Source organism: Saimiri boliviensis, chromosome 13 (assembly GCF_048565385.1).
Source record: "Saimiri boliviensis isolate mSaiBol1 chromosome 13, mSaiBol1.pri, whole genome shotgun sequence".
NCBI lineage: Eukaryota > Metazoa > Chordata > Mammalia > Primates > Cebidae > Saimiri > Saimiri boliviensis.
Genome location: NC_133461.1, coordinates 114,281,188 through 114,353,276, shown reverse-complemented (window position 1 = coordinate 114,353,276; position 72,089 = coordinate 114,281,188). Strand labels below are relative to the sequence as shown.

General features: G+C 39.9%; 1 long non-coding RNA gene across 1 annotated transcript; it reads right to left on the bottom strand.

Moving 5' to 3' along the window:
* Window positions 1-36,919: 36,919 nt before the first annotated feature.
* Window positions 36,920-39,496, bottom strand: LOC141580982 (uncharacterized). Its single transcript, XR_012513393.1, has 3 exons — window positions 39,349-39,496; window positions 38,071-38,216; window positions 36,920-36,948 (listed from the first exon to the last, which is right to left on the bottom strand). It is a non-coding gene; the product is annotated as an uncharacterized LOC141580982 (long non-coding RNA).
* Window positions 39,497-72,089: the final 32,593 nt, after the last annotated feature.

The following is a 72,089-nucleotide window of genomic DNA, read 5'->3' as shown; positions in this document are numbered from 1 at the left end:
CTCCAAAGGAAGACACACCTTTTGCTATTTTACCCGTCTATTCTCGTAGGGAATGTGAATAATTCTTTCAGACATGGCTCATGATGACAGGGACCACTCTCATTTCACCCTCAGAGGCAGACAGGAGGACTGCAAAGGACTCAGGTGTCGTCCCTGCTGACTGAAGAGGACTCCCATTTCCCCTCGAACCCAAAGACACAGCAAAAGTAGCTTTCTCTTTGAAGAGCACACAACTTTTTCAAAATACACAGCTAAAACGGTCCCCGCTTTAAGTGGTTTAGCACTTAAAATGGGGACTGTTTTAGCTGTGTATTCTGAAAAACATGTCTAGCATTCAAAGCACGGACAGTTTTAGCTGTGTATTTTGAAAAAGTTGTCTCTACCTGCCATAGCTCATGAAGTCAAAACGAGTGAGCTGTGTCCCCTTGATTTGAGCATTCTTTTAGTAAGAAAGGATTAAGTTCAATTTGAATTTTGGAAAACTGCTTCTCATCTTGTCAATCAGCTGTCAGTTTTGTGTGTTAATTTCTAGGAGAGGTAATAGAGTCAATCCAAAACCAAAGGTGTATTCAAGTCCAGATTGACAAATCAAACCAAGAAAGCAGGCACTGAGCTGGCAGAGGGATCTTTTCCCAGTGGGTGTTAAGGCCCACATAAATCCCTGTGAAGGAATCGGGAATCAGAGACAGAAAGGGACTCGCCTAAGGCTTGTCACATGAAAGTGCCTGGCAGACTGACTGGCAGAGGGCTGGAAATCAAATCCAAATCTTCGGACGTGTAATTTCACAGGGGGCACCGCCTTCCCCATGCCCAATGTGACACTTCAATTTCTTAACGAGGGCTTGACGGGATGGATGTCAACATGAAAAGACATTCGATTCCATCGGACCTGTCTTTGGCCCTTTGTCTCTAAGGAGAATGTACCTGGTTCAAATTCTCACTTTGCTTCTCACCTGAGAGATGTGACCTCAGTGGTCAATGGGAAATGAGCTGGTTTCAGTCACCAACCTCTCACTCATCACCAAGAAAATTTCCTTCAACCATACATGGATTGTGTTTTCAGGAGTGCTGGGCTTCATCCACAGTCGTGAGTAACATGCTAAAAGAGGAAATAAGATTTGCTGCTCAGGAATGGAGACAGAAATACAGACACACACACACAGACGCACACACACACACACACAAACACATACACACACACACAAACATCACACAAAAATCACCCAAACTCAGGCCGCACACACAACTGCTCGTGTTCAGCAAAATACTTAGTGGTATGAGGTCGGCTTTGAACCCGTCCATGCTCCAAAGGAAGACACACCTTTTGCTATTTTACCCGTCTATTCTCGTAGGGAATGAGAATAATTCTTTCAGACATGGCTCATGATGACAGGGACCACTCTCATTTCACCCTCAGAGGCAGACAGGAGGACTGCAAAGGACTCAGGTGTCGTCCCTGCTGACTGAAGAGGACTCCCATTTCCCCTCGAACCCAAAGACACAGCAAAAGTAGCTTTCTCTTTGAAGAGCACACAACTTTTTCAAAATACACAGCTAAAACGGTCCCCGCTTTAACTGCTTTAGCACTTAAAATGGGGACTGTTTTAGCTGTGTATTCTGAAAAACATGTCTAGCATTCAAAGCACGGACAGTTTTAGCTGTGTATTTTCAAAAAGTTGTCTCTACCTGCCATAGCTCATGAAGTCAAAACGAGTGAGCTGTGTCCCCTTGATTTGAGCATTCTTTTAGTAAGAAAGGATTAAGTTCAAATTGAATTTTGGAAAACTGCTTCTCATCTTGTCAATCAGCTGTCAGTTTTGTGTGTTAATTTCTAGGAGAGGTAATAGAGTCAATCCAAAACCAAAGGTGTATTCAAGTCCAGATTGACAAGTCAAAGCAAGAAAGCAGGCACTGAGCTGGCAGAGGGATCTTTTCCCAGTGGGCGTTAAGGCCCACATAAATCCCTGTGAAGGAATCGGGAATCAGAGACAGAAAGGGACTCGCCTAAGGCTTGTCACATGAAAGTGCCTGGCAGACTGACTGGCAGAGGGCTGGAAATCAAATCCAAATCTTCGGACGTGTAATTTCACAGGGTGCACCGCCTCCCCCAGGCCCAATGTGACACTTCAATGGCTTAACGAGGGCTTGACGGGATGGATGTCAACATGAAAAGACATTCGATTCCATCGGACCTGTCTTTGGCCCATTGTCTCTAAGGAGAATGTGCCTGGTTCAAATTCTCACTTTGCTTCTCACCTGAGAGATGTGACCTCAGGGGTCAATGGGAAATGAGCTGGTTTCAGTCACCAACCTCTCACTCATCACCAAGAAAATTTCCTTCAACCATACATGGATTGTGTTTTCAGGAGTGCTGGGCTTCATCCACAGTTGTGAGTAACATGCTAAAAGAGGAAAAAAGATTTGCTGCTCAGGAATGGAGACAGAAATACAGACACACACACACAGACACACACACACACACACACTCACACATACACACATGACACAAAAATCACCCAAACACAGGCCGCACACACAACTTCTCGTGTTCAGCAAAATACTTAGTGGTATGAGGTGGGCTTTGAACCCTTCCATGCTCCAAAGGAAGACACACCTTTTGCTATTTCACCCGTCTATTCTCGTAGGAATGTGAATAATTCTTTCAGACATGGCTTATGATGGCAGGGACCACTCTCATTTCACCCTCAGAGGCAGACAGGAGGACTGCAAAGGACTCAGGTGTCGTCCCTGCTGACTGAAGAGGACTCCCATTTCCCCTCGAACCCAAAGACACAGCAAAAGTAGCTTTCTTTTTGAAGAGCACACAACTTTTTCAAAATACACAGCTAAAACGGTCCCCGCTTTAAGTGCTTTAACACTTAAAGCGGGGACTGTTTTAGCTGTGTATTCTGAAAAACATGTCTAGCATTCAAAGCACGGACAGTTTTGGCTGTGTATTTTCAAAAAGTTGTCTCTACCTGCCATAGCTCATGAAGTCAAAACGAGTGAGCTGTGTCCCTTTGATTTGAGCATTCTTTTAGTAAGAAAGGATTAAGTTCTATTTGAATTTTGGAAAACTGCTTCTCATCTTGTCAATCAGCTGTCAGTTTTGTGTGTTAATTTCTAGGAGAGGTTATAGAGTCAATCCAAAACCAAAGGTGTATTCAAGTCCAGATTGACAAGTCAAACCAAGAAAGCAGGCACGGAGCTGGCAGAGGGATCTTTTCCCAGTGGGCGTAAAGGCCCACATAAATCCCTGTGAAGGAATCGGGAATCAGAGACAGAAATGGACTCGCCTAAGGCTTGTCACATGAAAGTGCCTGGCAGACTGACTGGCAGAGGGCTGGAAATCAAATCCAAATCTTCGGACGTGTAATTTCACAGGGTGCACCGCCTCCCCCAGGCCCAATGTGACACTTCAATGGCTTAACGAGGGCTTGACGGGATGGATGTCAACATGAAAAGACATTCGATTCCATCGGACCTGTCTTTGGCCCATTGTCTCTAAGGAGAATGTGCCTGGTTCAAATTCTCACTTTGCTTCTCACCTGAGAGATGTGACCTCAGTGGTCAATGGGAAATGAGCTGGTTTCAGTCACCAACCTCTCACTCATCACCAAGAAAATTTCCTTCAACCATACATGGATTGTGTTTTCAGGAGTGCTGGGCTTCATCCACAGTTGTGAGTAACATGCTAAAAGAGGAAAAAAGATTTGCTGCTCAGGAATGGAGACAGAAATACAGACACACACACACAGACACACAGACACACACACACAGACACACACACACATGACACAAAAATCACCCAAACACAGGCCGCACACACAACTGCTCGTGTTCAGCAAAATACTTAGTGGTATGAGGTGGGCTTTGAACCCGTCCATGCTCCAAAGGAAGACACACCTTTTGCTATTTCACCCGTCTATTCTCGTAGGGAATGTGCATAATTCTTTCAGACATGGCTCATGATGACAGGGACCACTCTCATTTCACCCTCAGAGGCAGACAAGAGGACTGCAAAGGACTCAGGTGTCGTCCCTGCTGACTGAAGAGGACTCCCATTTCCCCTCGAACCCAAAGACACAGCAAAAGTAGCTTTCTCTTTGAAGAGCACACAACTTTTTCAAAATACACAGCTAAAACGGTCCCGCTTTAAGTGCTAAAGCACTTAAAACTGAAAAGCATGTCTAGCATTCAAAGCACGGACAGTTTTAGCTGTGTATTTTCAAAAAGTTGTCTCTACCTGCCATGGCTCATGAAGTCAAAACGAGTGAGCTGTGTCCCCTTGATTTGAGCATTCTTTTAGTAAGAAAGGATTAAGTTCAATTTGAATTTTGGAAAACTGCTTCTCATCTTGTCAATCAGCTGTCAGTTTTGTGTGTTAATTTCTAGGAGAGGTAATAGAGTCAATCCAAAACCAAAGGTGTATTCAAGTCCAGGTTGACAAGTCAAAGCAAGAAAGCAGGCACTGAGCTGGCAGAGGGATCTTTTCCCAGTGGGCGTTAAGGCCCACATAAATCCCTGTGAAGGAATCGGGAATCAGAGACAGAAAGGGACTCGCCTAAGGCTTGTCACATGAAAGTGCCTGGCAGACTGACTGGCAGAGGGCTGGAAATCAAATCCAAATCTTCGGACGTGTAATTTCACAGGGTGCACCGCCTCCCCCAGGCCCAATGTGACACTTCAATGGCTTAACGAGGGCTTGACGGGATGGATGTCAACATGAAAAGACATTCCATTCCATCGGACCTGTCTTTGGCCCATTGTCTCTAAGGAGAATGTGCCTGGTTCAAATTCTCACTTTGCTTCTCACCTGAGAGATGTGACCTCAGTGGTCAATGGGAAATGAGCTGGTTTCAGTCACCAACCTCTCACTCATCACCAAGAAAATTTCCTTCAACCATACAAGGATTGTTTTTTCAGGATTGCTGGGCTTCATCCACAGTTGTGAGTAACATGCTAAAAGAGGAAAAAAGATTTGCTGCTCAGGAATGGAGACAGAAATACAGACACACACACACAGACACACACACACACACACACACACACACACACACACACACAATGTCACAAAAATCACCCAAACACAGGCCGCACACACAACTGCTCGTGTTCAGCAAAATACTTAGTGGTATGAGGTGGGCTTTGAACCCGTCCATGCTCCAAAGGAAGACACACCTTTTGCTATTTCACCCGTCTATTCTAATAGGGAATGTGTATAATTCTTTCAGACATGGCTCATGATGACAGGGACCACTCTCATTTCACCCTCAGAGGCAGACAAGAGGACTGCAAAGGACTCAGGTGTCGTCCCTGCTGACTGAAGAGAACTCCCATTTCCCCTCGAACCCAAAGACACAGCAAAAGTAGCTTTCTCTTTGAATAGCACAAAACTTTTTCAAAATACACAGCTAAACCGGTCCACACTTTAAGTGCTAAGCACTTAAAGCGGGGACCGTTTTAGCTGTGTATTCTGAAAAACATGTCTAGCATTCAAAGCACGGACAGTTTTAGCTGTGTATTTTCAAAAAGTTGTCTCTACCTGCCATAGCTCATGAAGTCAAAACGAGTGAGCTGTGTCCACTTGATTTGAGCATTCTTTTAGTAAGAAAGGATTAAGTTCAATTTGAATTTTGGAAAACTGCTTCTCATCTTGTCAATCAGCTGTCAGTTTTGTGTGTTAATTTCTAGGAGAGGTAATAGAGTCAATCCAAAACCAAAGGTGTATTCAAGTCCAGATTGACAAGTCAAACCAAGAAAGCAGACACTGAGCTGGCAGAGGGATCTTTTCCCAGTGAGCGTTAAGGCCCACATAAATCCCTGTGACGGAATCGGGAATCAGAGACAGAAAGGGACTCGCCTAAGGCTTGTCACATGAATGTGCCTGGCAGACTGACTGGCAGAGGGCTGGAAATCAAATCGAAATCTTCGGACGTGTAATTTCACAGGGTGCACCGCCTCCCCCAGGCCCAATGTGACACTTCAATGGCTTAACGATGGCATGACGGGATGGATGTCAACCTGAAAACACATTCGATTCCATCGTACCTGTCTTTGGCCCATTGTCTCTAAGGAGAATGTGCCTGGTTCAAATTCTCACTTTGCTTCTCACATGAGAGATGTGACCTCAGTGGTCAATGGGAAATGAGCTGGTTTCAGTCACCAACCTCTCACTCATCACCAAGAAAATTTCCTTCAACCATACATGGATTGTGTTTTCAGGAGTGCTGGGCTTCATCCACAGTTGTGAGTAACATGCTAAAAGAGGAAAAAAGATTTGCTGCTCAGGAATGGAGACAGAAATACAGACACACACACACAGACACACACACACACACACACACACACACATGACACAAAAATCACCCAAACACAGGCCGCACACACAACTGCTCGTGTTCAGCAAAATACTTAGTGGTATGAGGTGGGCTTTGAACCCGTCCATGCTCCAAAGGAAGACACACCTTTTGCTATTTCACCCGTCTATTCTAATAGGGAATGTGTATAATTCTTTCAGACATGGTTCATGATGACAGGGACCACTCTCATTTCACCCTCAGAGGCAGACAAGAGGACTGCAAAGGACTCAGGTGTCGTCCCTGCTGACAGAAGAGGACTCCCATTTCCCCTCTAACCCAAAGACACGGCAAAAGTAGCTTTCTCTTTGAAGAGCACACAACTTTTTCAAAATACACAGCTAAAACGGTCCCCGCTAAAGCACTTAAAGCGGGGACCCTTTTAGCTGTGTATTCTGAAAAACATGTCTAGCATTTAAAGCACGGACAGTTTTAGCTGTGTATTTTCAAAAAGTTGTCTCTACCTGCCATAGCTCCTGAAGTCAAAACGAGTGAGCTGTGTCCCCTTGATTTGAGCATTCTTTTAGTAAGAAAGGATTAAGTTCAATTTGAATTTTGGAAAACTGCTTCTCATCTTGTCAATCAGCTGTCAGTTTTGTGTGTTAATTTCTAGGAGAGTTAATAGAGTCAATCCAAAACCAAAGGTGTATTCAAGTCCAGATTGACAAGTCAAACCAAGAAAGCAGGCACTGAGCTGGCAGAGGGATCTTTTCCCAGTGGGCGTTAAGGCCCACATAAATCCCTGTGAAGGAATCGGGAATCAGAGACAGAAAGGGACTCGCCTAAGGCTTGTCACATGAAAGTGCCTGGCAGACTGACTGGCAGAGGGCTGGAAATCAAATCCAAATCTTCGGACGTGTAATTTCACAGGGTGCACCACCTCCCCCAGGCCCAATGTGACACTTCAATGGCTTAACGAGGGCTTGACGGGATGGATGTCAACATGAAAAGACATTCGATTCCATCGGACCTGTCTTTGGCCCATTGTCTCTAAGGAGAATGTGCCTGGTTCAAATTCTCACTTTGCTTCTCACCTGAGAGATGTGACCTCAGTGGTCAATGGGAAATGAGCTGGTTTCAGTCACCAACCTCTCACTCATCACCAAGAAAATTTCCTTCAACCATACATGGATTGTGTTTTCAGGAGTGCTGGGCTTCATCCACAGTTGTGAGTAACATGCTAAAAGAGGAAAAAAGATTTGCTGCTCAGGAATGGAGACAGAAATACAGACACACACACACAGACACACAGACACACACACACAGACACACACACACATGACACAAAAATCACCCAAACACAGGCCGCACACACAACTGCTCGTGTTCAGCAAAATACTTAGTGGTATGAGGTGGGCTTTGAACCCGTCCATGCTCCAAAGGAAGACACACCTTTTGCTATTTCACCCGTCTATTCTCGTAGGGAATGTGCATAATTCTTTCAGACATGGCTCATGATGACAGGGACCACTCTCATTTCACCCTCAGGGGCAGACAAGAGGACTGCAAAGGACTCAGGTGTCGTCCCTGCTGACTGAAGAGGACTCCCATTTCCCCTCGAACCCAAAGACACAGCATAAGCAGCTTTCTCTTTGAAGAGCACACAACTTTTTCAAAATACACAGCTAAAACGGTCCCGCTTTAAGTGCTAAAGCACTTAAAACTGAAAAGCATGTCTAGCATTCAAAGCACGGACAGTTTTAGCTGTGTATTTTCAAAAAGTTGTCTCTACCTGCCATGGCTCATGAAGTCAAAACGAGTGAGCTGTGTCCCCTTGATTTGAGCATTCTTTTAGTAAGAAAGGATTAAGTTCAATTTGAATTTTGGAAAACTGCTTCTCATCTTGTCAATCAGCTGTCAGTTTTGTGTGTTAATTTCTAGGAGAGGTAATAGAGTCAATCCAAAACCAAAGGTGTATTCAAGTCCAGGTTGACAAGTCAAAGCAAGAAAGCAGGCACTGAGCTGGCAGAGGGATCTATTCCCAGTGGGCGTTAAGGCCCACATAAATCCCTGTGAAGGAATCGGGAATCAGAGACAGAAAGGGACTCGCCTAAGGCTTGTCACATGAATGTGCCTGGCAGACTGACTGGCAGAGGGCTGGAAATCAAATCCAAATCTTCGGACGTGTAATTTCACAGGGTGCACCGCCTCCCCCAGGCCCAATGTGACACTTCAATGGCTTAACGAGGGCTTGAGGGGATGGATGTCAACATGAAAAGACATTCGATTCCATCGGACCTGTCTTGGGCCCATTGTCTCTAAGGAGAATGTCCCTGGTTCAAATTCTCACTTTGCTTCTCACCTGAGAGATGTGACCTCAGTGGTCAATGGGAAATGAGCTGGTTTCAGTCACCAAACTCTCACTCATCACCAAGAAAATTTCCTTCAACCATACAAGGATTGTTTTTTCAGGATTGCTGGGCTTCATCCACAGTTGTGAGTAACATGCTAAAAGAGGAAAAAAGATTTGCTGCTCAGGAATGGAGACAGAAATACAGACACACACACACAGACACACACACACACACATGTCACAAAAATCACCCAAACACAGGCCGCACACACAACTGCTCGTGTTCAGCAAAATACTTAGTGGTATGAGGTGGGCTTTTAACCCGTCCAAGCTCCAAAGGAAGACACACCTTTTGCTATTTCACCGGTCTATTCTAATAGGGAATGTGTATAATTCTTTCAGACATGGCTCATGATGACAGGGACCACTCTCATTTCACCCTCAGAGGCAGACAAGAGGACTGCAAAGGACTCAGGTGTCGTCCCTGCTGACTGAAGAGAACTCCCATTTCCCCTCGAACCCAAAGACACAGCAAAAGTAGCTTTCTCTTTGAATAGCACAAAACTTTTTCAAAATACACAGCTAAACCAGTCCGCGCTTTAAGTGCTAAGCACTTAAAGCGGGGACCGTTTTAGCTGTGTATTCTGAAAAACATGTCTAGCATTCAAAGCACGGACAGTTTTAGCTGTGTATTTTCAAAAAGTTGTCTCTACCTGCCATAGCTCATGAAGTCAAAACGAGTGAGCTGTGTCCACTTGATTTGAGCATTCTTTTAGTAAGAAAGGATTAAGTTCAATTTGAATTTTGGAAAACTGCTTCTCATCTTGTCAATCAGCTGTCAGTTTTGTGTGTTAATTTCTAGGAGAGGTAATAGAGTCAATCCAAAACCAAAGGTGTATTCAAGTCCAGATTGACAAGTCAAACCAAGAAAGCAGACACTGAGCTGGCAGAGGGATCTTTTCCCAGTGAGCGTTAAGGCCCATATAAATCCCTGTGACGGAATCGGGAATCAGAGACAGAAAGGGACTCGCCTAAGGCTTGTCACATGAATGTGCCTGGCAGACTGACTGGCAGAGGGCTGGAAATCAAATCCAAATCTTCGGACGTGTAATTTCACAGGGTGCACCGCCTCCCCCAGGCCCAATGTGACACTTCAATGGCTTAACGATGGCTTGACGGGATGGATGTCAACCTGAAAAGACATTCGATTCCATCGGACCTGTCTTTGGCCCATTGTCTCTAAGGAGAATGTGCCTGGTTCAAATTCTCATTTTGCTTCTCACATGAGAGATGTGACCTCAGTGGTCAATGGGAAATGAGCTGGTTTCAGTCACCAACCTCTCACTCATCACCAAGAAAATTTCCTTCAACCATACATGGATTGTGTTTTCAGGAGTGCTGGGCTTCATCCACAGTTGTGAGTAACATGCTAAAAGAGGAAAAAAGATTTGCTGCTCAGGAATGGAGACAGAAATACAGACACACACACACAGACACACACACACACACACACACACACACACACACACACATGACACAAAAATCACCCAAACACAGGCCGCACACACAAATGCTCGTGTTCAGCAAAATACTTAGTGGTATGAGGTGGGCTTTGAACCCGTCCATGCTCCAAAGGAAGACACACCTTTTGCTATTTCACCCGTCTATTCTCGTAGGGAATGTGAATAATTCTTTCAGACATGGTTCATGATGACAGGGACCACTCTCATTTCACCCTCAGAGGCAGACAAGAGGACTGCAAAGGACTCAGGTGTCGTCCCTGCTGACAAAAGAGGACTCCCATTTCCCCTCTAACCCAAAGACACAGCAAAAGTAGCTTTCTCTTTGAAGAGCACACAATTTTTCAAAATACACAGCTAAAACGGTCCCCGCTAAAGCACTTAAAGCGGGGACCCTTTTAGCTGTGTATTCTGAAAAACATGTCTAGCATTCAAAGCACGGACAGTTTTAGCTGTGTATTTTCAAAAAGTTGTCTCTACCTGCCATAGCTCATGAAGTCAAAACGAGTGAGCTGTGTCCCCTTGATTTGAGCATTCTTTTAGTAAGAAAGGATTAAGTTCAATTTGAATTTTGGAAAACTGCTTCTCATCTTGTCAATCAGCTGTCAGTTTTGTGTGTTAATTTCTAGGAGAGGTAATAGAGTCAATCCAAAACCAAAGGTGTATTCAAGTCCAGATTGACAAGTCAAACCAAGAAAGCAGGCACTGAGCTGGCAGAGGGATCTTTTCCCAGTGGGCGTTAAGGCCCACATAAATCCCTGTGAAGGAATCGGGAATCAGAGACAGAAAGGGACTCGCCTAAGGCTTGTCACATGAAAGTGCCTGGCAGACTGACTGGCAGAGGGCTGGAAATCAAATCCAAATCTTCGGACGTGTAATTTCACAGGGTGCACCGCCTCCCCCAGGCCCAATGTGACACTTCAATGGCTTAACGAGGGCTTGACGGGATGGATGTCAACATGACAAGACATTCCATTCCATCGGACCTGTCTTTGGCCCATTGTCTCTAAGGAGAATGTGCCTGGTTCAAATTCTCACTTTGCTTCTCACCTGAGAGATGTGACCTCAGTGGTCAATGGGAAATGAGCTGGTTTCAGTCACCAACCTCTCACTCATCACCAAGAAAATTTCCTTCAACCATACATGGATTGTGTTTTCAGGAGTGCTGGGCTTCATCCACAGTTGTGAGTAACATGCTAAAAGAGGAAAAAAGATTTGCTGCTCAGGAATGGAGACAGAAATACAGACACACACACACAGACACACACACACACACACACACACACATGACACAAAAATCACCCAAACACAGGCCGCACACACAACTGCTCGTGTTCAGCAAAATACTTAGTGGTATGAGGTGGGCTTTGAACCCGTCCATGCTCCAAAGGAAGACACACCTTTTGCTATTTCACCCGTCTATTCTCGTAAGGAATGTGAATAATTCTTTCAGACATGGCTCATGATGACAGGGACCACTCTCATTTCACCCTCAGAGGCAGACAAGAGGACTGCAAAGGACTCAGGTATCGTCCCTGCTGACTGAAGAGGACTCCCATTTCCCCTCGAACCCAAAGACACAGCAAAAGTAGCTTTCTCTTTGAAGAGCACACAACTTTTTCAAAATACACTGCTAAAACGTTCCCCGCTTTAAGTGCTTTAGCACTTAAAGCCGGGACCGTTTTAGCTGTGTATTCTGAAAAACATGTCTAGGATTCAAAGCACGGACAGTTTTAGCTGTGTATTTTCAAAAAGTTGTCTCTACCTGCCATAGCTCATGAAGTCAAAACGAGTGAGCTGTGTCCCCTTGATTTGAGCATTCTTTTAGTAAGAAAGGATTAAGTTCAATTTGAATTTTGGAAAACTGCTTCTCATCTTGTCAATCAGCTGTCAGTTTTGTGTGTTAATTTCAAGGAGAGGTAATAGAGTCAGTCCAAATCCAAAGGTGTATTCAAGTCCAGATTGACAAGTCAAACCAAGAAAGCAGGCACTGAGCTGGCAGAGGGATCTTTTCCCAGTGGGCGTTAAGGCCCACATAAATCCCTGTGAAGGAATCGGGGATCAGAGACAGAAAGGGACTCGCCTAAGGCTTGTCATATGAAAGTGCCTGGCAGACTGACTGGCAGAGGGCTGGAAATCAAATCCAAATCTTCGGACGTGTAATTTCACAGGGTGCACCGCCTCCCCCAGGCCCAATGTGACACTTCAATGGCTTAACGAGGGCTTGACGGGATGGATGTCAACATGAAAAGACATTCCATTCCATCGGACCTGTCTTTGGCCCATTGTCTCTAAGGAGAATGTGCCTGGTTCAAATTCTCACTTTGCTTCTCACCTGAGAGATGTGACCTCAGTGGTCAATGGGAAATGAGCTGGTTTCAGTCACCAACCTCTCACTCATCACCAAGAAAATTTCCTTCAACCATACATGGATTGTGTTTTCAGGAGTGCTGGGCTTCATCCACATTTGTGAGTAACATGCTAAAAAAGGAAAAAAGATTTGCTGCTCAGGAATGGAGAGAGAAATACAGACACACACACACAGACACACACACACACACACACACACACACACACGACACAAAAATCACCCAAACACAGGCCGCACACACAACTGCTCGTGTTCAGCAAAATACTTAGTGGTATGAGGTGGGCTTTGAACCCGTCCATGCTCCAAAGGAAGACACACCTTTTGCTATTTCACCCGTCTATTCTCGTAGGGAATGTGAATAATTCTTTCAGACATGGTTCATGATGACAGGGACCACTCTCATTTCACCCTCAGAGGCAGACAAGAGGACTGCAAAGGACTCAGCTGTCGTCCCTGCTGACTGAAGAGGACTCCCATTTCCCCTCGAACCCAAAGACACAGCAAAAGTAGCTTTCTCTTTGAAGAGCACACAACTTTTTCAAAATACACACCTAAAACGGTCCCCGCTTTAGCTGTGTATTCTGAAAAACATGTCTAGCATTCAAAGCACGGACAGTTTTAGCTGTGTATTTTCAAAAAGTTGTCTCTACCTGCCATAGCTCATGAAGTCAAAACGAGTGAGCTGTGTCCCCTTGATTTGAGCATTGTTTTAGGAAGAAAGGATTAAGTTCAATTTGAATTTTGGAAAACTGCTTCTCATCTTGTCAATCAGCTGTCAGTTTTGTGTGTTAATTTCTAGGAGAGGTAATAGAGACAATCCAAAACCAAAGGTGTATTCAAGTCCAGATTGACAAGTCAAACCAAGAAAGCAGGCACTGAGCTGGCAGAGGGATCTTTTCCCAGTGTGCGTTAAGGCCCACATAAATCCCTCTGAAGGAATCGGGAATCAGAGGCAGAAAGGGACTCGCCTAAGGCTTGTCACATGAAAGTGCCTGGCAGACTGTCTGGCAGAGGGCTGGAAATCAAATCCAAATCTTCGGACGTGTAATTTCACAGGGTGCACCGCCTCCCCAAGGCCCAATGTGACACTTCAATGGCTTAACGAGGGCTTGACGGGATGGATGTCAACATGAAAAGACATTCGATTCCATCGGACCTGTCTTTGGCCCATTGTCTCTAAGGAGAATGTGCCTGGTTCAAATTCTCACTTTGCTTCTCACCTGAGAGATGTGACCTCAGTGGTCAATGGGAAATGAGCTGGTTTCAGTCACCAACCTCTCACTCATCACCAAGAAAATTTCCTTCAACCATACATGGATTGTGTTCTCAGGAGTGCTGGGCTTCATCCACAGTTGTGAGTAACATGCTAAAAGAGGAAAAAGATTTGCTGCTCAGGAATGGAGACAGAAATACAGACACACACACACAGACACACAGACACACACACACACACACACACACACATGACACAAAAATCACCCAAACACAGGCCGCACACACAACTGCTCGTGTTCAGCAAAATACTTAGTGGTATGAGTTGGGCTTTGAACCCGCCCATGCTCCAAAGGAAGACACACCTTTTGCTATTCCACCCGTCTATTCTCGTAGGGAATGTGAATAATTCTTTCAGACATGGCTCATGATGACAGGGACCACCCTCATTTCACCCTCAGAGGCAAACAAGAGGACTGCAAAGGACTCAGGTGTCGTCCCTGCTGACTGAAGAGGACTCCCATTTCCCCGCGAACCCAAAGACACAGCAAAAGTAGCTTTCTCTTTGAAGAGCACACAACTTTTTCAAAATACACAGCTAAAACTGTCCCCACTTCAATTGCTTAAAGCGGGGACTCTTTTAGCTGTGTATTCTGAAAAACATGTCTAGCATTCAAAGCACGGACAGTTTTAGCTGTGTATTTTCAAAAAGTTGTCTCTACCTACCATAGCTCATGAAGTCAAAACGAGTGAGCTGTGTCCCCTTGATTTGAGCATTCTTTTAGTAAGAAAGGATTAAGTTCAATTTGAATTTTGGAAAACTGCTTCTCATCTTGTCAATCAGCTGTCAGTTTTGTGTGTTAATTTCTAGGAGAGGTAATAGAGTCAATCCAAAACCAAAGGTGTATTCAAGTCCAGATTGACAAGTCAAACCAAGAAAGCAGGCACTGAGCTGGCAGAGGGATCTTTTCCCAGCGGGCGTTAAGGCCCACATAAATCCCTGTGAAGGAATCGGGAATCAGAGACAGAAAGGGACTCGCCTAAGGCTTGTCAAATGAAAGTGCCTGGCAGACTGACTGGCAGAGGGCTGGAAATCAAATCCAAATCTTCGGACGTGTAATTTCACAGGGTGCACCGCCTCCCCCAGGCCCAATGTGACACTTCAATGGCTTAACGAGGGCTTGACGGGATGGATGTCAACATGAAAAGACATTCGATTCCATCGGTCCTGTCTTTGGCCCATTGTCTCTAAGGAGAATGTGCCTGGTTCAAATTCTCACTTTGCTTCTCACCTGAGAGATGTGACCTCAGTGGTCAATGGGAAATGAGCTGGTTTCAGTCACCAACCTCTCACTCATCACCAAGAAAATTTCCTTCAACCATACATGGATTGTGTTTTCAGGAGTGCTGGGCTTCATCCACAGTCGTGAGTAACATGCTAAAAGAGGAAAAAAGATTTGCTGCTCAGGAATGGAGACAGAAATACAGACACACACACACAGACACACACACACACACACACACACACACACGACACAAAAATCACCCAAACACAGGCCGCACACACAACTGCTCGTGTTCAGCCAAATCCTTAGTGGTATGAGGTGGGCTTTGAACCCGTCCATGCTCCAAAGGAAGACACAACTTTTGCTATTTCACCCGTCTATTCTCGTAGGGAATATGAATAATTCTTTCAGACATGGCTCATGATGACAGGGACCACTCTCATTTCACCCTCAGAGGCAGACTAGAGGACTGCAAAGGACTCAGGTGTTGTCCCTGCTGACTGAAGAGGACTCCCATTTCCCCTCGAACCCAAAGACACAGCAAAAGTAGCTTTCTCTTTGAAGAGCACACAAATTTTTCAAAATACACAGCAAAACGGTCCCCGCTTTAAGTGCTTTAGCCCTTAAAGCGGGGACCGTTTTAGCTGTGTATTCTGAAAAACATGTCTAGCATTCAAGGCACGGACAGTTTTAGCTGTGTATTTTCAAAAAGTTGTCTCTACCTGCCATAGCTCATGAAGTCAAAACGAGTGAGCTGTGTCCCCTTGATTTGAGCATTCTTTTAGTAAGAAAGGATTAAGTTCAATTTGAATTTTGGAAAACTGCTTCTCATCTTGTCAATCAGCTGTCAGTTTTGTGTGTTAATTTCTAGGAGAGGTAATAGAGTCAATCCAAAACCAAAGGTGTATTCAAGTCCAGATTGACAAGTCAAACCAAGAAAGCAGGCTCTGAACTGGCAGAGGGATCTTTTCCCAGTGGGCGTTAAAGCCCACATAAATCCCTGTGAAGGAATCGGGAATCAGAGACAGAAAGGGACTCGCCTAAGGCTTTTCACATGAAATTGCCTGGCAGACTGACTGGCAGAGGGCTGGAAATCAAATCCAAATCTTCGGACGTGTAATTTCACAGGGTGCCCCGCCTCCCCCAGGCCCAATGTGACACTTCAATGGCTTAACGAGGGCTTGACGGGATGAATGTCAACATGAAAAGACATTCGATTATATCGGACCTGTCTTTGGCCCATTGTCTCTAAGGAGAATGTGCCTGGTTCAAATTCTCACTTTGCTTCTCACCTGAGAGATGTGACCTCAGTGGTCAATGGGAAATGAGCTGGTTTCAGTCACCAACCTCTCACTCATCACCAAGAAAATTTCCTTCAGCCATACATGGATTATGTTTTCAGGAGTGCTGAGCTTCATCCACAGTTGTGAGTAACATGCTAAAAGAGGAAAAAAGATTTGCTGCTCAGGAATGGAGACAGAAATACAGACACACACACAGACACACACACACACACACACACACACGACACCAAAATCACCCAAACACAGGCCGCACAAACAACTGCTCGTTTTCAGCAAAATACTTAGTGGTATGAGGTGGGCTTTGAACCCGTCCATGCTGCAAAGGAAGACACACCTTTGGTTATTTCACCCGTCTATACTCGTAGGGAATGTGAATAATTCTTTCAGACATGGCTCATGATGACAGGGACCACTATCATTTCACCCTCAGAGGCAGACAAGAGGACTGCAAAGGACTCCGGTGTCGTCCCTGCGGACTGAAGAGGACTCCCATTTCCCCTCGAACCCAAAGATACAGCAAAAGTAGCTTTCTCTTTGAAGAGCACACAAATTTTTCAAAATACACAGCTAAAACGGTCCCCGCTTTAAGTGCTTTAGCACTTAAAGCGGGAACGGTTTAGCTGTGTATTCTGAAAAACATGTCTAGCATTCAAAGCACGGACAATTTTAGCTGTGTATTTTCAAAAAGTTGTCTCTACCTGCCATAGCTCATGAAGTCAAAATGAGTGAGCTGTGTCCCCTTGATTTGAGCATTCTTTTAGTAAGAAAGGATTAAGTTCAATTTGAATTTTGGAAAACTGCTTCTCATCTTGTCAATCAGCTGTCAGTTTTGTGTGTTAATTTCTAGTAGATGTAATAGAGTCAATCCAAAACCAAAGGTGTATTCAAGTCCAGATTGACAAGTCAAACCAAGAAAGCAGGCACTGAGCTGGCAGAGGGATCTATTCCCAATGGGCGTTAAGGCCCACATAAATCCCTGTGAAGGAATCGGGAATCAGAGACAGAAAGGGACTCGCCTAAGGCTTGTCACATGAAGTGCCTGGCAGACTGACTGGCAGAGGGCTGGAAATCAAATCCAAATCTTCGGACGTGTAATTTCACAGGGTGCACCGCCTCCACCAGGCCCAATGTGACACTTCAATGGCTTAACGAGGGCTTGACGAGATGGATGTCAACATGAAAAGACATTCCATTCCATCGGACCTGTCTTTGGCCCATTGTCTCTAAGGAGAATGTGCCTGGTTCAAATTCTCACTTTGCTTCTCACCTGAGAGATGTGACCTCAGTGGTCAATGGGAAATGAGCTGGTTTCAGTCACCAACCTCTCACTCATCGCCAAGAAAATTTCCTTCAACCATACATGGATTGTGTTTTCAGGAGTGCTGGGCTTCATCCACAGTTGTGAGTAACATGCTAAAAGAGGAAAAAAGATTGGCTGCTCAGGAATGGAGACAGAAATACAGACACACACACACACAGACACACACACACACAAACACACACAAACACACATGACACAAAAATCACCCAAACACAGGCCGCACACACAACTGCTCGTGTTCAGCAAAATACTTAGTGGTATGTGGTGGGCTTTGAACCCGTCCATGCTCCAAAGGAAGACACACCTTTTGCTATTTCACCCGTCTATTCTCGTAGGGAATGTGAATAATTCTTTCAGACATGGTTCATGATGACAGGGACAACTCTCATTTCACCCTCAGAGGCAGACAAGAGGACTGCAAAGGACTCAGGTGTCGTCCCTGCTGACTGAAGAGGACTCCCATTTCCCCTCAAACCCAAAGACACAGCAAAAGTAGCTTTCTCTTTGAATAGCACACAACTTTTTCAAAATACACACCTAAAACGGTCCCCGCTTTAAGTGCTTTGGCACTTAAAGCGGGGACCGTTTTAGCTGTGTATTCTGAAAAACATGTCTAGCATTCAAAGCACGGACAGTTTTAGCTGTGTATTTTCAAAAAGTTGTCTCTACCTGCCATAGCTCATGAAGTCAAAACGAGTGAGCTGTGTCCCCTTGATTTGAGCATTCTTTTAGGAAGAAAGGATTAAGTTCAATTTGAATTTTGGAAAACTGCTTCTCATTTTGTCAATCAGCTGTCAGTTTTGTGTGTTAATTTCTAGGAGAGGTAATAGAGTCAATCCAAAACCAAAGGTGTATTCAAGTCCAGAGTGACAAGTCAAACCAAGAAAGCAGGCACTGAGCTGGCAGAGGGATCTTTTCCCAGTGGGCGTTAAGGCCCACATAAATCCCTGTGAAGGAATCGGGAATCAGAGACAGAAAGGGACTCGCCTAAGGCTTGTCACATGAAAGTGCCTGGCAGACTGACTGGCAGAGGGCTGGAAATCAAATCCAAATCTTCGGACGCGTAATTTCACAGGGTGCACCGCCTCCACCAGGCCCAATGTGACACTTCAATGGCTTAACGATGGCTTGACGGGATGGATGTCAACATGAAAAGACATTCGATTCCATCGGACCTGTCTTTGGCCCATTGTCTCTAAGGAGAATGTGCCTGGTTCAAATTCTCACTTTGCTTCTCACCTGAGAGATGTGACCTCAGTGGTCAATGGGAAATGAGCTGGTTTCAGTCACCAACCTCTCACTCATCACCAAGAAAATTTCCTTCAACCATACATGGATTGTGTTTTCAGGAGTGCTGGGCTTCATCCACAGTTGTGAGTAACATGCTAAAAGAGGAAAAAAGATTTGCTGCTCAGGAATGGAGACAGAAATACAGACACACACACAAACACACACAGACACACACACACACATGACACAAAAATCACCCAAACACAGGCCGCACACACAACTGCTCTTGTTCAGCAAAATACTTAGTGGTATGAGGTGGGCTTTGAACCCGTCCATGCTCCAAAGGAAGACACACCTTTTGCTATTACACCCGTCTATTCTCGTAGGGAATGTGAATAATTCTTTCAGACATGGCTCATGATGACAGGGACCACTCTCATTTCACCCTCAGAGGCAGACAAGAGGACTGCAAAGGACTCAGGTGTCGTCCCTGCTGACTGAAGAGGACTCCCATTTCCCCTCGAACCCAAAGACACAGCAAAAGTAGCTTTCTCTTTGATGAGCACACAACTTTTTCAAAATACACAGCTAAAACGGTCCCCGCTTTAAGTGCTTTAGCACTTTAAGCGGGGACCGTTTTAGCTGTGTATTCTGAAAAACATGTCTAGCATTCAAAGCACGGACAGTTTTAGCTGTGTATTTTCAAAAAGTTGTCTCTACCTGCCATAGCTCATGAAGTCAAAACGAGTGAGCTGTGTCCCCTTGATTTGAGCATTCTTTTCGGAAGAAAGGATTAAGTTCAATTTGAATTTTGGAAAACTGCTTCTCATCTTGTCAATCAGCTGTCAGTTTTGTGTGTTAATTTCTAGGAGAGGTAATAGAGTCAATCCAAAACCAAAGGTGTATTGAAGTCTAGATTGACAAGTCAAACCAAGAAAGCAGGCACTGAGCTGGCAGAGGGATCTTTTCCCAGTGGGCGTTAAGGCCCACATAAATCCCTGTGAAGGAATCGGGAATCAGAGACAGAAAGGGACTCGCCTAAGGCTTGTCACATGAAAGTGCCTGGCAGACTGACTGGCAGAGGGCTGGAAATCAAATCCAAATCTTCGGACGTGTAATTTCACAGGGTGCACCGCCTCCCCCAGGCCCAATGTGACACTTCAATGGCTTAACGAGGGCTTGACGGGATGGATGTCAACATGAAAAGACATTCGATTCCATCGGACCTGTCTTTGGCCCATTGTCTCTAAGGAGAATGTGCCTGGTTCAAATTCTAACTTTGCTTCTCACCTGAGAGATGTGACTTCAGTGGTCAATGGGAAATGAGCTGGTTTCAGTCACCAACCTCTCACTCATCACCAAGAAAATTTCCTTCAACCATACATGGATTGTGTTTTCAGGAGTGCTGGGCTTCATCCACAGTTGTGAGTAACATGCTAAAAGAGGAAAAAAGATTTGCTGCTCAGAAATGGAGATAGAAATACAGACACACACACACAGACACACACACACACAACCACACACACACACACACACACGACACAAAAATCACCCAAACACAGGCCGCACACACAACTGCTCGTGTTCAGCAAAATACTTAGTGGTATGAGGTGGGCTTTGAACCCGTCCATGCTCCAAAGGAAGACACACCTTTTGCTATTTCACCCGTCTATTCTCGTAGGGAATGTGAATAATTCTTTCAGACATGGTTCATGATGACAGGGACAACTCTCATTTCACCCTCAGAGGCAGACAAGAGGACTGCAAATGACTCAGGTGTCGTCCCTGCTGACTGAAGAGGACTCCCATTTCCCCTCAAACCCAAAGACACAGCAAAAGTAGCTTTCTCTTTGAATAGCACACAACTTTTTCAAAATACACACCTAAAACGGTCCCCGCTTTAAGTGCTTTGGCAATTAAAGCGGGGACCGTTTTAGCTGTGTATTCTGAAAAACATGTCTAGCATTCAAAGCACGGACAGTTTTAGCTGTGTATTTTCAAAAAGTTGTCTCTACCTGCCATAGCTCATGAAGTCAAAACGAGTGAGCTGTGTCCCCTTGATTTGAGCATTCTTTTAGTAAGAAAGATTAAGTTCAATTTGAATTTTGGAAAACTGCTTCTCATCTTGTCAATCAGCTGTCAGTTTTGTGTGTTAATTTCTAGGAGAGGTAATAGAGTCAATCCAAAACCAAAGGTGTATTCAAGTCCAGATTGACAAGTCAAACCAAGAAAGCAGACACTGAGCTGGCAGAGGGATCTTTTCCCAGTGGGCGTTAAGGCCCACATAAATCCCTGTGACGGAATTGGGAATCAGAGAAAGAAAGGGACTCGCCTAAGGCTTGTCACATGAATGTGCCTGGCAGACTGACTGGCAGAGGGCTGGAAATCAAATCCAAATCTTCGGACGTGTAATTTCACAGGGTGCACCGCCTCCCCCAGGCCCAATGTGACACATCAATGGCTTAACGAGGGCTTGACGGGATGGATGTCAACATGAAAAGACATTCGATTCCATCGGACCTGTCTTTGGCCCATTGTCTCTAAGGAGAATGTGCCTGGTTCAAATTCTCTCTTTTCTTCTCACCTGAGAGATGTGACCTCAGTGGTCAATGGGAAATGAGCTGGTTTCAGTCACCAACCTCTCACTCATCACCAAGAAAATTTCCTTCAACCATACATGGATTGTGTTTTCAGGAGTGCTGGGCTTCATCCACAGTTGTGAGTAACATGCTAAAAGAGGAAAAAAGATTTTCTGCTCAGGAATGGAGACAGAAATACAGACACACACACACAGACACAGACACACACACACACACACACACACACGACACAAAAATCACCCAAACACAGGCCGCACACAGAACTGCTGGTGTTCAGCAAAATACTTAGTGGTATGAGGTGAGCTTTGAACCCGTCCATGCTCCAAAGGAAGACACACCTTTTGCTATTTCACCCGTCTATTCTCGTAGGGAATGTGAATAATTCTTTCAGACATGGCTCATGATGACAGGGACCACTCTCATTTCACACTCAGAGGCAGACAAGAGGACTGCAAAGTACTCAGGTGTCGTCCCTGCTGACTGAAGAGGACTCCCATTTCCCCTCGAACCCAAAGACACAGCAAAAGTAGCTTTCTCTTTGAAGAGCACACAACTTTTTCAAAATACACAGCTAAAACGGCCCCCGCTTTAAGTGGTTTAGCACTTAAAGCGGGGACCGTTTTAGCTGTGTATTCTGAAAAACATGTCTAGCATTCAAAGCACGGACAGTTTTAGCTGTGTATTTTCAAAAAGTTGTCTCTACCTGCCATAGCTCATGAAGTCAAAACGAGTGAGCTGTGTCCCCTTGATTTGAGCATTCTTTTAGTAAGAAAGGATTAAGTTCAATTTGAATTTTGGAAAACTGCTTCTCATCTTGTCAATCAGCTGTCAGTTTTGTGTGTTAATTTCTAGGAGAGGTAATAGAGTCAATCCAAAACCAAATGTGTATTCAAGTCCAGATTGACAAGTCAAACCAAGAAAGCACGCTATGAGCAGGCAGAGGGATCTTTTCCAAGTGGGCGTTAAGGCCCACATAAATCCCTGTGAAGGAATCGGGAATCAGAGACAGAAAGGGACTCGCCTAAGGCTTGTCACATGAAAGTGCCTGGCAGACTGACTGGCAGAGGGCTGGAAATCAAATCCAAATCTTCGGACGTGTAATTTCACAGGGTGCACCGCCTCCCCCAGGCCCAATGTGACACTTCAATGGCTTAACGAGGGCTTGTCGGGATGGATGTCAACATGAAAAGACATTCGATTCCATCGGACCTGTCTTTGGCCCATTGTCTCTAAGGAGAATGTGCCTGGTTCAAATTCTCACTTTGCTTCTCACCTGAGAGATGTGACCTCAGTGGTCAATGGGAAATGAGCTGGTTTCAGTCACCAACCTCTCACTCATCACCAAGAAAATTTCCTTCAACCATACATGGATTGTGTTTTCAGGAGTGCTGGGCTTCATCCACAGTTGTGAGTAACATGCTAAAAGAGGAAAAAAGATTTGCTGCTCAGGAATGGAGACAGAAACACAGAAACACACACACAGACACAGACACACACACACACACACACACACACGACACAAAAATCACCCAAACACAGGCCGCACACAGAACTGCTGGTGTTCAGCAAAATACTTAGTGGTATGAGGTGGGCTTTGAACCCGTCCATGCTCCAAAGGAAGACACACCTTTTGCTATTTCACCCGTCTATTCTCGTAGGGAATGTGAATAATTCTTTCAGACATGGCTCATGATGACAGGGACCACTCTCATTTCACACTCAGAGGCAGACAAGAGGACTGCAAAGTACTCAGGTGTCGTCCCTGCTGACTGAAGAGGACTCCCATTTCCCCTCGAACCCAAAGACACAGCAAAAGTAGCTTCCTCTTTGAAGAGCACACAACTTTTTCAAAATACACAGCTAAAACGGCCCCCGCTTTAAGTGGTTTAGCACTTAAAGCGGGGACCGTTTTAGCTGTGTATTCTGAAAAACATGTCTAGCATTCAAAGCACGGACAGTTTTAGCTGTGTATTTTCAAAAAGTTGTCTCTACCTGCCATAGCTCATGAAGTCAAAACGAGTGAGCTGTGTCCCCTTGATTTGAGCATTCTTTTAGTAAGAAAGGATTAAGTTCAATTTGAATTTTGGAAAACTGCTTCTCATCTTGTCAATCAGCTGTCAGTTTTGTGTGTTAATTTCTAGGAGAGGTAATAGAGTCAATCCAAAACCAAATGTGTATTCAAGACCAGATTGACAAGTCAAACCAAGAAAGCACGCTCTGAGCAGGCAGAGGGATCTTTTCCAAGTGGGCGTTAAGGCCCACATAAATCCCTGTGAAGGAATCGGGAATCAGAGACAGAAAGGGACTCGCCTAAGGCTTGTCACATGAAAGTGCCTGGCAGACTGACTGGCAGAGGGCTGGAAATCAAATCCAAATCTTCGGACGTGTAATTTCACAGGGTGCACCGCCTCCCCCAGGCCCAATGTGACACTTCAATGGCTTAACGAGGGCTTGTCGGGATGGATGTCAACATGAAAAGACATTCGATTCCATCGGACCTGTCTTTGGCCCATTGTCTCTAAGGAGAATGTGCCTGGTTCAAATTCTCACTTTGCTTCTCACCTGAGAGATGTGACCTCAGTGGTCAATGGGAAATGAGCTGGTTTCAGTCACCAACCTCTCACTCATCACCAAGAAAATTTCCTTCAACCATACATGGATTGTGTTTTCAGGAGTGCTGAGCTTCATCCACAGTTGTGAGTAACATGCTAAAAGTGGAAAAAAGATTTGCTGCTCAGGAATGGAGACAGAAACACAGAAACACACATGCAGACACAGACACACACACACACACACACACACACGACACAAAAATCACCCAAACACAGGCCGCACACAGAACTGCTGGTGTTCAGCAAAATACTTAGTGGTATGAGGTGAGCTTTGAACCCGTCCATGCTCCAAAGGAAGACACACCTTTTGCTATTTCACCCGTGTATTCTCGTAGGGAATGTGAATAATTCTTTCAGACATGGCTCATGATGACAGGGACCACTCTCATTTCACACTCAGAGGCAGACAAGAGGACTGCAAAGGACTCAGGTGTCGTCCCTGCTGACTGAAGAGGACTCCCATTTCCCCTCGAACCCAAAGACACAGCAAAAGTAGCTTTCTCTTTGAAGAGCACACAACTTTTTCAAAATACACAGCTAAAACGGCCCCCGCTTTAAGTGGTTTAGCACTTAAAGCGGGGACCGTTTTAGCTGTGTATTCTGAAAAACATGTCTAGCATTCAAAGCACGGACAGTTTTAGCTGTGTATTTTCAAAAAGTTGTCTCTACCTGCCATAGCTCATGAAGTCAAAACGAGTGAGCTGTGTCCCCTTGATTTGAGCATTCTTTTAGTAAGAAAGGATTAAGTTCAATTTGAATTTTGGAAAACTGCTTCTCATCTTGTCAATCAGCTGTCAGTTTTGTGTGTTAATTTCTAGGAGAGGTAATAGAGTCAATCCAAACCAAATGTGTATTCAAGTCCAGATTAACAAGTCAAACCAAGAAAGCACGCTCTGAGCTGGCAGAGGGATCTTTTCCAAGTGGGCGTTAAGGCCCACATAAATCCCTGTGAAGGAATCGGGAATCAGAGACAGAAAGGGACTCGCCTAAGGCTTGTCACATGAAAGTGCCTGGCAGACTGACTGGCAGAGCGCTGGAAATCAAATCCAAATCTTCGGACGTGTAATTTCACAGGGTGCACCGCCTCCCCCAGGCCCAATGTGACACTTCAATGGCTTAACGAGGGCTTGACGGGATGGATGTCAACATGAAAAGACATTCGATTCCATCGGACCTGTCTTTGGCCCATTGTCTCTAAGGAGAATGTGCCTGGTTCAAATTCTCACTTTGCTTCTCACCTGAGAGATGTGACCTCAGTGGTCAATGGGAAATGAGCTGGTTTCAGTCACCAACCTCTCACTCATCACCAAGAAAATTTCCTTCAACCATACATGGATTGTATTTTCAGGAGTGCTGGGCTTCATCCACAGTTGTGAGTAACATGCTAAAAGAGGAAAAAAGATTTGCTGCTCAGGAATGGAGACAGAAATACAGACACACATACACAGACACACACACACACACACACACACACACACACACACGACACAAAAATCACCCAAACACAGGCCGCACACACAACTGCTCATTTTCAGCAAAATACTTAGTGGTATGAGGTGGGCTTTGAACCCGTCCATGCTCCAAAGTAAGACACACCTTTTGCTATTTCACCCGTCTATTCTCGTAGGGAATGTGAATAATTCTTTCAGACATGGCTCATGATGACAGGGACCACTCTCATTTCACACTCAGAGGCAGACAAGAGGACTGCAAAGGACTCAGGTATCGTCCCTACTGACTGAAGAGGACTCCCATTTCCCCTCGAACCCAAAGACACAGCAAAAGTAGCTTTCTCTTTAAAGAGCACACAAATTTATCAAAATACACAGCACTTAAAGCGGGGACCGTTTTAGCTGTGTATTCTGAAAAACATGTCTAGCATTCAAAGCACGGACAGTTTTAGCTGTGTATTTTCAAAAAGTTGTCTCTACCTTCCATAGCTCATGAAGTCTAAACGAGTGAGCTGTGTCCCCTTGATTTGAGCATTCTTTTAGGAAGAAAGGATTAAGTTCAATTTGAATTTTGGAAAACTGCTTCTCATCTTGTCAATCAGCTGTCAGTTTTGTGTGTTAAATTCTAGGAGAGGTAATAGAGTCAATCCAAAGCAAAGGTGTATTCAAGTCCAGATTGACAAGTCAAACCAAGAAAGCAGGCACTGAGCTGGCAGAGGGATCTTTCCCCAGTGGGCGTTAAGGCCCACATAAATCCCTGTGAAGGAATCGGGAATCAGAGACAGAAAGGGACTCGCCTAAGGCTTCTCACAAGAAAGTGCCTGGCAGACTGACTGGCAGAGGGCTGGAAATCAAATCCAAATCTTCGGACGTGTAATTTCACAGGGTGCACCGCCTCCCCCAGGCCCAATGTGACACTTCAATGGCTTAACGAGGGCTTGACGGGATGGATGTCAACATGAAAAGACATTCGATTCCATCGGACCTGTCTTTGGCCCATTGTCTCTAAGGAGAATGTGCCTGGTTCAAATTCTCACTTTGCTTCTCACCTGAGAGATGTGACCTCAGTGGTCAATGGGAAATGAGCTGGTTTCAGTCACCAACCTCTCACTCATCACCAAGAAAATTTCCTTCAACCATACATGGATTGTGTTTTCAGGAGTGCTGGGCTTCATCCACAGATGTGAGTAACATGCTAAAAGAGGAAAAAAGATTTGCTGCTCAGGAATGGAGACAGAAACACAGAAACACACACACAGACACAGACACACACACACACACACACACACACGACACAAAAATCACCCAAACACAGGCCGCACACAGAACTGCTGGTGTTCAGCAAAATACTTAGTGGTATGAGGTGAGCTTTGAACCCGTCCATGCTCCAAAGGAAGACACACCTTTTGCTATTTCACCCGTCTATTCTCGTAGGGAATGTGAATAATTCTTTCAGACATGGCTCATGATGACAGGGACCACTCTCATTTCACACTCAGAGGCAGACAAGAGGACTGCAAAGGACTCAGGTGTCGTCCCTGCTGACTGAAGAGGACTCCCATTTCCCCTCGAACCCAAAGACACAGCAAAAGTAGCTTTCTCTTTGAAGAGCACACAACTTTTTCAAAATACACAGCTAAAACGGCCCCCGCTTTAAGTCGTTTAGCACTTAAAGCGGGGACCGTTTTAGCTGTGTATTCTGAAAAACATGTCTAGCATTCAAAGCACGGACAGTTTTAGCTGTGTATTTTCAAAAAGTTGTCTCTACCTGCCATAGCTCATGAAGTCTAAACGAGTGAGCTGTGTCCCCTTGATTTGAGCATTCTTTTAGGAAGAAAGGATTAAGTTCAATTTGAATTTTGGAAAACTGCTTCTCATCTTGTCAATCAGCTGTCAGTTTTGTGTGTTAATTTCTAGGAGAGGTAATAGAGTCAATCCAAAACCAAAGGTGTATTCAAGTCCAGATTGACAAGTCAAACCAAGAAAGCACGCTCTGAGCTGGCAGAGGGATCTTTTCCAAGTGGGCGTTAAGGCCCACATAAATCCCTGTGAAGGAATCGGGAATCAGAGACAGAAAGGGACTCGCCTAAGGCTTGTCACATGAAAGTGCCTGGCAGACTGACTGGCAGAGGGCTGGAAATCAAATCCAAATCTTCGGACGTGTAATTTCACAGGGTGCACCGCCTCCCCCAGGCCCAATGTGACACTTCAATGGCTTAACGAGGGCTTGTCGGGATGGATGTCAACATGAAAAGACATTCGATTCCATCGGACCTGTCTTTGGCCCATTGTCTCTAAGGAGAATGTGCCTGGTTCAAATTCTCACTTTGCTTCTCACCTGAGAGATGTGACCTCAGTGGTCAATGGGAAATGAGCTGGTTTCAGTCACCAACCTCTCACTCATCACCAAGAAAATTTCCTTCAACCATACATGGATTGTGTTTTCAGGAGTGCTGGGCTTCATCCACAGTTGTGAGTAACATGCTAAAAGAGGAAAAAAGATTTGCTGCTCAGGAATGGAGACAGAAATACAGACACACATACACAGACACACACACACACACACACACACACACACACGACACAAAAATCACCCAAACACAGGCCGCACACAAAACTGCTCGTGTTCAGCAAAATACTTAGTGGTATGAGGTGGGCTTTGAACCTGTCCATGCTCCAAAGGAAGACACACCTTTTGCTATTTCACCCGTCTATTCTCGTAGGGAATGTGAATAATTCTTTCAGACATGGCTCATGATGACAGGGACCACTCTCATTTCACCCTCAGAGGCAGACAAGAGGACTGCAAAGGACTCAGGTGTCGTCCCTGCTGACTGAAGAGGACTCCCATTTCCCCTCGAACCCAAAGACACAGCAAAAGTAGCTTTCTCTTTAAAGAGCACACAAATTTATCAAAATACACAGCACTTAAAGCGGGGACCGTTTTAGCTGTGTATTCTGAAAAACATGTCTAGCATTCAAAGCACGGACAGTTTTAGCTGTGTATTTTCAAAAAGTTGTCTCTACCTGCCATAGCTCATGAAGTCTAAACGAGTGAGCTGTGTCCCCTTGATTTGAGCATTCTTTTAGGAAGAAAGGATTAAGTTCAATTTGAATTTTGGAAAACTGCTTCTCATCTTGTCAATCAGCTGTCAGTTTTGTGTGTTAATTTCTAGGAGAGGTAATAGAGTCAATCCAAAACCAAAGGTGTATTCAAGTCCAGATTGACAAGTCAAACCAAGAAAGCAGGCACAGAGCTGGCAGAGGGATCTTTTCCCAGTGGGCGTTAAGGCCCACATAAATCCCTGTGAAGGAATCGGAAATCAGAGACAGAAAGGGACTGGCCTAAGGCTTGTCACATGAAAGTGCCTGGCAGACTGACTGGCAGAGGGCTGGAAATCAAATCCAAATCTTCGGACGTGTAATTTCACAGGGTGCACCGCCTCCCCCAGGCCCAATGTGACACTTCAATGGCTTAACGAGGGCTTGACGGGATGGATGTCAACATGAAAAGACATTCGATTCCATCGAACCTGTCTTTGGCCCATTGTCTCTAAGGAGAATGTGCCTGGTTCAAATTCTCACTTTGCTTCTCACCTGAGAGATGTGACCTCAGTGGTCAATGGGAAATGAGCTGGTTTCAGTCACCAACCTCTCACTCATCACCAAGAAAATTTCCTTCAACCATACATGGATTGTGTTTTCAGGAGTGCTGGGCTTCATCCACAGTTGTGAGTAACATGCTAAAAGAGGAAAAAAGATTTGCTGCTCAGGAATGGAGACAGAAACACAGAAACACACACACAGACACAGACACAGACACACACACACACACACACACACACACACGACACAAAAATCACCCAAACACAGGCCGCACACAGAACTGCTGGTGTTCAGCAAAATACTTAGTGGTATGAGGTGAGCTTTGAACCCGTCCATGCTCCAAAGGAAGACACACCTTTTGCTATTTCACCCGTCTATTCTCGTAGGGAATGTGAATAATTCTTTCAGACATGGCTCATGATGACAGGGACCACTCTCATTTCACACTCAGAGGCAGACAAGAGGACTGCAAAGGACTCAGGTGTCGTCCCTGCTGACTGAAGAGGACTCCCATTTCCCCTCGAACCCAAAGACACAGCAAAAGTAGCTTTCTCTTTGAAGAGCACACAACTTTTTCAAAATACACAGCTAATAAAGCACTTAAAGCGGGGACCGTTTTAGCTGTGTATTCTGAAAAACATGTCTAGCATTCAAAGCACGGACAGTTTTAGCTGTGTATTTTCAAAAAGTTGTCTCTACCTGCCATAGCTCATGAAGTCAAAACGAGTGAGCTGTGTCCCCTTGATTTGAGCATTCTTTTCGGAAGAAAGGATTAAGTTCAATTTGAATTTTGGAAAACTGCTTCTCATCTTGTCAATCAGCTGTCAGTTTTGTGTGTTAATTTCTAGGAGAGGTAATAGAGTCAATCCAAAACCAAAGGTGTATTCAAGTCTAGATTGACAAGTCAAACCAAGAAAGCAGGCACTGAGCTGGCAGAGATATCTTTTCCCAGTGGGCGTTAAGGCCCACATAAATCCCTGTGAAGGAATCGGGAATCAGAGACAGAAAGGGACTCGCCTAAGGCTTGTCACATGAAAGTGCCTGGCAGACTGACTGGCAGAGGGCTGGAAATCAAATCCAAATCTTCGGACGTGTAATTTCACAGGGTGCACCGCCTCCCCCAGGCCCAATGTGACACTTCAATGGCTTAACGAGGGCTTGTCGGGATGAATGTCAACATGAAAAGACATTCGATTCCATCGGACCTGTCTTTGGCCCATTGTCTCTAAGGAGAATGTGCCTGGTTCAAATTCTCACTTTGCTTCTCACCTGAGAGATGTGACCTCAGTGGTCAATGGGAAATGAGCTGGTTTCAGACACCAACCTCTCACTCATCACCAAGAAAATTTCCTTCAACCATACATGGATTGTGTTTTCAGGAGTGCTGGGCTTCATCCACAGTTGTGAGTAACATGCTAAAAGAGGAAAAAAGATTTGCTGCTCAGGAATGGAGACAGAAATACAGACACACATACACAGACACACACACACACACACACACACACACACACACACGACACAAAAATCACCCAAACACAGGCCGCACACACAACTGCTCGTGTTCAGCAAAATACTTAGTGGTATGAGGTGGGCTTTGAACCCGTCCATGCTCCAAAGGAAGACACACCTTTTGCTATTTCACCCGTCTATTCTCGTAGGGAATGTGAATAATTCTTTCAGACATGGCTCATGATGACAGGGACCACTCTCATTTCACCCTCAGAGGCAGACAAGAGGACTGCAAAGGACTCAGGTGTCGTCCCTGCTGACAGAAGAGGACTCCCATTTCCCCTCGAATCCAAAGACACAGCAAAAGTAGCTTTCTCTTTAAAGAGCACACAAATTTATCAAAATACACAGCACTTAAAGAGGGGACCATTTTAGCTGTATATTCTGAAAAACATGTCTAGCATTCAAAGCACGGACAGTTTTAGCTGTGTATTTTCAAAAAGTTGTCTCTACCTGCCATAGCTCATGAAGTCTAAACGAGTGAGCTGTGTCCCCTTGATTTGAGCATTCTTTTTGGAAGAAAGGATTAAGTTCAATTTGAATTTTGGAAAACTGCTTCTCATCTTGTCAATCAGCTGTCAGTTTTGTGTGTTAATTTCTAGGAGAGGTAATAGAGTCAATCCAAAACCAAAGGTGTATTCAAGTCCAGATTGACAAGTCAAACCAAGAAAGCAGGCACTGAGCTGGCAGAGGGATCTTTTCCCAGTGGGCGTTAAGGCCCACATAAATCCCTGTGAAGGAATCGGGAATCAGAGACAGAAAGGGACTCGCCTAAGGCTTGTCACATGAAAGTGCCTGGCAGACTGACTGGCAGAGGGCTGGAAATCAAATCCAAATCTTCGGACGTGTAATTTCACAGGGTGCACCGCCTCCCCCAGGCCCAATGTGACACTTCAATGGCTTAACGAGGGCTTGTCGGGATGGATGTCAACATGAAAAGACATTCGATTCCATCGGACCTGTCTTTGGCCCATTGTCTCTAAGGAGAATGTGCCTGGTTCAAATTCTCACTTTGCTTCTCACCTGAGAGATGTGACCTCAGTGGTCAATGGGAAATGAGCTGGTTTCAGTCACCAACCTCTCACTCATCACCAAGAAAATTTCCTTCAACCATACATGGATTGTGTTTTCAGGAGTGCTGGGCTTCATCCACAATTGTGAGTAACATGCTAAAAGAGGAAAAAAGATTTGCTGCTCAGGAATGGAGACAGAAACACAGAAACACACACGCAGACACAGACACACACACACACACACACACGACACAAAAATCACCCAAACACAGGCCGCACACAGAACTGCTGGTGTTCAGCAAAATACTTAGTGGTATGAGGTGAGCTTTGAACCCGTCCATGCTCCAAAGGAAGACACACCTTTTGCTATTTCACCCGTGTATTCTTGTAGGGAATGTGAATAATTCTTTCAGACATGGCTCATGATGACAGGGACCACTCTCATTTCACACTCAGAGGCAGACAAGAGGACTGCAAAGGACTCAGGTGTCGTCCCTGCTGACTGAAGAGGACTCCCATTTCCCCTCGAACCCAAAGACACAGCAAAAGTAGCTTTCCCTTTGAAGAGCACACAACTTTTTCAAAATACACAGCTAAAACGGCCCCCGCTTTAAGTGGTTTAGCACTTAAAGCGGGGACCGTTTTAGCTGTGTATTCTGAAAAACATGTCTAGCATTCAAAGCACGGACAGTTTTAGCTGTGTATTTTCAAAAAGTTGTCTCTACCTGCCATAGCTCATGAAGTCAAAACGAGTGAGCTGTGTCCCCTTGATTTGAGCATTCTTTTAGTAAGAAAGGATTAAGTTCAATTTGAATTTTGGAAAACTGCTTCTCATCTTGTCAATCAGCTGTCAGTTTTGTGTGTTAATTTCTAGGAGAGGTAATAGAGTCAATCCAAAACCAAATGTGTATTCAAGTCCAGATTAACAAGTCAAACCAAGAAAGCACGCTCTGAGCTGGCAGAGGGATCTTTTCCAAGTGGGCGTTAAGGCCCACATAAATCCCTGTGAAGGAATCGGGAATCAGAGACAGAAAGGGACTCGCCTAAGGCTTGTCACATGAAAGTGCCTGGCAGACTGACTGGCAGAGGGCTGGAAATCAAATCCAAATCTTCGGACGTGTAATTTCACAGGGGGCACCGCCTCCCCCAGGCCCAATGTGACACTTCAATGGCTTAACGAGGGATGGTCGGGATGGATGTCAACATGAAAAGACATTCGATTCCATCGGACCTGTCTTTGGCCCATTGTCTCTAAGGAGAATGTGCCTGGTTCAAATTCTCACTTTGCTTCTCACCTGAGAGATGTGACCTCAGTGGTCAATGGGAAATGAGCTGGTTTCAGTCACCAACCTCTCACTCATCACCAAGAAAATTTCCTTCAACCATACATGGATTGTGTTTTCAGGAGTGCTGGGCTTCATCCACAGTTGTGAGTAACATGCTAAAAGAGGAAAAAAAGATTTGCTGCTCAGGAATGGAGACAGAAATACAGACACACACACACAGACACACACACACACACACACACACACTCACACACACACACATGAAACAAAAATCACCCAAACACAGGCCGCACACACAAATGCTCGTGTTCAGCAAAATACTTAGTGGTATGAGGTGGGCTTTGAACCCGTCCATGCTCCAAAGGAAGACACACCTTTTGCTATTTCACCCGTCTATTCTCGTAGGGAATGTGAATAATTCTTTCAGACATGGCTCATGATGACAGGGACCACTCTCATTTCACCCTCAGAGGCAGACAAGAGGACTGCAAAGGACTCAGGTGTAGTCCCTGCTGACTGAAGAGGACTCCCATTTTCCCTCGAACCCAAAGACACAGCAAAAGTAGCTTTCTCTTTGAAGAGCACACAACTTTTTCAAAATACACAGCTAAAACGGTCCCCGCTTTAAGTGCTACAGCACTTAAGGCGGGGACCGTTTTAGCTGTGTATTCTGAAAAACATGTCTAGAATTCAAAGTACGGACAGTTTTAGCTGTGTATTTTCACAAAGTTGTCTCTACCTGCCATAGCTCATGAAGTCAAAACGAGTGAGCTGTGTCCCCTTGATTTGAGCATTCTTTTCGGAAGAAAGGATTAAGTTCAATTTGAGTTTTGGAAAACTGCTTCTCATCTTGTCAATCAGCTGTCAGTTTTGTGTGTTAATTTCTAGGAGAGGTAATAGAGTCAATCCAAAACCAAAGGTGTATTCAAGTCCAGATTGACAAGTCAAACCAAGAAAGCAGGCACTGAGCTGGCAGAGGGATCTTTTCCCAGTGGGCGTTAAGGCCCACATAAATCCCTGTGAAGGAATCGGGAATCAGAGACAGAAAGGGACTCGCCTAAGGCTTGTCACATGAAAGTGCCTGGCAGACTGACTGGCAGAGGGCTGGAAATCAAATCCAAATCTTCGGACGTGTAATTTCACAGGGTGCACCGCCTCCCCCAGGCCCAATGTGACACTTCAATGGCTTAACGAGGGCTTGACGGGATGGATGTCAACATGAAAAGACATTCGATTCCATCGGACCTGTCTTTGGCCCATTGTCTCTAAGGAGAATGTGCCTGGTTCAAATTCTCACTTTGCTTCTCACCTGAGAGATGTGACCTCAGTGGTCAATGGGAAATGAGCTGGTTTCAGTCACCAACCTCTCACTCATCACCAAGAAAATTTTCTTCAACCATACATGGATTGTGTTTTCAGGAGTGCTGGGCTTCATCCACAGTTGTGAGTAACATGCTAAAAGAGGAAAAAAGGTTTGCTGCTCAGGAATGGAGACAGAAATACAGACACACACACAGAGACACACACACACACACACACACACACACACGACACAAAAATCACCCAAACACAGGCCGCACACACAACTGCTCGTGTTCAGCAAAATACTTAGTGGTATGAGGTGGGCTTTGAACCCGTCCATGCTCCAAAGGAAGACACACCTTTTGCTATTTCACCCGTCTATTCTCGTAGGGAATGTGAATAATTCTTTCAGACACGGCTCATGATGATAGGGACCACTCTCATTTCACCCTCAGAGGCAGACAAGAGGACTGAAAAGGACTCAGGTGTCGTCCGTGCTGACTGAAGAAGACTCCCATTTCCCCTCGAACCCAAAGACACAGCAAAAGTAGCTTTCTCTTTGAAGAGCACACAACTTTTTCAAAATACACAGCTAATAAAGCCCCTAAAGCGGGGACCGTTTTAGCTGTGTATTCTGAAAAACATGTCTAGCATTCAAAGCACGGACAGTTTTAGCTGTGTATTTTCAAAAAGTTGTCTCTACCTGCCATAGCTCATGAAGTCAAAACGAGTGAGCTGTGTCCCCTTGATTTGAGCATTCTTTTCGGAAGAAAGGATTAAGTTCAATTTGAATTTTGGAAAACTGCTTCTCATCTTGTCAATCAGCTGTCAGTTTTGTGTGTTAATTTCTAGGAGAGGTAATAGAGTCAATCCAAAACCAAAGGTGTATTCAAGTCCAGATTGACAAGTCAAACCAAGAAAGCAGGCACTGAGCTGGCAGAGGGATCTTTTCCCAGTGGGCGTTAAGGCCCACATAAATCCCTGTGCAGGAATCGGGAATCAGAGACAGAAAGGGACTCGCCTAAGGCTTGTCACATGAAAGTGCCTGGCAGACTGACTGGCAGAGGGCTGGAAATCAAATCCAAATCTTCGGACGTGTAATTTCACAGGGGGCACCGCCTCCCCCAGGCCCAATGTGACACTTCAATGGCTTAACGAGGGCTTGACGGGATGGATGTCAACATGAAAAGACATTCGATTCCATCGGACCTGTCTTTGGCCCATTGTCTCTAAGGAGAATGTGCCTGGTTCAAATTCTCACTTTGCTTCTCACCTGAGAGATGTGACCTCAGTGGTCAATGGGAAATGAGCTGGTTTCAGTCACCAACCTCTCACTCATCACCAAGAAAATTTCCTTCAACCATACATGGATTGTGTTTTCAGGAGTGCTGGGCTTCATCCACAGTTGTGAGTAACAGGCTAAAAGAGGAAAAAAGATTTGCTGCTCAGGAATGGAGACAGAAATACAGACACACTCACAGAGACACACAAACACACACACACACACACACACGACACAAAAATCACCCAAACACAGGCCGCACACACAACTGCTCGTGTTCAGCAAAATACGTAGTGGTATGAGGTGGGCTTTGAACCCGTCCATGCTCCAAAGGAAGACACACCTTTTGCTATTTCACCCGTCTATTCTCGTAGGGAATGTGAATAATTCTTTCAGACATGGCTCATGATGACAGGGACCACTCTCATTTCACCCTCAGAGGCAGACAAGAGGACTGCAAAGGACTCAGGTGTCGTCCCTGCAGACTGAAGAGGACTCCCATTTCCCCTCGAACCCAAAGACACAGCAAAAGTAGCTTTCTCTTTGAAGAGCACACAACTTTTTCAAAATACACAGCTAAAACGGTCCCCGCTTTAGCTGTGTATTCTGAAAAACATGTCTAGCATTCAAAGCACGGACAGTTTTAGCTGTGTATTTTCAAAAAGTTGTCTCTACCTGCCATAGCTCATGAAGTCACAACGAGTGAGCTGTGTCCCCTTGATTTGAGCATTCTTTTCGGAAGAAAGGATTAAGTTCAATTTGAATTTTGGAAAACTGCTTCTCATCTTGTCAATCAGCTGTCAGTTTTGTGTGTTAATTTCTAGGAGAGGTAATAGAGTCAATCCAAAACCAAAGGTGTATTCAAGTCCAGATTGACAAGTCAAACCAAGAAAGCAGGCACTGAGCTGGCAGAGGGATCTTTTCCCAGTGGGCGTTAAGGCCCACATAAATCCCTGTGAAGGAATCGGGAATCAGAGACAGAAAGGGACTCGCCTAAGGCTTGTCACATGAAAGTGCCTGGCAGACTGACTGGCAGAGGGCTGGAAATCAAATCCAAATCTTCGGACGTGTAATTTCACAGGGTGCACCGCCTCCCCCAGGCCCAATGTGACACTTCAATGGCTTAACGAGGGCTTGACGGGATGGATGTCAACATCAAAAGACATTCGATTCCATCGGAGCTGTCTTTGGCCCATTGTCTCTAAGGAGAATGTGCCTGGTTCAAATTCTCACTTTGCTTCTCACCTGAGAGATGTGACCTCAGTGGTCAATGGGAAATGAGCTGGTTTCAGTCACCAACCTCTCACTCATCACCAAGAAAATTTTCTTCAACGATACATGGATTGTGTTTTCAGGAGTGCTGGGCTTCATCCACAGTTGTGAGTAACATGCTGAAAGAGGAAAAAAGGTTTGCTGCTCAGGAATGGAGACAGAAATACAGACACACACACAGAGACACACACACACACACACACACACACACACACGACACAAAAATCACCCAAACACAGGCCGCACACACAACTGCTCGTGTTCAGCAAAATACTTAGTGGTATGAGGTGGGCTTTGAACCCGTCCATGCTCCAAAGGAAGACACACCTCTTGCTATTTCACCCGTCTATTCTCGTAGGGAATGTGAATAATTCTTTCAGACACGGCTCATGATGACAGGGACCACTCTCATTTCACCCTCAGAGGCAGACAAGAGGACTGAAAAGGACTCAGGTGTCGTCCCTACTGACTGAAGAGGACTCCCATTTCCCCTCGAACCCAAAGACACAGCAAAAGTAGCTTTCTCTTTGAAGAGCACACAACTTTTTCAAAATACACAGCTAATAAAGCCCTTAAAGCGGGGACCGTTTTAGCTGTGTATTCTGAAAAACATGTCTAGCATTCAAAGCACGGACAGTTTTAGCTGTGTATTTTCAAAAAGTTGTCTCTACCTGCCATAGCTCATGAAGTCAAAACGAGTGAGCTGTGTCCCCTTGATTTGAGCATTCTTTTAGTAAGAAAGGATTAAGTTCAATTTGAATTTTGGAAAACTGCTTCTCATCTTGTCAATCAGCTGTCAGTTTTGTGTGTTAATTTCTAGGAGAGGTAATAGAGTCAATTCAAAACCAAAGGTGTATTCAAGTCCAGATTGACAAGTCAAACCAAGAAAGCAGGCACTGAGCTGGCAGAGGGATCTTTTCCCAGTGGGCGTTAAGGCCCACCTAAATCCCTGTGAAGGAATCGGGAATCAGAGACAGAAAGGGACTCGCCTAAGTCTTGTCACATGAAATTGCCTGGCAGACTGACTGGCAGAGGGCTGGAAATCAAATCCAAATCTTCGGACGTGTAATTTCACAGGGTGCACCGCCTCCCCCAGGCCCAATGTGACACTTCAATGGCTTAACGAGGGCTTGACGGGATGGATGTCAACATGAAAAGACATTCGATTCCATCGGACCTGTCTTTGGCCCATTGTCTCTAAGGAGAATGTGCCTGGTTCAAATTCTCACTTTGCTTCTCACCTGAGAGATGTGACCTCAGTGGTCAATGGGAAATGAGCTGGTTTCAGTCACCAACCTCTCACTCATCACCAAGAAAATTTCCTTCAACCATACATGGATTGTGTTTTCAGGAGTGCTGGGCTTCATCCACAGTTGTGAGTAACATGCTAAAAGAGGAAAAAAGATTTGCTGCTCAGGAATGGAGACAGAAATACAGACACACACACACAGACACACACACACACACACACACGACACAAAAATCACCCAAACACAGGCCGCACACACAACTGCTCGTGTTCAGCAAAATACTTAGTGGTATGAGGTGGGCTTTGAACCCGTCCATGCTCCAAAGGAAGACACACCTTTTGCTATTTCACCCGTCTATTCTCGTAGGGAATGTGAATAATTCTTTCAGACATGGCTCATGATGACAGGGACCACTCTCATTTCACCCTCAGAGGCAGACAAGAGGACTGCAAAGGACTCAGGTGTCGTCCCTGCTGACTGAAGAGGACTCCCATTTCCCCTCGAACCCAAAGACACAGCAAAAGTAGCTTTCTCTTTGAAGAGCACACAACTTTTTCAAAATACACAGCTAAAACGGTGCCCGCTTTAAGTGCTAAATCACTTATGCGGGGACCGTTTTAGCTGTGTATTCTGAAAAACATGTCTAGCATTCAAAGCACGGACAGTTTAAGCTGTGTATTTTCAAAAATTTGTCTCTACCTGCCATAGCTCATGAATTCAAAACGAGTGAGCTGTGTCCCCTTGATTTGAGCATTCTTTTAGTAAGAAAAGATTAAGTTCAATTTGAATTTTGGAAAACTGCTTCTCATCTTGTCAATCAGCTGTCAGTTTTGTGTGTTAATTTCTAGGAGAGGTAATAGAGTCAATCCAAAACCAAAGGTGTATTCAAGTCCAGATTGACAAGTCAAACCAAGAAAGCAGGCACTGAGCTGGCAGAGGGATCTTTTCCCAGTGGGCGTTAAGGCCCACATAAATCCCTGTGAAGGAATCGGGAATCAGAGACAGAAAGGGACTCGCCTAAGGCTTGTCACATGAAAGTGCCTGGCAGACTGACTGGCAGAGGGCTGGAAATCAAATCCAAATCTTCGGACGTGTAATTTCACAGGGTGCACCGCCTCCCCCAGGCCCAATGTGACACTTCAATGGCTTAACGAGGGCTTGACGGGATGGATGTCAACATGAAAAGACATTCGATTCCATCGGAGTTGTCTTTGGCCCATTGTCTCTAAGGAGAATGTGCCTGGTTCAAATTCTCACTTTGCTTCTCACCTGAGAGATGCGACCTCAGTGGTCAATGGGAAATGAGCTGGTTTCAGTCACCAACCTCTCACTCATCACCAAGAAAATTTCCTTCAACCATACATGGATTGTGTTTTCAGGAGTGCTGGGCTTCATCCACAGTCGTGAGTAACATGCTAAAAGAGGAATAAAGATTTGCTGCTCAGGAATGGAGACAGAAATACAGACACACACACACAGACACACACACACACAACCACATGACACAAAAATCACCCAAACACAGGCCGCACACACAACTGCTCATGTTCAGCAAAATACTTAGTGGTATGAGGTGGGCTTTGAACCCGTCCATGCTCCAAAGGAAGACACACCTTTTGCTATTTCACCCGTCTATTCTCATAGGGAATGTGAATAATTCTTTCAGACATGGCTCATGATGACAGGGACCACTCTCATTTCACCCTCAGAGGCAGACAAGAGGACTGCAGAGGACTCAGGTGTCGTCCCTGCTGACTGAAGAGGACTCCCATTTCCCCTCGAACCCAAAGACACAGCAAAAGTAGCTTTCTCTTTGAAGAGCACACAACTTTTACAAAATACACAGCTAAAACGGTCCCCGCTTTAAAGCACTTAAATCAGGGACCGTTTTAGCTGTGCATTCTGAAAAACATGTCTAGCATTCAAAGCACGGACAGATTTAGCTGTGTATTTTCAAAAAGTTGTCTCTACCTGCCATAGCTCATGAAGTCAAAACGAGTGAGCTGTGTCCCCTTGATTTGAGCATTCTTTTAGTAAGAAAGGATTAAGTTCAATTTGAATTTTGGAAAACTGCTTCTGATCTTGTCAATCAGCTGTCAGTTTTGTGTGTTAATTTCTAGGAGAGGTAATATTTATTGTCAATCCAAAACCAAAGGTGTATTCAAGTCCAGATTGACAAGTCAAACCAAGAAAGCAGGCACTGAGCTGGCAGAGGGATCTTTTCCCAGTGGGCGTTAAGGCCCACATAAATCCCTGTGAAGGAATCGGGAATCAGAGACAGAAAGGGACTCGCCTAACGCTTGTCACATGAAAGTGCCTGGCAGACTGACTGGCAGACGGCTGGAAATCAAATCCAAATCTTCGGACGTGTAATTTCACAGGGTGCACCGCCTCCCCCAGGCCCAATGTGACACTTCAATGGCTTAACGAGGGCTTGACGGGATGGATGTCAACATGAAAAGACATTCGATTCCATCGGACCTGTCTTTGTCCCATTGTCTCTAAGGAGAAAGTGCCTGGTTCAAATTCTCACTTTGCTTCTCACCTGAGAGATGTGACCTCAGTGGTCAATGGGAAATGAGCTGGTTTCAGTCACCAACCTCTCACTCATCACCAAGAAAATTTCCTTCAACCATACATGGATTGTGTTTTCAGGAGTGCTGGGCTTCATCCACAGTCGTGAGTAACATGCTAAAAGAGGAAAAAAGATTTGCTGGTCAGGAATGGAGACAGAAATACAGACACACACACACAGACACACACACACACCCCCACATGACACAAAAATCACCCAAACACAGGCCGCACACACAACTGCTCGTGTTCAGCAAAATACTTAGTGGTATGAGGTGGGCTTTGAATCCGTCCATGCTCCAAAGGAAGACACACCTTTTGCTATTTCACCCGTCTATTCTCGTAGGGAATGTGAATAATTCTTTCAGACATGGCTCATGATGACAGGGACCACTCTCATTTCACCCTCAGAGGCAGACAAGAGTACTGCAGAGGACTCAGGTGTCGTCCCTGCTGACTGAAGAGGACTCCCATTTCCCCTCGAACCCAAAGACACAGAAAAAGTAGCTTTCTCTTTGAAGAGCACACAACTTTTTCAAAATACACAGCTAAAACGGTCCCCGCTTTAGCTGTGTATTCTGAAAAACATGTCTAGCATTCAAAGCACGGACAGTTTTAGCTGTGTATTTTCAAAAAGTTGTCTCTACCTGCCATAGCTCATGAAGTCAAAACGAGTGAGCTGTGTCCCCTTGATTTGAGCATTCTTTTAGTAAGAAAGGATTAAGTTCAATTTGAATTTTGGAAAACTGCTTCTCATCTTGTCAATCAGCTGTCAGTTTTGTGTGTTAATTTCTAGGAGAGGTAATAGAGTCAATCCAAAACCAAAGGTGTATTCAAGTCCAGATTGACAAGTCAAACCAAGAAAGCAGGCACTGAGCTGGCAGAGGCATATTTTCCCAGTGGGCGTTAAGGCCCACATAAATCCCTGTGAAGGAATCGGGAATCAGAGACAGAAAGGGACTCGCCTAAGGCTTGTCACATGAAAGTGCCTGGCAGACTGACTGGCAGAGGGCTGGAAATCAAGTCCAAATCTTCGGACGTGTAATTTCACAGGGTGCACCGCCTCCCCCAGGCCAATGTGACACTTCAATGGCTTAACGAGGGCTTGACGGGATGGATGTCAACATGAAAAGACATTCGATTCCATCGGACCTGTCTTTGGCCCATTGTCTCTAAGGAGAATGTGCCTGGTTCAAATTCTCACTTTGCTTCTTACCTGAGAGATGTGTCCTCAGTGGTCAATGGGAAATGAGCTGGTTTCAGTCACCAACCTCTCACTCATCACCAAGAAAATTTCCTTCAACCATACATGGATTGTGTTTTCAGGAGTGCTGGGCTTCATCCACAGTTGTGAGTAACATGCTAAAAGAGGAAAAAAGATTTGCTGCTCAGGAATGGAGACAGAAATACAGACACACACACAGAGACACACACACACAGAAACACACACACACACACACACACATGACACAAAAATCACCCAAACACAGGCCGCACACACAACTGCTCGTGTTCAGCAAAATACTTAGTGGTATGAGGTGGGCTTTGAACCCGTCCATGCTCCAAAGGAAGACACACCTTTTGCTATTTCACACGTCTATTCTCGTAGGGAATGTGAATATTTCTTTCAGACATGGCTCATGATGACAGGGACCACACTCATTTCACCCTCATAGGCAGACAAGAGGACTGCAAAGGAATCAGGTGTCGTCCCTGCTGACTGAAGACGACTCCCATTTCCCCTCGAACCCAAAGACACAGCAAAAGTAGCTTTCTCTTTGAAGAGCACACAACTTTTTCAAAATACACAGCTAAAACGGTCCCCGCTTTAGCTGTGTATTCTGAAAAACATGTCTAGCATTCAAAGCACGGACAGTTTTAGCTGTGTATTTTCAAAAAGTTGTCTCTACCTGCTATAGCTCATGAAGTCAAAACGAGTGAGCTGTGTCCCCTTGATTTGAGCATTCTTTTCGGAAGAAAGGATTAAGTTCAATTTGAATTTTGGAAAGCTGCTTCTCATCTTGTCAATCAGCTGTCAGTTTTGTGTGTTAATTTCTAGGAGAGGTAATAGAGTCAATCCAAAACCAAAGGTGTATTCAAGTTCAGATTGACAAGTCAAACCAAGAAAGCAGGCACTGAGCTGGCAGAGGGATCTTTTCCCAGTGGGCGTTAAGGCCCACATAAATCCCTGTGAAGGAATCGGGAATCAGAGACAGAAAGGGACTCGCCTAAGGCTTGTCACATGAAAGTGCCTGGCAGACTGACTGGCAGAGTGCTGGAAATCAAATCCAAATCTTCGGACGTGTAATTTCACAGGGTGCACCGCCTCCCCCAGGCCCAATGTGACACTTCAATGGCTTAACGAGGGCTTGACGGGATGGATGTCAACATGAAAAGACATTCGATTCCATCGGACCTGTCTTTGGCCCATTGTCTCTAAGGAGAATGTGCCTGGTTCAAATTCTCACTTTGCTTCTCACCTGAGAGATGTGACCTCAGTGGTCAATGGGAAATGAGCTGGTTTCAGTCACCAACCTCTCACTCATCACCAAGAAAATTTCCTTCAACCATACATGGATTGTGTTTTCTGGAGTGATGGGCTTCATCCACAGTTGTGAGTAACATGCTAAAAGAGGAAAAAAGATTTGCTGCTCCGGAATGGAGACAGAAATACAGACACACACACACAGACACACACACACACACACACAAACACTCACACACACACACATGACAAAAAAATCACCCAAACACAGGCCGCACACACAACTGCTCGTGTTCAGCAAAATACTTAGTGGTATGAGGTGGGCTTTGAACCCGTCCATGCTCCAAAGGAAGACACAAATTTCGCTATTTCACCCGTCTATTCTCGTAGGGAATGTGAATAATTCTTTCAGACATGGCTCATGATGACAGGGACCACTCTCATTTCACCTTCAGAGGCAGACAAGAGGACTGCAAAGGACTCAGGTGTCGTCCCTGCTGACTGAAGAGGACTCCTATTTCCCCTCGAACCCAAAGACACAGCAAAAGTAGCTTTCTCTTTGAAGAGCACACAACTTTTTCAAAATACACAGCTAAAACGGTCCCGCTTTAAGTGCTAAAGCACTTAAAACTGAAAAACATGTCTAGCATTCAAAGCACGGACAGTTTTAGCTGTGTATTTTCAAAAAGTTGTCTCTACCTGCCATAGCTCATGAAGTCAAAACGAGTGAGCTGTGTCCGCTTGATTTGAGCATTCTTTTAGGAAGAAAGGATTAAGTTCAATTTGAATTTTGGAAAACTGCTTCTCATCTTGTCAATCAGCTGTCAGTTTTGTGTGTTAATTTCTAGGAGAGGTAATAGAGTCAATCCAAAACCAAAGGTGTATTCAAGTCCAGATTGACAAGTCAAACCAAGAAAGCAGGCACTGAGCTGGCAGAGGGATCTTTTCCCAGTGGGCGTTAAGGCCCACATAAATCCCTGTGAAGGAATCGGGAATCAGAGACAGAAAGGGACTCGCCTAAGGCTTGTCACATGAAAGTGCCTGGCAGATTGACTGGCAGAGGGCTGGAAATCAAATCCAAATCTTTGGACGTGTAATTTCACAGGGGGCACCGCCTCCCCCAGGCCCAATGTGACACTTCAATGGCTTAACGAGGGCTTGACGGGATGGATGTCAACATGAAAAGACGTTCGATTCCATCGGACCTGTCTTTGGCCCATTGTCTCTAAGGAGAATGTGCCTGGTTCAAATTCTCACTTTGCTTCTCACCTGAGAGATGTGACCTCAGTGGTCAATGGGAAATGAGCTGGTTTCAGTCACCAACCTCTCACTCATCACCGAGAAAATTTCCTTCAACCATACATGAATTGTGTTTTCAGGAGTGCTGGGCTTCATCCACAGTTGTGAGTAACATGCTAAAAGAGGAAAAAAGATTTGCTGCTCAGGAATGGAGACAGAAATACACACACACACACACACACACACACACACACACACACACATACACACATGACACAAAATACACCCAAACACAGGCCGCACACACAAATGCTCGTGTTCAGCAAAATACTTAGTGGTATGAGTTGGGCTTTGAACCCGTCCATGCTCCAAAGGAAGACACACCTTTTGCTATTTCACCCGTCTATTCTCGTAGGGAATGTGAATAATTCTTTCAGACATGGCTCATGATGAAAGGGACCACTCTCATTTCACCCTCAGAGGCAGACAAGAGGACTGCAAAGGACTCAGGTGTCGTCCCTGCTGACTGAAGAGGACTCCCATTTCCCCTCGAACCCAAAGACACAGCAAAAGTAGCTTTCTCTTTGAAGAGCACACAAATTTTTCAAAATACACAGCTAAAACGGTCCCCGCTTTAAGTGCTTTAGCACTGAAAACGGGGACCGTTTTAGCTGTGTATTCTGAAAAACATGTCTAGCATTCAAAGCACGGACAGTTTTAGCTGTGTATTTTCAAAAAGTTGTCTCTACCTGCCATAGCTCATGAAGTCAAAATGAGTGAGCTGTGTCCCCTTGAGTTGAGCATTCTTTTAGTAAGAAAGTAAATACAACCCCAAGCTGTGTTATTTTCAAAAATACAAATACAACACTTAGCTGTATCTTGGAAAATGATACAAATACACGCCCAAGCTGTGTTATTTTCAAAAACACAAATACAACCCTTAGCTGTATCTTGGAGTATAATACAAATACAAACCCGGGCTGTGTTATTTTCAAAAATACAAATACAACACTTAGCTGTATCTTGGAAAATAATGCAAATACACACCCAAGCTGTGTTATTTTCAAAAACACAAATACAAGCCTTAGCTGTATCTTGGAAAATAATACAAATACACCCCGAATCTGTGTTATTTTCAAAAATACAAATACAACCCTTATCTTTATCTCAGAAAATAATACAAATACACCCGCAAGCTGTGTTATTTTCAAAAATACAAATACAACCCTTAGCTGTATCTTGGAAAATAATGCAAATAAACCCCCAAGCTGTGTTATTTCCAAAAAAGCAAATACAACCCTTAGCTGTATCTTGGAAAATAATACAAATACACCCCCAATCTGTGTTATTTTCAAAACTACAAATACCATCCTTAGCTGTGTCTTTGAAAATAATACAAATACAATCCCAAGCTTTTTTATTGTCAAAAATACAAATACATACCTTAGTTGTATCTTGGGAAATGATACAAATACACCCCCAAGATACGTTATTTTCTAAAATACAAATACAACCATTTGCTGTATCTTGGAAAATAATACAAATACACCACAAGCTCTGTTATTTTCAAAAATACAAATACAACCCTTAGCTGTATCATGGAAAATAATACAAATACACCCTCAAGCTGTGTTATATTCAAAAACACAAATACAACCCTTAGCTGTAATTTGGAAAATAATGTAAATGCACACCCAAGCTGTGTTATTTTCAAAAACACACATACAAGCTTTAGCTGTATCTTGGAAAATAATACAAATACACCCCAAAGCTGTGTTATTTTCAAAACAAAAAATAAAACCCTTAGCTGTATCTTGGAAAATAATACAAATACACCCCCAAGCTGTGTTAGTGTAAAAAATACAAATACAACGAAAATATGTATCTTGGAAAATAATACAAATACACCGCAAGCGGTGTTATTTTCAAAAATACAAATACAAACCTTAGCTATACCTTGGAAAATAATACAAATACCACCACAGGCTTTGTTATTGTCAAAAATACAAATAATAGCTGTATTTGTAAAATAATACAAATACACCTTCAAGCTGTGTTATTTTCAAAAATACAAATACAACCCTTAGCTGCATCTGGAAAATAATACAAATACACCCCCTAGCTGTGTTATTTTCAAAAATACAAATACAACCCTTAGCTGTATCTTTGAAAATAATACAAATACAATCCCAAGGTGTGTTATTTTCAAAAATACAAATACAACCTTTAGCTGTATCTTGGAAAATAATTCAATTACACCCCCAAGCTGTGTTATGGTCAAAAATACAAATACAACCCTTAGCTGTATCTTGGAAAATAATACAAATACACCCCCGGCTTTGTTTTTGTCAAAAATACAAATACAACCCTTAGCTGTATCTGTAAAATAATACAAATACACCTTCAAGCTGTGTTATTTTCAAAAATACAAATACAACTCTTGGCTGTATCTTGGAAAATAATGCAAATACACACCCAAGCTGTATTATTTTCAAAAACACAAATACAAGCCTTACCTGTATCTTGGAAAATAATACAAATACACCCCCAAGATGTGTTATTTTCAAAAATACAAATACAACCCTTAGCTTTATCTGGGAAAATAATACAAATACACACCCAATCTGTGTTATTTTCAAAAATACAAATAAAACCCTTAGCTGTATCTTGGAAAATCATACAAATACACCCCCAAGCTGTGTTATTTTCAAAAAAGCAAATACAACCCTATGCTATACCTTGGAAAATAATACAAATACACCCCCAAGCTGTGTTATTTTCAAAAACACAAATACAACACTTAGCTGTATCTTGGAAAATAATACAAATACAAACCCAAGCTGTGTTATTTTCAAAAATACAAATACAAGCCTTAGCTGTATCTTGGAAAATAATTCAAATACACCACCGGCTTTGTTATTGTCAAGAATACAAATAAAATCCTTAGCTGTATCTTGTAAAATAATTCAAATACACTCCCAAGCTGTGTTTTTTTTAAAAACACAAATACAACCCTTAGCTATATCTCGGAAAATAATACATATACAACCCCAAGCTGTGTTATTTTCAAAAATACAAATACAACCCTTAGCTGTTTCTTGGAAAATAATACAAATACAACCCCAAGCTGTGTTATTTTCAAAAACACAAATATAACCCTTAGCTGTATCTTGCAAAATAATACAAATACACTCACAAAATGTTTTATTTTCAAAAATACAAATACAACCCTTAGCTGTATCGTGGAAAATAATGCAAATGCACACCCAAGCTGTGTTATTTTAAAAAACACAAATACAAGTTTTAGCTGTATCTTGGAAAATAATACAAATATTCCCCAAAGCTGTGTTATTTTCAAAACTAAAAATACAACACTTAGCTGTATCTTGGAAAATAATACAAATAAACCCCCAAGCTGTGTTAGTGTAAAAAATACAAATGCAACTCAAAGATGTATCTTGGAAAGTAATACAAATATACCCCAAGCTGTGTTATTTTCAAAAATACAAATACAAACCTTAGCTATACCTTGGAAAATAATACAAATACACCCACAGGTTTTGTTATTGTCAAAAATACATATACAACCCTTAGCTGTATCTGTAAAATAATACAAATACACCTTCAAGCTGTGTTATTTTCAAAAAGACAAATACAACCATTAGCTGTATCTTGGAAAATAACACAAACACACCCCCAAGCTGTGTTATTTTCAAAAACACAAATAGAACCCTTAGCTGTATTTGGGCAAATAATACAAATACACTCCCAAGCTGGGGTATTTTCAAAAATATAAATACAACCCATAGCTGTATATGGCAAAATAATACAAATACAACCCCAAGCTGTGTTATTTTCAAAAATACAAATACAACCCATAGCTTTGTCTTGGAAAATAATATAAATACACCCCCAAGCTGTGTTATTTTTAAAAATACAAATACAACCCTTAGCTGTATCTCAGAAAATAATACAAATACACCCACAAGCTGTGTTATTTTCAAAAATACAAATACAACCCTTAGCTGTATCTCGGAAAAAAATAGAAATACTCTTCCAAGCAGTGTTATTTTCAAAAATACAAATACAACCCTTAGGTGTATCTCCGAAAATAATACAAATACACACCCAAGCTGTGTTATTTTAAAAATTACAAATAAAACCCTTAGCTGTATCCTGGAAAATAATAGAAATACACCCCCAAGCTGCGTTATTTTCAAAAATACAAATAAAATCCTTAGCTGTATCTCAGAAAATAATACAAATACAACCCCAAGCTGTGTTATTTTCAAAAATACCAAAACAACCCATAGCTGAATCTTGGAAAATAATTCAAATACACCACCGGCTTTGTTATTGTCAAAAATACAAATACAACCCTTAGCTGTATCTTGTAAAATAATTCAAAAACAACCCCAAGCTGTGTTTTTTTGAAAAAAATAAAAAATACAACCCTTAGCTGTATCTTGGAAAATAATACAAATACAACCCCAAGCTGTGTTATTTTCAAAAACACAAATACAACCCTTATCTGTATCTTGGAATATAATAAAAATACACCCCCAAGCTGTGTTATTTTAAAAAAGACAAATAAAACCCTTAAATGTATCTCTGAAAATAATACAAATACAACCCCAAGCTGTGTTATTTTCAAAAATACAAATACAACCCTTAGCTGTATCTTCGAAAGTAATACAAATACACCCCCAAGCTGTGTTATTTTCAAAAATACAAATACAACCCTAAGCTTTATCTTGCAAAATAATACAAATACAACACCAAGCTGTGTAATTTTCAAAAACACAAATAAAACCCTTAGCTGTATCGTGTAAAATAATACAAATACACCCACAAAATGTGTTATTTTCAAAAATACAAATACAACCCTTAGGTGTATCTTGGAAAATAATGCAAATGCACACCCAAGCTGTGTTGTTTTCAAAAACACAAATACAAGCCTTAGCTGTATCTTGGAAAATAATACAAATACACCCCAAAGCTGTGTTATTTTCAAAACTAAAAATACAACACTTAGCTGTGTCTTCGAAAATAATAAAAATACACCTCCAAGCTGTGTTATTGTCAAAAATACAAATACAACCCTTAGCTGTATCTTGGAAAATAATACAAACACATCGCCAAGCTGTGTTAGCGTCAAAAATACAAATACACCCAAAGATGTATCTTGGAAAATAATACAAATACACCTCAAGCTGTGCTATTTTCAACAATACAAATACAAACATTAGCTATACCTTGGAAAATAATACAAATACACCCACAGGATTTGGTATTGTCAAAAATACAAATACAACCCTTAGCTGTATCTGTAAAATAATACAAATACACCTTCAAGCTGTGTTATTTTCAAAAATACAAATAGAACCCATAGCTTTGTCTTGGAAAATAATATAAATACACCACCAAGCTGTGTTATTTTCAAAAAAAAAATACAATCCTTAGCTGTATCTCAGAAAATAATACAAATACACCCCCAAAACGTGTTATTTTCAAAAATACAAATACAACCCTTAGCTGTATCTGGCAAAATAATACAAATACAACACCAAGCTGTGTTATTTTGAAAAATACAAATAGAACCCATAGCTTTGTCTTGGAAAATAATATCAATACACCCCCAAGCTGTGTTATTTTCAAAAATACAAATACAACACCTAGCTGTTTCTCAGAAAATAATACAAATACACCCCAAAGCTGTGTTATTTTCAAAAATACAAATACAATCCTTAGCTGTATCTCGGAAAAAAATACCAATACTCTCCCAAGCGGTGTTATTTTCAAAAATACAAATACAACCCTTAGCTTTATCTCGGAAAATAATACAAATACACCCCCAAGCTGTGCTATTTTCAAAAAACAAATACAACCCTTAGCTGTATCTTGGAAAATAATACAAATACAGCCACAAGCTGTGTTATTTTCAAAGAAGCAAACACAACCCTTAGCTGTATCTTGGAAAATAATACAAAAACACCCCCAAGCTGTGTTATTTTCAAAAACACAAATACAACCCTAAGCTGTATCTTGGAATATAATACAAATACACACCCAAGCTATGTTATTTTCAAAAAGACAAATAAAACCCTTAGCTGTATCTCGGAAAATAATACAAATACACCTCCAAGCTGTGTTATTTTCAAAAATACAAATACAACCCATAGCTCTATCTGGCAAAATAATACAAATACAACCCCAAGCTGTGTTATTTTCAAAAATACAAATAGAACCCATAGCTTTGTCTTGGAAAATAATATAAATACAGCCCCAAGCTGTGTTATTTTCAAAAAAGCAAATACAAACCTTAGCTGTATCCTGGAAAATAATACAAATACACCCCCAAGCAGTGTTATTTGCAAAAATACAAATACAACACTTAGCTGTATCTTGGAAAATAATTCAAATACACCACCAGCTTTCTTATTGTCAAAAATAAAAATACAACCCCTAGCTCTATCTTGTAAAATAATTCAAATACACCCCCAAGCTGTGTTTTTTTGGAAAAAAAAAAATACAACCATTAGCTGTATCTTGGAAAATAATACAAATACACCCCCAGCCTGTGTTATTTTAAAAAAGAACAATACAACCCTTAGCTGTATTTCGGAAAATAATACAAATACACCCCCAAGCTGTGTTATTTTCAAAAATAAACACACAGCCCTTAGTTGTATCTAGGAAAATAATACAAATACACCCCCAAGTGCTGTTAGTTTCAAAAATACAAATACAAACCTTAGCTTTATCTTGGAAAATAATACAAATTCAACCCCAAGCGGTGTTATTTTCAAAAATACAAATACAACCCTTAGCTTTATCTCGGAAAATAATACAAATACACCCCCAAGCTGTGCTATTTTCAAAAAACAAATACAACCCTTAGCTGTATCTTGGAAAATAATACAAATACAGCCACAAGCTGTGTTATTTTCAAAGAAGCAAACACAACCCTTAGCTGTATCTTGGAAAATAATACAAACACACCCCCAAGCTGTGTTATTTTCAAAAACACAAATACAACCCTTAGCTGTATCTTGGAATATAATACAAATACACACCCAGCTGTGTTATTTTCAAAAAGACAAATAAAACCCTTAGCTGTATCTCGGAAAATAATACAAATACACCTCCAAGCTGTGTTATTTTCAAAAATACAAATACAACCCATAGCTGTATCTGGCAAAATAATACAAATACAACCCCAAGCTGTGTTATTTTCAAAAATACTAATAGAACCCATAGCTTCGTCTTGGAAAATAATATAAATACAGCCCCAAGCTGTGTTATTTTCAAAAAAGCAAATACAAACCTTAGCTGTATAATGGAAAATAATACAAATACACCCCCAAGCAGTGTTATTTGCAAAAATACAAATACAACACTTAGCTGTATCTTGGAAAATAATTCAAACACACCACCGGCTTTCTTATTTTCAAAAATAAAAATACAACCCCTAGCTGTATCTTGTAAAATAATTCAAATACACCCCCAAGCTGTGTTTTTTTGAAAAAAAAAAATACAACCATTAGCTGTATCTTGGAAAATAATACAAATACACCCCCAGCCTGTGTTATTTTAAAAAAGAACAATACAACCCTTAGCTGTATCTCAGAAAATAATACAAATACACCCCCAAGCTGTGTTATTTTCAAAAATACAAACACAGCCCTTAGTTGTATCTAGGAAAATAATACAAATACACCCCCTAGTGCTGTTAGTTTCAAAAATACAAATACAACCCTTAGCTTTATCTTGGAAAATAATACAAATTCAACCCCAAGCGGTGTTATTTTCAAAAATACGAAAATACAGCCCTTAGCCGTAATTCAGAAAATAATACAAATACACACACAAGCTGTGTTATTTTCAAAATACAAATACAACCCTTAGCTGTATCTCGAAAAATAATACAAATACACACCCATGCTGTGTTATTTTCAAAAATACAAATACAACTCTTAGGTGTATCTAGGAAAATAATACAAATACACCCCCAAGCTGTGTTATTTCTCAAAAATACAAATACAAACCATAGCTGTATCTCGAAAAATAATACAAATACACCCCCATGCTGTGTTATTTTCAAAAATACAAATACAATCCTTAGCCTTATATTGGAAAATAATACAAATACAATCCCAAGCTTTGTTATTGTCAAAAATACAAATACAATCCTTAGCTGTATCTTGGAAAGTAATACAAATACACTCCCAAGCTATGTTATTTTCAAAAATACAAATACAACCCTTAGCTGTGTCTTGGAAAATAATACAAATACACCCCCAAGCTGTGTTATTTTCGAAAATACAAATACAACCCTTAGCTGTATCTTTGAAAATAATACAAATACACCCAATTGCTGTGTTATTTTCAAAAATAAAAGTACAACCCTTAGCTGTATCTCGGAAAATAATTCAAATAAACCCGCAATCTATGTTATTTTCAAAAATACAAATACAACCCTTAGCTGTATCTTGGAAAATAATAAAAATACACCCACAAGCTGTGTTATTATCAAAAATACAAATACAACCCTTAGCTGTATCTCGGAAAATAATACAAATACAGACCCAAGCTGTGTTATTGTCAAAAATTCAGATACAACCCGAAGCTGTATCTCGGAAAATAATACAAAGACACCCCCAAGCTGTGTTATTTTCAAAACTACAGATAAAACCCTTAGCTTTATCTCGCAAATTAATACAAATACACAAACAAGCTGTTTTATGGTCAAAAATACGTATACAACCCTTAGCTGTAACTCGGAAAATACTACAAATACACCACCAAGCAGTGTTATTTTCAAAAATACAAATACAACCCCTAGCTGTATCTTGGAAAATAATACAAATACAGCCCCAGGATGTTTTATTATGAAAAATACAAATACAACCCTTAGCTGTATTTTGGAAAATAATACAAATACACCCCCTAGCTGAGTTATTGTCAAAAATACAAATACAATCCTTAGCTGTATCTTGGAAAATAATAAAAATACACCCACACGCTGTGTTATTGTCAAAAATACAAATACAACTTTTAACTGTATCTTGGAAAATAATACAAATACACCCCCGGCTTTGTTATTGTCAAAAATACAAATACAACACTTAGCTGTAACTTTGAAATTAATACAAATACACCCCCAACCTGTGTTATTGTCAAAAATACACATAAATCCCTTAGCTGTATCTTTGAAAATAATACAAATACGCCCCCATGCTGTGTTATTGTCAAAAAAGAAATACAACCCTTAGCTCTATCTTGGAAAATAATACAAATACACCCCCAAGCTGTGTTATTTACAAAAATACAAATACAATCCTTAGCTGTATCTCGGAAAATAATACAAATACGCCCCCAAGCTGTGTTATTTTCAAAAATACAAACAACCATTAGCTGTATCTCGGGAAATAATACAAATACACCACCAAGCTGTGTAATTTTCTAAAATACAAATACAACCCTTAGCTGTATCTTGGAAAATAATACAAATACAACCCGAAGCTGTGTTATTTTCAAAAATACAAACACAACCCTTAGCTGTATCTCGGAAAATAATACAAATACACCCCCAAGCTGTGTTATTGTCAAAAATACAATTACAACCCTTAGCCGTATGTCAGAATATAATACAAATAAACCCCCAAGCTGTGTTATTTTCAAAAAAACAAATTCAACCCTTAGCTGTATGTCGGAAAGTAATACAAATACACCCCCAAGCTGTGTTATTTTCAAAAATACAAATAAAATCCATAGCTGTATCTTTGAAAATAATACAAATACACCCAAAAGTTGTGTTATTTTCAAAAATAAAAATAAAACCCTTAGCTGTATCTCCGAATATAATACAAATACACCCCCAAGCTGTGTTATTTTCAAAAATAGAAATACAACCCTTAGCTGTGTCTCGGAAAATAATACAAATACACACACAAGCCGTGTGATTTTCAAAAATACAAATACAACCTTTAGCTGTATCTCGGAAAATAATACAAATACACCCCTAAGCCGTGTTATTGTCAAAAATACAAATAAAACCCTTAGCTGTATCTCGGAAAATAATACAAATACACCCCCAAGCTGTGTTATTTTCAAAAATACAATTACAACCCTTAGCTGTATCACAGAAAATAATACAAATACACCCCCAAGCGGTGTTATTTTCAAAAATACAAGTACAACCCTTAGCTGTATCAGGAAAATAATACAAATACACCCCCAAGCGCTGTTATTTAAAAAAATACAAAAACAACACTTATCTGTATCTCCGAAAGTAATACAAGTACAACCCCAAGCGGTGTTATTTTCAGAAATACAAATACACCCTTAGCTGTATCTTGGAAAGTAATACAAATACACCCCCAAGCTGTGTTATTTTCAAAAATACAAATACAACCCTTAGCTGTATCTTGGAAAATGATACAAATACACCCCATAGCTGTATTATTGTCAAAAATACAAATACAAACCTTAGCTGTATCTTGGAAAGTAATACACATACACTCCCAAGCTGTGTTATTTTCAAAAATACAAACACAACCCTTAGCTGTATCTTTGAAAATAATACAAATACACCCCCAAGCTGTGTTATTTTCAAAAATACAAAAATACAGAACTTAGCCGTAATTCAGAAAATAAGACAAATACACCCCCAAGCTGTGTTAATTTCAAAATACAAATACAACCTTTAGCTGTATCTCGGAAAATAATACAAATACATACCCAAGCTGTGTTATTTTCAAAAATACAAATACAACCCTAAGCTATATCTCGGAAAATAATACAAATAAACACCCAAGCAGTGTTATTTTCAAAAATACAAATGCGACCCTTAGCTGTATCTCGGAAAGTAATACAAATACACCCCAAGCTGTGTTATTTTCAAAAATACAAATACAACCCCTAGCTGTATCTCGGAAAATAATACAAATACACCCCCAAGCTGTGTTATTGTCAAAAATACAAATACAACCGTTAGGTCTATCTCGGAAAATAATACAAATACACCCCCAAGCTGTGCTATTTTCAAAAAACAAATACAACCCTTAGCTGTATCTTGGAAAATAATACAAATACAGCCACAAGCTGTGTTATTTTCAAAGAAGCAAACACAACCCTTAGCTGTATCTTGGAAAATAATACAAACACACCCCCAAGCTGTGTTATTTTCAAAAACACAAATACAACCCTTAGCTGTATCTTGGAATATAATACAAATACACACCCAAGCTGTGTTATTTTCAAAAAGACAAATAAAACCCTTAGCTGTATCTCGGAAAATAATACAAATACACCTCCAAGCTGTGTTATTTTCAAAAATACAAATACAACCCATAGCTGTATCTGGCAAAATAATACAAATACAACACCAAGCTGTGTTATTTTCAAAAATACAAATAGAACCCATAGCTTTGTCTTGGAAAATAATATAAATACAGCCCCAAGCTGTGTTATTTTCAAAAAAGCAAATACAAACCTTAGCTGTATAATGGAAAATAATACAAATACACCCCCAAGCAGTGTTATTTGCAAAAATACAAATACAACACTTAGCGGTATCTTGGAAAATAATTCAAACACACCACCGGCTTTCTTATTGTCAAAAATAAAAATAAAACCCCTAGCTGTATCTTGTAAAATAATTCAAATACACCCCCTAGCTGTGTTTTTTTGAAAAAAAAAAAAATACAACCATTAGCTGTATCTTGGAAAATAATACAAATACACCCCCAGCCTGTGTTATTTTAAAAAAGAACAATACAACCCTTAGCTGTATCTCGGAAAATAATACAAAAACACCCCCATGCTGTGTTATTTTCAAAAATACAAACACAGCCCTTAGTTGTATCTAGGAAAATAATACAAATACACCCCCTAGTGCTGTTAGTTTCAAAAATACAAATACAACCCTTAGCTTTATCTTGGAAAATAATACAAATTCAACCCCAAGCGGTGTTATTTTCAAAAATACGAAAATACAGCCCTTAGCTGTAATTCAGAAAATAATACAAATACACACACAAGCTGTGTTATTTTCAAAATACAAATACAACCCTTAGCTGTATCTCGAAAAATAATACAAATACACACACATGCTGTGTTATTTTCAAAAATACAAATACAACTCTTAGGTGTATCTAGGAAAATAATACAAATACACCCCCAAGCTGTGTTATTTCTCAAAAATACAAATACAAACCATAGCTGTATCTCGAAAAATAATACAAATACACCCCCATGCTGTGTTATTTTCAAAAATACAAATACAATCCTTAGCCTTATATTGGAAAATAATACAAATACAATCCCAAGCTTTGTTATTGTCAAAAATACAAATACAATCCTTAGCTGTATCTTGGAAAGTAATACAAATACACTCCCAAGCTATGTTATTTTCAAAAATACAAATACAACCCTTAGCTGTGTCTTGGAAAATAATACAAATACACCCCCAAGCTGTGTTATTTTCGAAAATACAAATACAACCCTTAGCTGTATCTTTGAAAATAATACAAATACACCCAATTGCTGTGTTATTTTCAAAAATAAAAATACAACCCTTAGCTGTATCTCGGAAAATAATTCAAATAAACCCGCAATCTATGTTATTTTCAAAAATACAAATACAACCCTTAGCTGTATCTTGGAAAATAATAAAAATACACCCACAAGCTGTGTTATTATCAAAAATACAAATACAACCCTTAGCTGTATCTCGGAAAATAATACAAATACAGACCCAAGCTGTGTTATTGTCAAAAATTCAGATACAACCCGAAGCTGTATCTCGGAAAATAATACAAAGACACCCCCAAGCTGTGTTATTTTCAAAACTACAGATAAAACCCTTAGCTTTATCTCGCAAATTAATACAAATACACAAACAAGCTGTTTTATGGTCAAAAATACGTATACAACCCTTAGCTGTAACTCGGAAAATACTACAAATACACCACCAAGCAGTGTTATTTTCAAAAATACAAATACAACCCCTAGCTGTATCTTGGAAAATAATACAAATACAGCCCCAAGATGTTTTATTATGAAAAATACAAATACAACCCTTAGCTGTATTTTGGAAAATAATACAAATACACCCCCTAGCTGAGTTATTGTCAAAAATACAAATACAATCCTTAGCTGTATCTTGGAAAATAATAAAAATACACCCACACGCTGTGTTATTGTCAAAAATACAAATACAACTTTTAACTGTATCTTGGAAAATAATACAAATACACCCCCGGCTTTGTTATTGTCAAAAATACAAATACAACACTTAGCTGTAACTTTGAAATTAATACAAATACACCCCCAACCTGTGTTATTGTCAAAAATACACATAAATCCCTTAGCTGTATCTTTGAAAATAATACAAATACGCCCCCATGCTGTGTTATTGTCAAAAAAGAAATACAACCCTTAGCTCTATCTTGGAAAATAATACAAATACACCCCCAAGCTGTGTTATTTACAAAAATACAAATACAATCCTTAGCTGTATCTCGGAAAATAATACAAATACGCCCCCAAGCTGTGTTATTTTCAAAAATACAAACAACCATTAGCTGTATCTCGGGAAATAATACAAATACACCACCAAGCTGTGTAATTTTCTAAAATACAAATACAACCCTTAGCTGTATCTTGGAAAATAATACAAATACAACCCGAAGCTGTGTTATTTTCAAAAATACAAACACAACCCTTAGCTGTATCTCGGAAAATAATACAAATACACCCCCAAGCTGTGTTATTGTCAAAAATACAATTACAACCCTTAGCCGTATGTCAGAATATAATACAAATAAACCCCCAAGCTGTGTTATTTTCAAAAAAACAAATTCAACCCTTAGCTGTATGTCGGAAAATAATACAAATACACCCCCAAGCTGTGTTATTTTCAAAAATACAAATAAAATCCATAGCTGTATCTTTGAAAATAATACAAATACACCCAAAAGTTGTGTTATTTTCAAAAATAAAAATAAAACCCTTAGCTGTATCTCCGAATATAATACAAATACACCCCCAAGCTGTGTTATTTTCAAAAATAGAAATACAACCCTTAGCTGTGTCTCGGAAAATAATACAAATACACCCACAAGCCGTGTGATTTTCAAAAATACAAATACAACCTTTAGCTGTATCTCGGAAAATAATACAAATACACCCCTAAGCCGTGTTATTGTCAAAAATACAAATAAAACCCTTAGCTGTATCTCGGAAAATAATACAAATACACCCCCAAGCTGTGTTATTTTCAAAAATACAATTACAACCCTTAGCTGTATCACAGAAAATAATACAAATACACCCCCAAGCGGTGTTATTTTCAAAAATACAAGTACAACCCTTAGCTGTATCAGGAAAATAATACAAATACACCCCCAAGCGCTTTTATTTAAAAAAAAACAAAAACAACACTTATCTGTATCTCCGAAAGTAATACAAGTACAACCCCAAGCGGTGTTATTTTCAAAAATACAAATACACCCTTAGCTGTATCTTGGAAAGTAATACAAATACACCCCCAAGCTGTGTTATTTTCAAAAATACAAATACAACCCTTAGCTGTATCTTGGAAAATGATACAAATACACCCCAAAGCTGTGTTATTGTCAAAAATACAAATACAAACCTTAGCTGTATCTTGGAAAGTAATACACATACACTCCCAAGCTGTGTTATTTTCAAAAATACAAACACAACCCTTAGCTGTATCTTTGAAAATAATACAAATACACCCCCAAGCTGTGTTATTTTCAAAAATACAAAAATACAGAACTTAGCCGTAATTCAGAAAATAAGACAAATACACCCCCAAGCTGTGTTAATTTCAAAATACAAATACAACCCTTAGCTGTATCTCGGAAAATAATACAAATACATACCCAAGCTGTGTTATTTTCAAAAATACAAATACAACCCTAAGCTATATCTCGGAAAATAATACAAATAAACACCCAAGCAGTGTTATTTTCAAAAATACAAATGCGACCCTTAGCTGTATCTCGGAAAGTAATACAAATACACCCCAAGCCGTGTTATTTTCCAAAATACAAGTACTACCCTTAGCAGTATCTTGGGAGAAAACACAAATACACCCACAATCTGTGTAATTTTCAAAAATAACAATAAACCCCTAGCTCTATCGTGGAAAATAATGCAAATACAACCCTATGCTGTGTTATTTTCAAAAATAGAAATACAACTCTGAGCTGTATCTTGGAAAATAATACAAATACACCCACAAGCTGTGGTATTTTCAAAAATACAAATAAAACCCTTAGCTGTATCTCGGAAAATAATACAGATACACACCAAAATTGTGTTATTTTCAAAAATAAAAATACAACCCTTAGCTGTATCTTGGAAAATAATACAAATACACCCCAAGCTGTGTTATTTTCAAAAATATGAAAATAGAGCCCTTAGCTTTAATTCAGAAAATAATACAAATACACCCACAAGCTGTGGTATTTTCAAAAATACAAATAAAACCCATAGCTGTATCTCGGAAAATAATACAGATACACACCAAAGCTGTGTTATTTTCAAAAATAAAAATACAACCCTTAGCTGTATCTTGGAAAATAATACAAATACACCCCCAAGCTGTGTTATTTTCAAAAATACATATACAACCCTTAGCTCTATCTCCGAAAATAATACAAATACACACACAAGCTGAGTTATTTTGAAAAATTCAAATACAACCCTTAGCTCTATCTTGGAAAATAATACAAACACACCCCCAAGCTGTGTTATTTTCAAAAATACAAACACAACCCTTAGCTGTATCTTGGAAAATAATACAAATACACCCCCAAGCGGTGTTATTTTCAAAAACACAAACACAACCCTTAGCTGTATCTCGGAAAATAACACAAATACACCCACAAGCTGTGTTATTTTCAAAAACAAAAATACAACCCTTAGCTGTATCTCGGAAAATAATACAAATAAACCGGCAAGCTGTGTTATTGTCAAAAATACAAATGCAACACTTAGCTGTATCTTTGTATATAATACAAATACACACCCAAGCTGTGTTATTGTCAAAAATACAAATACAACCCTTACCTGTATCTTTGAAAATAATACAAATATACCCACAAGCTGTGTTATTTCTCAAAAATACAAATGCAACCCTTAGCTGTATCTCGGAAAATAATACAAATACACCCGCAAGCTGTGATATAGTCAAAAATACAAATACAACCCTTAGCTGTAACTTGGAAAATAATACAAATACACACACAAGCTGTGTTGTTTTCAACAATACAAATACAAACCTTAGCTGTATCTTTGAAAATAATACAAATACACCCCCAAGCTGTGTTATTTTCAAAAATACAAATACAACAATTTGCTGTATCTTGGAAAATAATACAAATACACCCGCAAGCTGTGTTATTTCCAAAAATACAAATACAACTCTTAGCAGTATTCTGGAAAATAATACAAATACACCCCCAAGCTGTGTTATTCACCAAAATACAAATACAACCCTTAGAAGCATCCTGGAAAATAATACATATACACCCCCAATCTGTGTTATTTTCAAAACTACAAATACAACCCTTAGCTGCATCTTGGAAAATAAAACAAATACACACGAAAGCTGTGTTATTTTCAAAAATACAAATACAACCCTTAGTTGTATCTTGAAAAATAATACAAATACACCACCAAACTGTGTTATTTTCAAAAATACAAATACAACCCTTAGCAGTATCTTGGAAAATAATACAAATAAACCCCCAAGCTGTGTTTTTTTCAAAAATACAAATATATCCCTTAGCTGTATCTTGGAAAATAATACATATACACCCGAAACTGTGTTATTTTCATAAATATAACACTTACCTTTATCTTGGAAAGTAATACATATACACCAAAAAGCTGTGTTATTTTCAAAAATACAAATAAAACTCTTAGCTCTACCTTGGCAAATAATACAAATACACAATCAATCTTTGTTATTTTAAAAAATACAAATAAAACTCTTAGCTGTATCTTCGAAAATAATACAAATACATCCCCAAGCTGTGTTATTTTCGAAAATACAAATACAACCCGTAGCCGTATCTTTGAAAATGATACAAATACTCCCCCAAGCTGTGTTATTTTCAAAAATAAATATACAACCCTTTGCTGTATCTAGAAAAATGATAGAAATACACCCCCAAACTGTGTTATTTTCAAAAATACAAATACAACCCTTAGCAGTATCTTGTAAAATAATACAAATACACCCCCAAGGTGTGTTATTTTAAAAAATACAAATACAACACTTATCTCTATCTAGGAAAATAATACAAATACACCCCAAAGCTGTGTTATTTTCCAAAATACCAATACAACCCTTAGCTGTATCTTGGAAAATAATACAAATACATCCCCAAGCTGTGTTATTTTCAAAAATAAAAATACATCCCTTAGCTGTATCTTGGAAAATAATACAAATACACCCCCAAGCTGTGTTATTTTCAAAAATACAAATAAAACCCTTATTTGTATGTTGGAAAATAATACAAATACACCCACAAGTTGTGTTATTTTAAAAAATACAAATACAACCCTTAGCTATATATTGAAAATAATTCAAATACAACCACAAGCTGTGTTATTGTCAAAAATACAAATACAACCCTTAGCTGTATCTTGTAAAGTAATACAAATACACTCCGAAGCGGTGTTATTTTCAAAAATACAAATACAATCCTTAGCAGTATCTTGGAAAATAATACAAATACCACCCCAAGCTGTGTTATTGTCAAAAATACAAATACAACCCTTAGCTGTATCTTGGAAAGTGATACAAATACACTCCAAAGCTGTGTTATTTTCAAAAATACAAATACAACCCTTAGCTGTATCTTTGAAAATAATACAAAGACACCCCCAAGCTGTGTTATTTTCAAAAATACACACAACCCTTAATTGTATCTCGGAAAATAATACAAATACACCACCAAGCTGTTTAATTTTCAAAAAACAAATACAACCCTTAGCTGTATCTTGGAGAATAATACAAATACAACCCGAAGCTGTGTTATTTTCCAAAATACAAATACAAACCTTAGCTGTATCTCGGAAAATAATACAAATACACCCACAAGCTGTGTTATTGTCAAAAATACAAATACAACCCTTAGCTGTATCTCGGAAAATAATACAAATACACCCCCAAGCTGTGTTATTTTCAAAAATACAAATACAACCCTTAGTTTTATCTAGGAAAATAATACAAATCACCTCCAAGCTTTGTTATTTCCAAAAATACAAATGCAACCCTTAGCTATATTTGGAAAATAATACAAATACACCCCAAGCTGTGTTATTTTCAAAAATACAAATACAACCCTTAGCTCTATCGCAGAAAACAGTACAAATACACCCACAAGCGGTGTTATTTTCAAAAATACAAGTACAAGAGTTTGCTGTATGTCGGAAAATTATATAAATACACCCCCAAGCTGTGTTATTTTCAAAAATACAAATACAACCCTTAGCTGTATCTCGGAAAATAGTACAAATACATCCCCAAGCTCTGTTATTTTCAAAAATACAAAAATACAGAACTTAGCCGTAATTCAGAAAATAAGACAAATACACCCCCAAGCTGTGTTAATTTCAAAAATACAAATACAACCCTTAGCTGTATCTCGGAAAATAATACAAATACACCCCCAGTCTGTGTTATTATCAAAAATACAAATACAACCCTTAGCTCTATCTTGGAATATAATACAAATACAACCCGAAGCTGTGTTATTTTCAAAAATACAAATACAACCCTTAGCTGTATTTCGGAAAATAATACAAACACACACCCAAGCGGTGTTATTTCCAAAAATACAAATAAAACACTTAGCTCTATCACGGAAAATAATGCAAATACACCCCCAAGCTCTGTTATTGTCAAAAATACAAAAACAACAATTAACTGTATCTTGGAAAAGAATACAAATACAACCCCAAGGTGTGTTGTTTTCAAAAACACAAATATAACCCTTAGCTGTATCTCAGAAAATAATACAAATACACCCCCAAACGGTGTTATTTTCAAAAATACAAATACATCCCTTAGCTGAATGTCAGAAAATAATACAAATACACCCCCAAGTTGTGTTATTTTCAAAAATACAAATACAACCCTTAGCGGTATCTCGGAAAATAATACAAATACACCCCCAAACGGTGTTATTTTCAAAAATACAAATACAACCCTAAGCTATATCTAGGAATATAATACAAATACACCCCCAAGCTGTGTTATTTTCAAAAATACAAATACAACCCTTAGCTGTATCTCGGAAAATAATACACATACACCCCAAAGCTGTGTTATTTTCAAAAATAAAAATACACCCCTTAGTTGTATCTTTGAAAATAATACAAAGACACCCCCAAGCTGTATTATTTTCCAAAATAAAAATACAACCCTTAGCTCTAACTTGGAAAATAATACAAATACACACACAAGATGTGTTATTTTCAAAAATAAAAATACAACCCTTAGCTGTATCTCGGAAAATAATACAAATACACCCACAATCTCTGTTATTTTCCAAAATACAAATACAACCCTTAGTTCTATCTCGGAAAATAATACAAATACACACCCAAGCTGTGTTATTTTCAAAATTACAAATACAACCCATAGCTGTATCTCAGAAAATAATACAAATACACCCCCAAACGCTTTTATAGTCAAAAATACAAATACAACCCTTAGCTTTAACTAGGAATATAATACAAATACACCCCCAAGCTGTGTTATTTTCAAAAATACAAATGCAACCCTTAGCTGTATGTCAGAAAATATTACAAATACACCCTCAAACTATGATATTTTCAAAAATACAAATTCAACCCTTAGCTGTATCTCGTAAAATAATACAAATACACCCCCAAGCTGTGTTATTTTCAAAAATACAGATACAACCCTTAGCTGTATCTCGCAAAACAATACAAATACACACCCAAGCTGTTTTATAGTCAAAAATACATATACAAAATTTATCTGTAACTCGGAAAATAATACAAATTCACCCCCAAGCTGTGTTATTTCCAAAAATACAAATACAACACTTAGCTGTATCTCGGAAAATAATGCAAATACACCCCCAAGCTCTGTTATTGTCAAAAATACAAATACAACAATTAACTGTATCTTGGAAAAGAATACAAATACAACCCCAAGGTGTGTTATTTTCAAAAACACAAATACGACCCTTAGCTGTATCTCAGAAAATAATACAAATATACCACCAAACGGTGTTATTTTCAAAAATACAAATACAACCCTTAGCTTAATCTCGGAAAATAATACAAATAAACCCCCAAGTTGTGTTATTTTCAAAAATTCAAATACAACCCTTAGCGGTATCTCGGAAAATAATAAAAATACACCCACAAGGTGTGATATTTCAAAAATACAAAAACAACCCTTAGCTGTATCTCGGAAAATAATACAAATACACCCCAAAGCTGTGTCATTTTCAAAAATAAAAATACAACCCTTAGCTGTATCTTTGAAAATAATACAAAGACACCCCCAAGCTGTGTTATTTTCAAAAATAAAAATACAACCCTTAGCTCTAACTTGGAAAATAATACAAATACACCCCCAAGCTGTGTTATTTTCAAAAATACAAATACAACCCTTAGCTGTATGTCAGAAAATATTACAAATACACCCTAAAGTTGTGGTATTTTCAAAAATACAAATTCAACCCTTAGCTGTATCTTGGAAAATAATACAAATACACCCCCAAGCTGTGTTATTTTCCAAAAGACAAATACAACCCTTACCTGTATGTTTCAAAATAATACAAATACACACTCTAGCTGTGTTATTTTCAAAAATAAAAATAGAACCCTTAGCTGTATCTCGGAAAATAATACAAATAAACCCCCAAGCTGTGTTATTTTCAAAAATACAAATACAACCCTTAGCTGTATCTCGGAAAATAATACAAAAACACCCACAAGCTGTGTTATTTTAAGAAATACAAATTCAAACCTTAGCTGTATCTCGCAAAAAAATACAAATACGCACCCAAGCTCTTTTATAGTCAAAAATACATACACAACCTTGAGCTGTAACTCTGAAAATAATACAAATACACACGCAAGCTGTGTTATTGTCAGAAATACAGATAAAACCCTAAGCTGTATCTCGGAAAATTATACAAATACACCCCCAAGCTGTGTTATTTTCAAAAATGCAGATACAACCCTTAGCTATATCTCGCAAAATAATACAAATACACACCCAAGCTGTTTTACAGTCAAAAATACATATACAACCTTTTTCTATAACTAGGAAAATAATACAAATAAACACCCAAGCTGTGTTATTGTCAAAAATACAGATACAACCCTTAGTTGTATCTCGTAAAATAATACAAATAAACCCCCAAACTGTGTTATTGTCAAAAATACAAATACAACAATTAGCTGTATCTCGTAAAGTAATACAAATACACACCCAAGCTGTGTTACTGTCAAAAATACAGATACAACCCTTAGCTGCATCTCGGAAAATAATTCAAAAACACACCCAATCACTGTTATTTTCAAAAATACAAGTACAACCCTTAGCTGTATCTCGGAAAATAACACAAATACACACCCAAGCGGTGTTATTTTCAAAAATACAAATATAACCCTTAGCTGTATCTCAGAAAATAATACAAATACACACCCAAGCTGTGTTATTTTCAAAAATACAAATACAACCCTTAGCTGTATCTCAGAAAATAATACAAATACACCCCCAAGCTGTGTTATTTTCAAAAATACAAATACAACCCTTAGCTGTATCGTGGAAAATAATACATATACAACCGCACGGTGTCTTATTTTCAAATATACCAATACAACCCTTAGCTGTATCTCGGAAAATAATACAAACACACACCCAAGCTGTGTTATTTTCAAAAATAAAAATAAAAACCTTAGCTGTATCTCAGAAAATAATACAAATACACCCCCAAGCTGTGTTATTTTCAAAAACACAAATACAACCCTTAGCTGTATCTCGGAAAATAATACAAATACACCCACAAGCTGTGTTATTTTCAAAAATAAAAATATAACCCTTAGCTGTATATCGGAAAATAATACAAATACACGCCCAAACTGTGTTATTGTCAAAAATACATATACAACCCTTATCTCTATCTCTGAAAATAATACACATAAACCCCCAAGTTTTGTTATTGTCAAAAATACAGATAGAACCCTTAGTTGTATCTTTGAAAATAATACTAATACAACCCAAAGCTGTGTTATTGTCAGGAATACAAATACATCTCTTAGCTGTATCTTGGAAAATAATACAAATACACCCCAAAGCTGGGTTATTGTCAAAAATACAAATACAACCATTAGCTGTATCTTGAAAAATAATTCAAATACACCCACAAGCTGTGTTATTGTCACAAATACAAATAAAACCCATAGCTGTATCTTGGAAAATAATACAAATACACCCCCAAGCTGTGTTATTGTCAAAAATACAAAGAGAATCCTTAGCTGTATCTTGGAAAATAATATAAATACACCCCCTAGCTGTGTTATTGTCAAAAATACAAATACAACCCTTAGCTGTATCTTGGAAAATAATACAAATACACCCCCAAGCTGTGATATTGTCAAAAATACAAATACAACGATTAACTGTATGTTGGAAAATAATACAAAAACACTCACAAGCTGTGTTATTGTCAAAAATACAAATACTACCCTTAGCTCTATCTCTGAAAACAATACACATACACCTCCAAGCTGTGTTATTGTCAAAAATACAGATACAACCCTTAGCTGTATCTTTGAAAATAATACAAATACACCCCAAAGCTGTGTTTTTGTCAGGAATACAAATACATCACTTAGCTGTATCTTGGAAAATAATACAAATACACCCCCAAACTGTGTTATTTTGAAAAATACAAATACAACTCTTAACTGTTTTTTGGAAAATAATACAAATACTCCCCCAAGATTTGTTATTGTGAAAAATACAAATACAACGCTTAGCTGTGTCTAGAAAAGTAATACAAATGGACTCCCAAGCTGTGTTATTTTCAAAAATACAAAAATTCAGCCCTTAGCCGTAATTCGGAAAATAATACAAATACACCCACAAGCTGTGTTATTTTCAAAAATACAAATACATCCCTTAGCTCTATCTTGGAACATAATACAAATACACCCCAAGCTGTGTTATTGTCAAAAATACAAATACAATCCTTAGCTGTATCTTGGAAAATAATAGAAATACACCCCCAAGCTCTGTTATTGTCAAAAATACAAATAAACTTTTAGCTGTATCTTGGAAAATAATAAAAATACACCCCCAAGCTTTCGTATTGTTAAAAATACAAATATAACCCTTAGCTGTAACTTTGAAATTAATACAAATACACCCGGAAGCTGAGTTATTGTCAAAAATACAAATACAAAGCTTAGCTCTATCTTTGAAAATAATACAAATACGCCACCAAGCTGTGTTACTGTCAAAAATAAAAATGCACCCCTTAGCTGTATCTTGGAAAATAATACAAATACGCCCCCATGCTGTGTTATTTTCAAAAATACAAAATACATCCCTTAGCTGTATCTCGGAAAATAATACAAACACACGCCCAAGGTGTCTTATTTTCAAAAATACAAATACAACCCTTAGCTCTATGTCGGAAAATAATACAAATACATCAACAAGGTGTGTTATTTTCAAAAATGCAAACACAACCCTTAGCTGTATCTCGGAAAATAATACAAATACACACCCATCGGTGTTATTTTCAAAAATACAAATATAAACCTTAGCTGTATCTCGGAAAATAATACAAATACACCACCAAGCTGTGTTATTTTCAAAAATAGAAATAAAACCCTTAGCTGTATCTCGGAAAATAATACAAATACACTTCCAAGCTGTGTGATTTTCAAAAATACAAATACAACCCTTAGCTGTATCTGGGAAAATAATACAAATACACCCCCAAGCAGTGTTATTGTCAAAAATACAAAAAAAACCCTTAGCTGTATCTCGGAAAATAATACAAATACATCCCCAAGCTGTGTTATTTTCAAAAATACAAATACAACCCTTAGCTGTATCTAGGAAAATAATACAAATACACCCCCAAGCTGTGTTATTTTCCAAAATACAAATAAAACCCAAAGATGTATCTTGAAAAATAACACAAATACACCCCCAAGCTGTGTTATTTTCAAAAATACCAATAAAACCCTTAGCTGTATCTTGGAAAATAATGCAAATACACTCACAAGCCCTGTTATTTTCAAAAATACAAATACAACCCATAGCTGTTTCTTGGAAAATAATACAAATAACCCCCCCAAGCTGTATTATTTTCAAAAATACAAATACACCTCTTAGCTGTATATTGGAAAATAATACAAATACACCCAGAAATTGTGTTATTTTCATAAATACAAATAGAAACCTTAGCTGTATCTTGGAAAATAATTCAAATACACACCCAAGCTGTGTTATTCTCAAAAATTCAAATACAACCCTTAGCTGTATTTTGAAAATAATTCAAATACACTCCAAAGCTGTGTTACTGTCAAAAATACAATTACAACCCTTAGCTGTATCTTTGAAAATAGCACAAATACACCCACAATCTGTGTTATTGTCAAAAATACAAACACAACCCTTAGCTCTATCTTGTAAAATAATACAAATACCCCTCCAAGCTCTGTGATTGTTAAAAATACAAATACAACCCATAACTGTAATTTTGAAAATAATACAAATACACCCCATAGCTGTGTTATTTTCAAAAATACAAATACATCCCTTAGCTGTATCTTGGAATATAATACAAATACACCCCCAAGCCGTGTTATTTTCCAAAATACAAGTACTACCCTTAGCAGTATCTTGGGAGAAAACACAAATACACCCACAATCTGTGTAATTTTCAAAAATAACAATAAAACCCCTAGCTCTATAGTGGAAAATAATGCAAATACAACCCTAAGCTGTGTTATTTTCAAAAATACAAATACAACTCTGAGCTGTATCTTGGAAAATAATACAAATACAACCACAAGCTGTGTTATTTTCAAAAATACAAATACAATCCTTACCTGTATCTTTGAAAATAATACAAATACAACACAAGCTGAGTTATTGTCAAAAATACAAATACAACCCTTAGCTGTATCTTTGAAAATAATACAAATACACCCCCAAGCCGCGTTATTGTGAAAAATACAAATACAACCCTTAGTTGTATCTTTGAAAATAATACAAATACACCCCCATGCTGTGTTATTTTCAAAAATACAAATACAACCCTTAGCTATATCTTTGAAAATAATACAAATAGAAGCCCAAGCTGTGTTATTTCCAAAAATACAAATACAACCCTTAGCTGTATCTTGGATAATAATACAAATACAACACCAAGCGGTGTTATTTTCAAAAATACAGAACTTAGCCGTAATTCAGAAAATAAGACAAATACACCCCAATCTGTGTTAATTTCAAAAATACAAATACAACCCTTAGCTGTACCTTGGAAAATAATACAAATACAACCCCAAGCTGTGTTATTTTCAGAAATACCAATACAATCCTTAGCTGTATCTTGCAAAATACTACAAAAATCCCCCCAAGCTCTGTGATTGTCAAAAATACAAATACAACCCATAACTATATTTTTGAAAATAATACAAATACACACCAAATCTGTGTTATTTTCAAAACTGCAAATACAACCCTCAGCTGTATCTTGGAAAATAATAGAAATACACCGCGAAGCCGTGTTATTTTCCAAAATACAAGTACAGCCGTTAGCTGTATCTTGGAAAAAAACACAAATACACCCCCAAGCTGTGTAATTTTCAAAAATACCAATACAACCCTTAGCTGTATCCTGGAAAATAATGCAAATACAACCCCAAGCTATGTTATTTTCAAAAATACAAATACAACTCTTAGCTGTACCTTGATAAATAATACAAATACACCCCCAAGATGTGTTATTTTCAAAAAGACAAATACAACCCTTAGCTGTATCTTTTAAAATAATACAAATACACCCCAATCTGAGTTACTGTCAAAAATACAAATACAACCCTTAGCTGTATCTTTGAAAATAATACAAATACACTCCCAAGCTGCGTTATTGTGAAAAATACAAATAAAACCCTTAGTTGTATCTTTGAAAATAATACAAATACACCCCAATGCTGTGTTATTTTCAAAAACACAAATACAACCCTTAGCTCTATCTTTGAAAATAATACAAATACAACCTCAAGTTGTGTTATTTTCAAAAATACAAACACAACACTTAGCTCTATCTTGGAAAGTAATACAAATATACCACCAAGCCGTCTTATTTTCAAAAATACAAATACAAACGTTAGCTGTATCTTGGAAAGTAATACAAATACACCCCAAAGCTGTGTTATTTTCAAAAATACATATACAACTCTTAGCTGTATCTTGGAAAGTAATACAAATACACCCCAAAGCTGTGTTATTGTCAAAAATAAAGATATAATTCATAGCCTTATCTTGGAAAATAATACAAATACACCCCCAAGCTGTGTTATTTGCAAAAATGCAAATAGAACCCTTAGCTATATCTTGGAAAATAATGGAAATACAGCCACAAGCGGTGTTGTTTTCAAAAATACAAATACAAACCTTAGCTGTATCTTGGAAAATAATACAAATACAACCCCAAGCTGTGGTATTTTCAAAGATACAAATACAACCCTTAGCTGTATCTATGAAAATAATACAAATACACCCACAAGCTGTGTTATTTTCAAAAGTACAAATAAAATCCTTAGCTGTATCTTTGAAAATGATACAAATACACCCCCAAGCTGTGTTATTTTCAAAAATACAAATACGACACTTAGCTGTATCTTGGAAAATAATACAAATACACCCCCAAGCTGTGTTATTTTCAAAAATACAAATACGAACCTTAGCTCTATCTTGGAATATAATACAATTACATCCCCAAGCCGTGTTATTTTCCAAAATACAAGTACAACCCTTAGCTGTATCTTGGAGAAAAACACAAATACACCCTCAGGCTGTGTTATTTTCAAAAAGACAAATACAACCCTTAGCTGTATCTTGGAAAATAATACAAATACGTCCCCAAGCTGTATTATTTTCAGAAATACAAATACAACCCTTATCTCTATCTTGGAAAATAATACAGATACACCCCCAAGCTGTGTTATTGTCAAAAATACAAATACAACCCTTAGCTGTATCTTTGAAAATAATACAAATACACCGCCAAGCTGCATTATTTTCAAAAATACAAATACAACCCTTAGCTGTATCTTGGAAAATAACAGAAATACACCGCCAAGCTGTGTTATTTTCAAAAATACAATTACAACCCTTAGCTGTATCTTGGAAAATAATACAAATACACCCCCAAGCTGTGTTATTTTCAAGAATACAAATAAAACCCTTAGCTGTATCTTGGAAAATAATACAAATTCACCCACATGCTGTGTTATTTTCAAAAATACAAATAAAACCCTTAGCTGTATCTTGGAAAATAATACAAATACACACCCAAGCTGTGTTATTTTCAAAAATACAAATACAACTCTTAGCTGTATCTTGTAAAATAATACAAATACACCCCCA